This window comes from Zosterops lateralis (genome assembly GCF_965231275.1).
Source record: "Zosterops lateralis genome assembly, chromosome: 16".
NCBI classification, from domain to species: Eukaryota; Metazoa; Chordata; class Aves; order Passeriformes; family Zosteropidae; genus Zosterops; species Zosterops lateralis.
In genome coordinates, this window is record NC_139776.1 from 15,307,899 (window position 1) to 15,368,846 (window position 60,948).

The 60,948-nt window shown below is 41.6% G+C and overlaps 3 protein-coding genes across 10 annotated transcripts; 2 read left to right on the forward strand and 1 right to left on the reverse strand.

Moving 5' to 3' along the window:
* Positions 1 to 8,909: 8,909 nt before the first annotated feature.
* RBM39 (RNA binding motif protein 39) lies at positions 8,910 to 40,869 on the forward strand. 7 transcript variants are annotated; one of them, XM_083873220.1, is made up of 18 exons: positions 8,910 to 9,226; positions 12,361 to 12,423; positions 12,647 to 12,719; positions 14,291 to 14,344; positions 17,242 to 17,433; positions 22,261 to 22,326; positions 22,430 to 22,483; positions 24,290 to 24,407; positions 25,009 to 25,161; positions 25,705 to 25,842; positions 27,361 to 27,426; positions 28,436 to 28,640; positions 28,858 to 28,935; positions 34,470 to 34,502; positions 35,530 to 35,605; positions 35,753 to 35,858; positions 38,537 to 38,615; positions 38,705 to 40,869. In XM_083873220.1, exons 4-18 carry the CDS (start codon positions 14,316 to 14,318, stop codon positions 38,803 to 38,805), a joined length of 1,494 nt encoding a protein of 497 aa, XP_083729346.1. In that variant the 5' UTR covers positions 8,910 to 9,226; positions 12,361 to 12,423; positions 12,647 to 12,719; positions 14,291 to 14,315; the 3' UTR covers positions 38,806 to 40,869. The 7 variants fall into 7 exon arrangements, 5 of the variants coding, with proteins under 5 accessions (XP_083729346.1, XP_083729342.1, XP_083729344.1 ...); XM_083873216.1 differs by lacking the exon at positions 12,647 to 12,719 and having other exon boundaries at positions 8,912 to 9,226; positions 14,291 to 14,340; positions 17,239 to 17,433; XM_083873218.1 differs by lacking the exon at positions 12,647 to 12,719 and having other exon boundaries at positions 8,913 to 9,226; positions 14,291 to 14,340; positions 17,239 to 17,433; positions 22,433 to 22,483.
* Positions 40,870 to 41,143: 274 nt separating this feature from the next.
* Positions 41,144 to 43,649, reverse strand: ROMO1 (reactive oxygen species modulator 1). 2 transcript variants are annotated; one of them, XM_083873223.1, is made up of 3 exons: positions 43,583 to 43,649; positions 42,859 to 42,989; positions 41,144 to 41,335 (listed from the first exon to the last, which is right to left on the reverse strand). In XM_083873223.1, the coding sequence occupies exons 2-3, from the start codon at positions 42,987 to 42,989 to the stop codon at positions 41,227 to 41,229; spliced, it is 240 nt and encodes a 79-aa protein (XP_083729349.1). In that variant the 5' UTR covers positions 43,583 to 43,649; the 3' UTR covers positions 41,144 to 41,226. The 2 variants fall into 2 exon arrangements, with proteins under 2 accessions (XP_083729349.1, XP_083729350.1); XM_083873224.1 differs by having other exon boundaries at positions 43,561 to 43,633.
* Positions 43,650 to 43,678: 29 nt separating this feature from the next.
* Positions 43,679 to 58,213, forward strand: NFS1 (NFS1 cysteine desulfurase). The gene is made up of 13 exons (XM_083873221.1): positions 43,679 to 43,837; positions 43,930 to 43,997; positions 44,745 to 44,861; positions 46,190 to 46,273; positions 46,944 to 47,096; positions 48,030 to 48,123; positions 50,686 to 50,820; positions 52,136 to 52,293; positions 53,720 to 53,825; positions 53,998 to 54,079; positions 55,404 to 55,487; positions 55,609 to 55,698; positions 56,346 to 58,213. Exons 1-13 carry the CDS (start codon positions 43,699 to 43,701, stop codon positions 56,407 to 56,409), a joined length of 1,374 nt encoding a protein of 457 aa, XP_083729347.1. The 5' UTR covers positions 43,679 to 43,698; the 3' UTR covers positions 56,410 to 58,213.
* The last annotated feature ends 2,735 nt before the right edge of the window (positions 58,214 to 60,948 follow it).

Genomic DNA, 60,948 nt, shown 5'->3' on the forward strand with positions numbered 1-60,948 from the left:
TCCTACTGCAGGGTCCAACTGTAGCCTCAGACTGACCTCACAGCAGATTCCTCACAGCTCTAAGTGTCTCTTCCATTTCGTCAGTCTTCTAGTCTTCCCAAACCATTCTTGCAATAAGTTCAATTCCTTCTTCCTCAGGATCTTCTCCTGACTAGCTATCCCATTCCTTTATCACACTCAAAACACAGCTGTGACTTATCAGAGGTGAAGTCCACGGTTCTCCAGACCATGGCCCACGTCTCCTTGTATGCAATCCACTTCGGCCATTCCCCCTGGCTCAAGGCTGTGCTCTCCCACCAATTCAAGATCGTTTCCACCTGTAACCTTTTCTCTTAAAATATATCAGTCGTAACTACCGGAAAAAAAGTTGAGATAATATATTCCAAACATTCATATGTTTAGAACAGTAAAATGAAACAAAAGAGGAGGTAAAATTATGAGCTCTCACCAAATGAGTTGGAATTTGAAAAACAGTACAGAAGCAAAAAGAGACTGCACTGACAAACCCAATCCAAAGTGGAAACGACATACAGCATCTCACAGCAAGGATGGACAACAACACTCTGTGGAGGCCCCTGCCTCCGAAGAGAACATTGAAAGGGTCATGCACCCTGCGCTCCCTTGGAGAGCAGACAGTGCATGAGCACCCCCCAGCTATGGATTGGCTACCCCAGTTCTGTTCCCTGGTTGGTCAGTTCTGTATCCTTCCCTTGATTGGTCCAAGTTTCAATCCCCTCATTTGTTTATTAATGTTCTCCCTGATTGGTCTGTTTCCTCACTTTCTAACCCCATTGGTTGTTGGTAAAACCCCACCCCCTTTGGTAGGTGCATAAAACCCCGACAGCCCAGCCCTTCAGGGTGTTTGGTTCGTCTGCAGTGCTGGAATTAAGAAGCCTCCCAGAGATCATCCCTGGCTCCCGAGTTTCCTTCTGCGCCACTTGGGGTCACCCCTCAGGAAGAGCAGCCTCCAACAGCTAGAGCCTTATCTGGACTGATAGTCTTGGACTTCACCAAAGAGCTGAAATCCACCGAGGTGTGTTCTCTGCCACCTGGGCTGAAGCTGCCTTACCCAAGGCAACTCGCTAGGGAAGGTCGCTGCCCTCAGAAGAGCTAGCCGGAGGCAGAGGCGGGTGGCGATAACACTCCATAAAGAAAAAAGGCCAGAGAGTCTCTCTACCACTCAGAATAAGGTTCCCAAAAGCTTCCACCTTCCACCCAAACTCAAAGACATCAAGAGGCCCAAAGAACCCCTAGAAAACACAGAAAAGCCCAAACAGTCCTGCCTCCTGCACAGCCTTCACAGCTACAACCCATGGGTATCAGGATGCATAAAAAAGAAAACACTGAACAACTGACTAGGAAAAGCTGTAATAACTCAGACTGAATAACACTCAAGCCTAGTATAAACAAATTTTGACAGCAATAAAGCTTAACAAAATGAACTCAATAGAACTCTGCCCCAAAAGGACTTAAAATTAATAAAATGTAGCTCAATTATTACTTGAGTAAAACACAGGATATACTTAAAAAAGTCAAGTCAACCATCATACTCAATACAACTATAAATATGACAAGATGCAGCTTATTCTACTATTATGAGTACAAAAATAAAATGAAAAAGTGAACAATAAAATGAAAAAGTGAACAATCTGTAAGCAGAATAACAGCATGACGGTATACTGGAGGGATAAAAGTCTCAACAAGCATATTAGACTTATAAGTAAATCAGTTGTGAGAAAAAGTCATGGCATCTGCAAATTTCACCAAAACAAGACTTTAGTGAATCTTAAAGTGCAAGCTTACTGAAAAACAAATATAATAATGTGTAACTTGGCAGACTGTGGAACAGCTGAGTAGCTGAGTGGCTTCTCGCAACTGTACCCTGTGTTTTCATCTGGCAAATTTGCCAACATTCTTTTTTTAAGAAATCAGATCATGTTGAAATCTTTGATAGGTAATAAGGCATTGCATTTATTGCTTATCTCTCCAGCAACCTTAAAACTGTGAAAATTTAGAGTTCATTCAAAAAACAAAATTAAGTTTAAAAAAAAAACCAAAACCACAAACCATAACAACGTGTTTTCAAGGCATACAAAGAAACTGCATCCTCTTCCATCTACAAACAGGTGTTCATTAGCAGGTCATCACAGCTGCTTCAGTCGGAGTTGCCTTTTTTCTAAAAAAACACTAGACTTTGAAATTTAGAGAAGCATCTTTTTAACAAAAGTTAAGAAGAATTTTGAATTAAACAACTCTTAAACTTGTTAAAAATTAATCTGAAGACAACTTAGCATCCGGATACTAAAGCAATAACATATAACTTAACGGTACTTTAACCTAAACATAGTGGAGCTTAATTATGCTTAGCTCTATCAATCCTTAATTTATATTAAAATATAAATATAACTTTAGGTATAATTCATAGTAACTGCTGCTTTACTAAAAAAAAAACCAACCCAACAACTTAAAGTTTGGTAAATTGCTATTCCACTCTGCAGCATTTTACAAATGCCTGTATACAATATATTCAAGTTTCTTCTACTTTCTCCTGTATTTCTTAGTAAATTTTCAGGTTGTTGGATTGCTGTTACTCTCTTCTCTGAGATTTCTGACAAGGTCTTTTCATTTCCCTGTGAAGCTGTCTGCTCTTGGCCCTCTTCTACCCGGATCTGCCTAAACAGGATTAGTTGTCTCCCAAGTTAGTTCTGGAGTGGTAAATGCATCCATGACTCCAATTAAGAATTTTACTTCTATTTTTACTATCCATTGTGATGGAACGTCTCTTCCTCACAATAGTGATAGGTTTTTGCATTACGAGGGGATAAATTCCTGCTAGTTTCCTTTCTGGCCCTGTAACGGTAATTGTATATTCACTTTGCAAACACGATGCAGCTCCTCCAGTTCCTGCGCCGGAGTCCGACATTCCTGTAACTGCAATCGTCCAGTTCTGATATGTTAAGTGGCAGGTTATCTGTAGTCGATCACGTTTGTTCTTGGCGGTGGCTTTGTTCCTGTTCCCTACATCCGGGCCGCCTGGGCTTGGAAGGGATGCCAGGCAGAGGCCGGCCCAGGCTCGGCTGGTGGGGTGGCAGTGGAGCTGCCCGGGCCCCGCTCTGGGTCCCTGCCTCTCTGGCCACCACGGAGGAGGAGGCGAGGGCTCTTTTTTGAGTTTCTCGACAAGGCACAATTAAAAGCTGTTCATTTACTATGTCAGAATATCTCTTTAATCCTTTTTCGCCTTCTTTCAGTCCAATTAATTGATTTTAAACTGTTTCCTGAAATATCATAATTTTAAATTTGAGGGGTTTGTTTCTGGATTCAATGAGCCTGCATCTTGCAATGAGCCTGTCCCTTTTGCCGAAACAGAATAACTTCCTCGCTGTTGCGTTCCTTCTATTCGTTTATAATTTTCTCCGTTGTTCTCCCACTCCTTGCAATAATAAAAGCAGCCAGAGGTGGCACTGTACTTGGAGGCTACAGGCCTCGATGGTCGCAAAATGGCGTCAATGGTAATGCGCATGCTCTAGATAATAGAGCGCCGGCATTTTCTTGTACGGAAAAGAACATTAACAAGCCCTTCTGCAGTGTGAAAGGTCTTTGAAGGGTGCCGCCATTTTGTTGTACGGACGGCCGTGCTGCACAGTGTACCGGAGTTTTGCTATTAGGTCATGGGTACGGATGTGAAAATTTTGAAGGAACGTGTTGCTTGAACCTCTCTGACCATTCTGCGTCTATTCACAGGAAACTTGAGCAACTGCAACATGAAGAAGTTGACTGTTGATGACTGGGGTTTGGATGAATGGTTTAAGAGGTGGGGAATCACTGGATGTTGGAAGGATATTACAAAGGGAGCTTTGTTGTTACTAGTAGTCATTCTTTTGTTGCTTTGTATTATTTTATACATTGTGGAGTTGGTGGCTTGCTTGGTGGAGAATGCAGTGGGGAGAGTTTGGCTGGTGCAAGAAAAAAGAAGGGGGAATTGTAGCAATGTATCTGTATAACAGACCATTCTGATGCACCAGCCAAACTGGTTGTGAGCAATACTACCAAACCACCTGCAGTTTTGTTATTGGAGCTCTCAAGAATTCATCAAGGTTACCAAGAAAACAACAGGATCAAAAAAATGAAGAGAGCCTGAGAAACTGTGTACAAAAAAACCCTAAAACACCTAGATAGGGGAAGCACAACGTGATGATGGACACTTGACCAATTGGATGTCCTGAAGGATGTGTGTCTGCCTCATGAAGAAGCAGCTTAGCCAACCCAGAGATGTGTGTCCTCGTGAACAGTAGACCTAGAATCTATATCTGCCATGAAATGTAAACATTAAACGGCTTCTGTTGGAATCATATTAATTCATATATTCAGTGGCCCATTTTTTCTCCTGCATTCTTTGCTAGTTTTTAAAACATCTTGGAGATCTACTAAACAGACCAACTCAACAAATAGTTTCTTATATTTTAATTTGAGTGCTGTGCAGTCAGGCTGAGTGCTGACAGCTTGAACTTGTGCATCTCTGTCCATGTTCCTTTAGGGCTGCTCATTGTGAACAGCTGCTGTTAGAGGAGAGAGAAAACACATGGGATTACACCACAGCAGTGTCTCAGGGGACCACCCTGAGACAACCCGCAGGTACTCCCTCAGAATAGCACATCTGCAGGAGGCCATGTCTCATGGGCAGCCCATATTGTTGAGCAGCTCATAGGGATGAGGCAGGTCTGAGGTCAAGCTGGAAAGTCAGTCTGCAGGTTGGGATCAGCATAAGGCCAGTGATGGTGACGAGGGACAGATCCAGCCCATGTCAGGTCTGTAGTAACAAGGCAGAGCTGAGGTTAGATCAGGCAGGCAGGCTTGCAGGTCGGGGTCAGAGAGACTCAGAACTGGGCATGGGCATGGGCACATTGGTGAGAGCATTGGAGACGAGCACACCTCAGCGCAGCTCAGATGGGGACTGAGGGTCCAGGGCTAATCTGGACTGGGGCTCCTGGGCAGCGCTAGTGTGCAAGCCCTAAGTGAGGCTGGCCTAAGGGCTTGTTAGTGCTCTTGAGGCCCTGGGAACAGCTCCACAGGCAGGTGAGATAACAGCATGAGCACAGCCAATTGAAATGAAGCCAATGTTCTGCTTCTCCCAGGTCCCCATCTTCAGGGATGGTTGACAAAGGAAAATCTTTGCCCTCCCCTCACACGCAATTCCTAAGCAAGCAAAAGTGGAGGGGCATAGATGGTGGTGCTGCTGTTCATATTGACATGACACCAGGCCTCCTGGAAGGAGAAAGAGATCCATCCAGTACTAAAACTAGAAAAGACACTGAGGATAGGGAGTTTGATACACAGAAGAAGCTCAAATCTCTCCATCAGTGGTATAGAGTCCCTGGGGAGCAAATGATCCCCTCATGTCAGAGACGGACTAAGATCATTGCGTGCCAAAAAAGTTGGATCCTCTGGATGTCAGCCAGTTCTTGCCCATGTCTTCAGCAACCTCATGCAGGTTAGTGGGCTGCAGTTGGGATCCATGCGAGGGAACAGAATCTGCTCTAATCTACCATGTATAGTTACTGTCAGATTAATTTGATAGTTTATAACCTATTTAGGATTTTCTGTGCTGGCATATGGACATGGTCTACACCACCTTCATATTTTGAAGATTATTTTATCTTTAATTTAATATTTCCATAGCCTTTTTAATAGTGATTTGTAGCCATAGTTTTTTCTTTGTGGTGATAAAATGGTTTGGAGTAATTTTAGAAACTCCATGCTTCTTACAACCATGTTATCCTTTTGGTTTATTAATTTTAAATTCCTCTTGAGGAAGGAATTTCTTTGTTGATGTTGTTCTTTCAATGTCACCAGATTGAATACATTATACTCACTGCTGTGCATGATTGTTCTAATAGCTCCTCACACAACTCAGCATTATATATACCCCATTGCTTCTTTTATGTTGTCCAACCAGCTGCTCCAAAAATCAAGCCTTTGTGGTATCTAAATGTTGCAACCACATGATATGCTGATGTGACATTTACTCACTCTGTGTGGGGGGCTGGAGACTTTTCATAATTATGTTTTCTGCCTTGGTAGGCACTCTGACTTCCTATATACATGACTGTCACAACCACAGGTTTTACACTCTGTTCACTACGATAGTCCTAATTCTTTCCTTTGCCTATTTTGGTGTGAATTTTCCACATTTAGGGAAAGTGTTACATCTTGGAAGATTGAAATGGTTCAGGCACATTGATTCTGAAGTTTCTTCAACATCTAACATTACTCCTCCACATGATCAATAGTCAGTTCTTTCTGCACATCCACGGCCAGCTACTGCAGTGTGCCACTTGTTATCTGCCTTGTGCCAGTGTATGATAAGGTTGTTCTCAGTCAAAACCCGATACTGCAGTTGTTCTGCCTGCTTTTGTGGTTGCTCAAATTTGTTTCAGAGCACAATGGTGGCTGTTACCAAGTTTCTGTGCCTTTTTAGGCTGGACTTCATTTGTTCATTTTCCCATTAGCCATTTCCTACTTTCTCCAGTTTTGTCAACCTCCAATCTCATCTTTTAACTAAGTGAAGGAATGGCCCTGCACGCCTCACCCCACTCCCTGATCCTGACCAACGGTGCAGGCTGAGGTCAGCGAGCAGTGAACGGTGGTCAGCGGGCAGCGGGCAGTGCTGGCAGGCAGTGCAGAGAGAAAGGAAGGCAGCCAGGAGACAGTGCAGGAAGGAAGCAAAACAAGAACCAGCTGATATACGAACTAAAATTCGACACGCGATCCCACATGGTCTAGCGGTTAGGATTCCTGGTTTTCACCCAGGCGGCCCGGGTTCGACTCCCGGTGTGGGAAAGCCGCATTACTTTTTTCATTTCGTTTGCCTGCTTGCCTTTTGGTTGGTAATTCTGCGCAATCCCTCCTACCAGCCTACAAACACAAACGAACGAACTCCCTCCCTCAACCCTGGCGCCCTGTCGTGAGTATAGAGCCAGGTTTAGAGGAAGGAACACCAGCGATAAGTCGGCATTACAACCCACCACTGCAGGGCCAGTCTCTCCTCCGGATCAAGCTATCCCACGAACAAGAAAACTGTTTTTGGAAACGCGTTACTGAGAGCTTCCCCTTTGCTCCAGAGGTGAATCCAGCCAAGTGCGTAGTGACCACACCAACAGCCCTGCGGAGCTGAACGTCAACAGCCAACAGGCCAGGGCATTGCTGAGATACGCTGAGTCTGGTAACAGCGCTGGACACGCATCTTGTGCAGCTGTTTGTTACTCGAGACCCCTCATTAGCCACCTTCACCCTCTCTGTGAGTACTGCAAGCATGGGGGCGCATCCTTTCTCTCACACTGCCTGGGCACCAGCCAAGGGCAAGGGGTGTGTTAGTGGAGAAGACAAAAAACCCCATGTCTGTGTACTCCTTCCGGAGCCTGGCTCCACAGGCAAATTATGATACAGAAAAGCCTTAAGTAAATCCACCAACATGAGCCTGTGCACATACTTCAGTCACAATCACAAGCTTGAGGGAACAAAGAATATGGAGGTGGTTAGACCAGACCTGGTGGCTGACTGGAAGATGAGGGGTAAAGGACAGGCAGACAGAGCAGTGCATGGGAACAAATGCAAAACCTCGTTTTGTCTGTGAGAAGACTAGTAATTTTGTTTACAACCAACAGAAATTACTAGGTTTGAAAAAACCTATTATAGTCATGCTTTGTTCTTAATTTTAAACAGATATTTTTTCCTAAGTGTTCCAAACTTTACTAGTTCATCACTTCATCTTAGAAAGACTTGGACACTCTGGGCAAGGGCCCCAGGATCATTTTCTGCTATTAACATTTCAGGAACTTTGTTAGAAATTACATGAAGTGAGACAGTAGCCTGGGATTTTCAGAAAAAATATCATTTCAGGAAGGAAAGTTTGTTTAGAATTTCTTGTTACATCGTTGCAGATTACTAGAACAACAACAACAAAGCCTTAAATTCCCCAGCAACAATTTATTTCATGCTGATTCCAGCAAGAAACCCACAATGTTATCTGTCCTACCTTGAACAATTGCCCAAAACTTACTACATATTATTAAATTTAAATACAAAGGAGCCATTCTGTGAACTCTGAAGGAAACAAAACACTGTTAATGAGACAGGAGGGACTTTTTTCACAAAACACTACTTCCCTTCTGAGTTAACCTTTCAGCTTCAAGGCTCCAGCAATCTGTAGCAGCTTGGGCCAAAAGCCACACCAGAAGGGCAGGCCATTGACAGATTGTTTTACTTGGGATTGAAGTGGCTAGAAAATTTGCAAGACACTGCTGGCCCACGAACCGAAGTGGAGTTTCTGGCAGAAGGATAAGGCCAAACACCTTTGGTTGTTGTTAACCTGAATGAAACGTATCAAGCCTTCATCCAAATGGATGAAGATCAGACCACAGGCCCTATTAAAATAATCACGTCAGCATAATCTCTGGTGAAAGAACACAGTAACTTCACCCTCCTGTCCACTCCATAACCTAGTCCACTTTTGCTTGCTGAAAAGCAAAAGCCTATGACAAGGCCTTGGCATGGGGCTCAGAATATCCTGAAGGATCTGGGACATGGCTTTTCCAGAGCCAGGGAAGGAAGAGGTGTTCCGAATGCACCGTAGTTCCACAAGCCCGCAGGAACCCGCGCTGCAGGACTACCGCGGCGGTCGCCCTGGTCCCCGGGCCCTGAAAGGAGATGCAACCACACCATAGCGGCCTCAGATCCGTCCCCCCAGCCCTCGGCCCCTTCAGGTAGGCGCGCAAGCCCTCGCGAGAACGCAAAGGCGCGGGATAAGGCCACCTGTCTATACAAATCTCGCGACCATTTGAGCCACTACTTCCGGTCGCGATGTCTCGCGAGAGGTGGCGAAACCGGGCGTGCAGGGGCTTGTTTGCCCGGGCATCTCGCGAGAGCCCCTGCGCGGTGCGCTGGTCGCCCCTGTGCCGTGCGCGGAGCCGCGAGCGGCCGGGCGCCATTTCGGGAGTAGCCGCGGAGCCATAGACGGGGCCAGACCGGCACCGGGATCGACTTACGGCCGCGCCGCCCCTCGCCGCCCGCTCCACGAGGCTGCCTGAGCGCCGCCGTCCATTTAAGATTCAGACGCCTGAAGAAGGTACTTGAGCCCTTGGGCCCATTCCCCACCGCCAGCGCAGTGACGCCGGAGCCGCCGCTGCCGGACCTCGGGGCCCTAGCGAGGATCGCACTGCCCGCGTCGCAGGTAATTTGTGGGTGGGCACCGGGCCCCGCCGCCGGGCGAGCGGCAGCCTGGTCTGCGGGTGCTGCGGCCTGGGCGTCTGCGCCCCTCCCGCTGCCATGGCCACCTCGGCCCTGCCCGCGCGGCCGCTTTGCTCCTCACCGGGGCCAAAGCACCCGGCTACCCCCGCCCCACGGCCCGGTCCTGTGCAGTTCGGTTGTTCCCGTGGCCACGTCGCGGGCAGGCCCGGCTGCCCTCGGCATGGCGCTGCCCCGCCCCAGCTCCCCCCGCTCCAGCCCTCTTCTCTCTTCCTGCGATGGCGCTGTGCGGAGAGACCGGGCGGGAGCGGCTGCGAGGTTGTTCGCACTGGAAGACGGGGCGGAAAGTGATGGAGGTGGGGCAGCGCCGGCCGCCGCGGGCGGGCGGGGAGTGGAGGCCTTTGGAAGGAGCGAGGTGGGAGGGCAGCCGCGGCGGGGAACGCAGGGCTGCGCATCACTGTTTCTGGGAAACCGAATTCCCTCTGCTCGATCGTGTCAGGAGCATGTGGGAATTGGGGCTGTTGACCTGCCCGCAGACGTATGGGTCCTGCTGAGAGGCGAGCTCCCGTTCTGAGGCGTCGGAGTCCCCTTTAAAGTTTTCTGATGCTTTTCCAGGACACTACATGCAAAACGTATGGAGTTGTCATTCACTGGATTTCTGAAACAAGTAATTTTGAGAACGAGATCCTTTTTAAATTCCTTTTATTGTATGTAGTACAGCACAAAGCGAGTGTTTTCTTTCAAAATAGCGACTAGCTCAGTTGCCGTAAATTTTCTCCCTTTACGTTTTCTATAGATCCACAATCTTTCAAGTGTAGTTAGTTCCTTTTTTGTTTTGGTGGCTTGGGGTTTTTTTTTTGTTGGTGTTTTTTGTTTGCTTATTTGAGTGATTTTGTTCTATTTCTCCTCTACAAACAAGTTTGTCATACTTCGGTTTTTTGAGAAAGATGAAAGGCCTTTAGGGAAATTATCTGGAGCGTCGGTGTTAAATGAAAGATACTTAAAATTTTGTCAAGACGTCTAGTAATTTGAAATTATGAGCTTTTATTTGTGGTTTTTTTTTAATAGTTTTAACTTTATGTGTAGCATTATGTCCATTACATGTGTGCATTGCAGGGTTGATAACAGGACTGAGTTACACGTCGAGTGAAGGTATTCTGATAACATGGTATTGTCCCAGTGGAAGTGTAGAGTACAAAGGGTAGAGATTGCTGAGGTGAGGTCAAAGGTCTATGCAGCTCAGGAGATTGTCAGTGATGGTGGCCAGCAGTAAATGCCAAAAAAAGAATGAACAAGACAGTTGCACATGGACAGTTCTCTCTCTGTGTGCGCTTAGTTGTCAGTTAGCTGTGGTTCAGGGTCACGAGGCATGCCTTTGTTTAATGAAAACCGTTTTCTTTAAACTTTTATAATTTTTTGGGTTTTCTTTTGTTGCAACATTGCATGTGCTTCTTTTTCTTTGTTAGGATCCTCAGTGCCCTTCAACAGTGAATTCAATGGCTAAATGCTTTGTGAATAATGACCATTGTTTTGAATCCACTGGAATGGTAGTTCATTCACTCATTATTTCTGTCAGTGCAGTAGTAGTTATACCCTCTGCACTTTTCCTTGCCATTCAGGATTTGAATGGCAGATGGTCCCTATTATGGCCACCCCTCTTCAGGATGAACAATTCCTCCCTAAGCGTAGCTAGATATGTTGGCTGAATTACACATCTAAAAATGTAGTTTTGGGTGGGAGTTATCACCAGTGGGAACTTTTTTGTAGAATTCTGGATTTGCCTTTTTCATGGCCCTTAATTATACTGATGTACTGTTTATACTACATACTAGTAGAACAGCTGTGAATTAAATCACATGTATGTAGATGGCTTGAAAAGCTGAATATACTGTAGTAAAGAGTAAAATTGAGCCATTGCACTTAAACGAAGGACAGTCATATCTGTAAGCGATAGCGCTGTAGCCCAACAGGTAATAATTTGAAAATGAGGTTAGTGTGCCTCAGTTAAGTAGTTGAGTGTGAACTTCCACCTGCTTGAGAATGATGTTTTATTCTTTAATGTATCCCTGAGCCAGGGCCAGATGTGCAGCAGCTCTGTAAAGCAATCTCAGTTATGACACTATAAGGTACCGGTGTAAAGGATCTTGAAGTGTTGGAGCATTTTCATTATTCTGTCCAAGGCTTTGGACAGCACAGTTCTGCAACAGTGCCTATAGGCAAGGTGCAAGAACTAACCTGTAGGATTAAAAATCCATTTCATTGTGCACATGCAAATCTTGAGTGTTGGGCTGTCAGACTTGGATCTAGAGGAGTGGCCGTTTTTGATCTTAAGAAAAAAAAAAGAGAGAAACTTCCACTAAGAGATTTGAGGAAGTTGAATATCTTAGTTTAATGCCAAGAGTCTTGAGAGGTGCTTAATAGCAAAAATGCATAGGGAGAGGAAATCAAGTGTCAAACTGATTCAGAGTATAATGAACATAAATTTATATAAGGGCTCGAAATTGGAAAATAAGAGGAGCAGCTAAACGCAAAATGTCTGTGGTGCAAAGTGTTACCTGATGTGGTGGATCTTTCTGTTTTGAGACCTGAAGTTCCAGACTGGATGGACTTTGTGTATGCTTTAGTAGCTCTTAGTGCTGGAATCACAGCCATTTTCTTGTGACCCCTGTTATGTATGAGGCAGCCTTTCTTAAAGGACCATGATATCCTCATGCTGGGATTGTTAAATGGTGGTGGCAAAGGCTAGGGGCTGTGAACAGGTTTGCCTGATCATTCATTGTCATTTGGTGAAGCTCTAGCACTTCTCAAGATGGCCACCAGAGCTGTGTTTCTGTATCACAAATATGCCGTGCTCTTTGTTTTGGAAGAAATGATGGAATATCTCTGGGGTTTCCTCTGGCTAATGGTGTTCAATTACACTTTGTTGTTTGCAGCTGTAATTACTTTGCACACATTGGTTATCTTACTGGGCAAACTTTCATTCCAGTTTTCGTTGGAAGTATCTACTGAAGCACTGTTATGTGAATTTGAGCCAATGCAGAGATGGCTGCTTAAATAAAAGCTTTTGGAATATAAAGTGTAAGGGTATTTTCCAACTCAGGTGGAATTTGCTTCTTTCAGGTGTCCTGAAAAATGGCTGATGATATTGATATTGAAGCAATGCTTGAAGCTCCTTACAAGAAGGTGAGAAAAAATATGCCAGTGAGGTCCTGTTTACCTTAATTTAGCATTATTCATGAAACTACTGCTGAACTGTATACTAACATCCCTGGAGCCCTCATGATTTATCTTATTGGACATACATTACATGTAACTTTCAAGTTAATATATACTGTTAATGTAATTATATTGTGCAGTAGTTTCACTTCAGCGTGATGAATAAATGCCCATCTATCTCTCTTTGTAGACTTGCCTAACGATATCTCACCTCTACTCCCATGAATTCACCTTTGATTCCAGTGTGAACTGTCAATCATAAGGTAGTAATTGAGTGACGTATCGCTGTACCGTGGTCCCCTAGGTTGAAAAAAAAATCCACCAAACACAATCAAAACAAAACAAAAGAAAAAAAAACACCCAAAAAAACTCAACTAAACAAGACCAGAACAAAACCAAAACAACCCCCATAAACCAAAATCTTTAAACTTTTCCTCTAAAATTGTGAAGTCTAGTTTGGTATAGCAACAAGGTGAATGCAGTGGTTTGGGATGACAGCAGGGTTCCAAGAATAACCTTTTCACCAGTCCCATGGCAAGTAAATATTTGAAACAGTCTGCTCAGTGTGAGAAGAGTGGGACTTGCTTTTAATGCAGAAGGCTACTGGCGGTTAATCTTTCAACAGGGCAGATGAAAATCAATTGCTGAGTGAACAATTTTACAGAAATTCTTGGATCCCTGAATAGAATGTTCCTAGCAAGTAAAAGACAGTATCACAATCTGCGGTGTCATTCTAATATAAGCTCTTGTATTTTTCTGTCCTAGTTGTTTAATTAGGAGATGTTAATTTTTCTGTGAAATTTTTATCAATTAGCTTAGTGATGTTTTTCACTTAAACCAGCAGCAAATGAATACTGTCTTTTTTGTTTTCCACCAGGTAGTGGTGAAGTGTTAACAGACTGCATGATTTAGCACCGATTTTGAAAGAAATGTATATAAGTTTAAGTTGCCTAGGAATTGTACTTTTGATGTAACCAATGTGATTACACTGTAAAGCTAATATATAAGTTACGTAGCAGCTACTGTTAGTCTGTTCTGCAGTGTTTATTACAACCCTGTCATGAATTTTGGATGAGCATTTGTAAGTTTAAAGTGGTGTATTTAGTTTATGTAATATTTAGCAGTTACATTTACATCTTGAAGAGAAATTTGTGAACTGTTGTGTTAAAATTCTTGTGTCCTGGCTTAACATGGATATTTTCCATGTAAACAGGTATGGAAATAGGGAATGTTTAGGCTGGACTGGTGGATTATTGATGGCTTTCTTGGGAGTCGACGTTACTAAAGCAGTGTGAATCCCTGTTTGCTTCAGGGCGAGATGTGTGACAGAGGTGACATCAAGCTCTTACAACCCTTCAACGAAAATGAGTGAAGATCTCGGGAATGGCATCGGTCACAGGAAATCCATAGTGGCTGGCTGCTAGTGTAGCCACGGGGCTTAGGCAGAGATATAGCCTTGGTACTAATCAGAGGGGCTCACAAACACCTCAGACTTCCTCTTAAATTTTAGAGAAATAACATTTAGCCACTTGAGTGCTGAATTCTACAGGATAACTTTGCTCTCTAAACCATGTAAGGAAGTATCTACAATTTAAGGCACACTTTTTAATGATGTAAGTCTTGTGTTTTGTAATTGTATGACTTAAATTTAAGCAGCAAAGTGGTTAAATATGCCTACCTAAATTTTCTAAAGCTTTCCACATTAAACTGTAAGCAAGTAATTTAGTATTAAAATTTTTGTTTTTTATTTTCTTATTCCTATTCCCATTACCCTTTGACCACTTGAAATATTTCCACTTCGTCCTCACGATGTTCTTCTATCAACCCTGCTTAGGATGAGAACAAATTGAGCAGTGCCAATGGCCATGAAGAACGCAGCAAGAAGTAAGTATTTTCTCAGTTCTCTGCATCTGGGTAGAGGCTGCTGATTTTTGTGGACTTGTGAATCCATGTCATTAGTGTTTAAGGAAATAATTTGGAAAAGCTTGCTGTTTGCAGTCGCAGCAATTTGGAAATTTTCTTTTGTTTACGAATGTAGCTAATACCCTTTGCAACAGATGTAATCAAAATTGCGGAAACATTCATGTAGCATCAGGTAAAAATAGACACTTGGTGTGTTCAGCATATTTAAATTCTTTTTGTTACTTTAACTGCAATGGATTTTGCATTTTAAAAATTATTTGTTGCAGAATTGTGATTTGGAGCAGTTAAAAGCAGTTAAAGACACTGGTGCTTTCTTGAAAAGGTTTAGGGTGTTGAATCGCCTTGCTCTAGTCTCTGCATCCCTGCCTTTTGAAAACTTTTAAATTTATATTATGAAGTCTTTTTAGAAGACAAGAGTACAAGCCCACCTTGTTCAGCAAGCATAATTCCAGGGTGTGAACACCTGCTGATACCCAAAAAGTTTTTAAGTCTGTAAAATAAATTCCTTACCTTACAAGCGTCATTTGGTGAAGAGGTAGTTGGTGTAAAAAGAACAATTACAAAATTGATAGTTGACTAAACAGTAACAAGTTAGCTGTGTATTACAGAAGTGCACTGAAGTCAGCATTTGTGTTGTTTTCACCTTCTGAAACCGTAGAGATGACATGCTGAAGGACTCCAAAGAAAGTTTCTTCTCTAAATATTTGGGAAATTATAAATCCCATTCCAAGGTCAGACTTAGGTTGGAATCAAATTATCCAAAATTGATCGTACCTTTTACTTGTGTTCCAAATAATACCATGAAAATAATTTTCATGCTAGATACTGAGACCTCTAAAACCCCATCAAAAGCAACTGCTATCAATATTTTTTAGTCCTAGAAGTTAATTTTGATACAGTTCTTGTTCCCCATAATCTTTTAAGAAGTACTTTGTTTGTGATATGTGATAGTGTACTCTGTTGCTGAAGACAAAGGTATATGTAGAATTTGCAAGACTTCTTGCTTTGCTTTAAAACAATCGAATTGTGTCCAAATGGTATTTTTTAATCTCCTTCAGCTGGGCACATACTGAAATAAGATTCAGACTGTCAGGAAAATCCACAGCAAACATCAGCAACTAAAAAAAATAACAATGTGCAGCTTTCATTAATTGTCAGATCATATTTAAATGTCCATTATATTGACTGGAAGAATTAAGGATCTGTGTTTTTACTAGATATCTGTGCTGTAGGTCCAGCTCAATCATGATTTGAAGGCAGAGCATGGATCTGGACTGCTGGGAGTCCTTGCCTGCAAAGCAGGTTCCCTTCTCTTGGATAGAGAATAGCTACTGTCATTGGTGAAGAGTAGCTGCAGTTACTAGTTACTGGTGCTGGCCAGTATAGTGAGTTCCAGGGAGTGTTTTTCAGAGCTATTTTAATAGTGAGTGTTTTAGGGTTTTATCTTGGGGAAATGTTGGTAAATTATGGATCCTAGAGGAGAGGGACAGTGTGTACCTAATGGTCACAAACTGCAGGAAGTAGGAAGTGTGGTTAAGTGATGCTGATGGCACCACCCAGAAACAGAGAACTATCAGAAATTGTGAAGCTTCTCAATATCAGGTTTTGATGCAGCAGCTTCTGTGTCTATACAAAAATATTTAGAAAACTAATGGACTATGGCAAATAATAATAATAAAAAAATTCTAATGTTTAAAAGGTAATTGCAAAATGTTTGTCTAAAAAGATAAGTACTAAGATGGTTTGAATGGGTTTTCCTAGGTGGACATTGGAGAGCAAAAGCTATTAGTAATGAGACTCAGTTAGATATGGCAGGTGAGAGATTTTTTTACTTCAAGAAGTTGAAACTAACTAGAAGTTGTAGTTTATACATGGCCATAGAAAGCCACAAGGATGAAGTTTTGTAATCCACGTGCCTTTTTTAAAAAGCGTTTTTAAGAGTATGAGTGGTCACATTGAGAAAAGATGATACATGCAATTAGAAGGCCCAAAAGGAGGAAGAGGAAAAATTCAGTGACAAAGGATGTTTTGAACTTCAAAAGTTTAGCAGCAAAGTTGATTATTTTGCTGTCTTAGGTAATGTCTTGAGCATCTGTTTAACATGTGTCTTATGTATGCATACAGATATATTTTAGAAACTAGGAGATGCTAAACTTTGGTGGTCTGAGGCTGAGATGGAGGAGAAAATTTGTAAACAATCCAAATGCAGTAATGGAATAGTTGCTCACTATTTTTCAAATACAGAGAATAATTAATGTACAGGTTTTAGAAGATTAAATTTTCAAAGTAAATTGGTAAAGTTACAAAAATCTGCAGTTTGCCCCAAACCGGTAACTTAAAAAAGCAAGTGGCTTATGAGTGGGAGTAGCAAGTAGGAAGCAAAACTCTTAATCAGCATGAAGATTTTTGCCAGGGAGTGTTAAGGGGAAGCGACTTTCCACAACTTTCCCCCAGACTTGCCTCTTGCTTTCTATTTTTGTTGTGTGTTGTTTTACTTTGCTATATTATTTATTCTTAGAACCAGAAAGCTGTGTTTAAAGTATGTTTGAATGCCACATGAAGTACTGCAACTGCCATGTACTGGGTCTAACACAGGAAATAGGTTTTTAGTCCTTTACTCTTCTGAAAGCATTCTCTAGCAATTAAAAAATGTAAAATAAAAATGTGCTGTTGCAGACTTTACGTGGCTTATGATAGAAAATTGCTGACACACTTAGCCACTCATTTAACAAAAAAAGTATAGATACCAACAGGTAAAAGCTTTTCCTGTCAATGTCTGTGACATCAGAGGAACTGGAATGTGGGGCAAATAACACTGAATTATGTGTGTAACTGAAGTTGCACTTCTTTTTTTGTCAGGAGAAAAAAGAGCAAGAGCCGAAGTCGAAGCCATGACAGAAAGAGGAGCAGAAGTAAGGAACGCAAACGGAGCCGAGATCGGGAACGGAAAAAGAGCAGAAGCCGGGAAAGGAAACGGAGCAGAAGCAAAGAACGCAGACGCAGCCGATCTAGGAGCAGAGATCGCAGATTCAGAGGCCGCTATAGAAGTCCCTAGTAGGTTTTTGTTCAGAATTGCATGTGTGCTGCTTCAGTGGTACAATATGGAAGGTTAAAATTTTAGTCTCTGCTTTCTAGATGGGTCAATAATTATCTTATAAAAGAAGGTGAGAGGTTAAGTTTGAAGAGTGTCAATTAATACAGTGAAAAAAGTGGAGGAGGGTAATATTCCTCTTCTAGTTTTCATTCTTAGCCAAACACAGATGAAAAAGCAAGTGAAAGAATGTGTACAGCTGACTGGAAAACAGAGTTTATCACAAAATCAGTGTAACAACCAAATTCTCTCCATGTCCTGACTATTTAAAATATATGAACTTGATGGTTTAACTGTCCAAAAAATAATAGTAGTCTGTTAATTTGGTTACAGGGTCATACCCCCCCCCCCCCCTTTTTTTTTTTTTTCTTAATTTTTTTGTATTACTAAATATTTTTTCTGTCTTGCTGTTCTTGAACATTACCTCCATAAATGGGGATTCACACAAACATATTCCATGTTTATGCATCCAGACTGGGGACATCTTGTCTTAGCAATGCCCATGTGTTGCATATTTGCCCTGCTTTTTTCTGAGACTTGTTTAGAGGCTGACAAGAATTCTTTCGTTCCTCTCAGATATTTAGCATGATAGAACTTCAGCAATAGGTAATTGCAGATATTTGTAAATCAATTCTCAAAAGATGTTTTTCATCAGTATCATTTCTGGTTGTTTGTGCTGCAGCTCTCCCCTTTGCTTCCCATTGCCTCTTTCTGGAGAAGCACAGTGAGAACTGGGCTGTATGCTTGACTGTCATTGGTTACCTGCGTCTGGTCTTTGTCTCTGCTGTTGTCTGGGTCTCATCTCAATTGTTGTCAAATCTTGGAATGCAAGATCATGTAAAAAGAAGGCATTTGTAAAGGGTGTAGTTTTTTAATCATGACATGTAATGCCATCCATGATAGAGAAATCTCTCAAGATGTTTGAGCAGGTAGTGTTTACCTTCTGATAAACTGTAGGCTTGTACAATTTTGTGCACATGAATGTTTTTCTTGGGGCTTTTTGTACTCTTGGACTGCAAACAAAACTTCCTGAGGTCTCAGGATCTCACTTTGTGCTAAATCACCTGAATGTTGGCATTTTTGTAATGAAAACGTACTGCAGTTCCTGGGTTCCTCTAAGGTGCAGTGACATCCTGTGCATCATCAGTCCTGTGTATGTGGGGATCATAATATATCAGCCCTGCTTTTCCTTTGTCTTGAGTTCAAAGCTTCTGTACACTGCTCTGGGCTTCAGCTGTAAAGATTTCAATAGTGCAGAGTTGTTTTCCAACAACTCTTCAGCATGTGTAAGATTACAGTAGCTTTTTGGGTTATACAGTTGCTGCTGTTGGGGCTCAAGGTACAGAGAACCTTGATGAAAAACCTCAAGCTTCTATACCTGGAGTCTGCTGGTCTCCTTCTCTCAAGTGCAGTGTTGTGTAGAGAGGATGTCCTTTGTCTCATCTTGTAGTTGGGAGTTGCTGCATGCTTCGAGCTGTGTTGGAGGGTTTTATTCTTTGTTTTTCTCGTCACTGGTTGAGATGATTTTTCACCTGGAGAAATTTGGGAGTTCCAGTGTTCTGGTCTTCCAAAATAATTTCTGCAAGTAGAGATTGAAAGTATTGATATTACTACAATAACCCATGCCTGTTTTATTGAACTGAGATATGTTATGCCAGAAAGGTAAGTCGTTGCAAGGGGTCATTTTTGCTATCCTCACACTGTCTGCCAGAGTACTCTTTCTGGCTGGAGAACTATTTCTGGAATCTCTCCTTGTGGAGCTCTTCTGGTGGTTCTGAGTTGGAGTTACTGCTGGCAGGGTTGTAGCTCACTGCAGCATCTAGATCAAATTGCTTTATGGCTTCTATTTTACCTTATTTTTTTATTCTTCTTCCTCCTTGTGATCTTTCTCATGAGCTTTCTCAAGCCTCATTTTCAAGCTGATACCTGTAAACTGAGATGGTTTTGCGGCTGGAAGCAATTAGGAGGCATCTCAGCAATAGTGAGAGAAAAGTTTAGTATAGGTAATTGTGAAGGAAAAGAAGAAGAGAGTGCTACAGAGAGCCTGAACACTTCAAGTTTCTTACTTCAGGCTTGAAATTGCGGTTAAATAATTTTAAAGTTTGTTAAAATTAGGTGACTGGTTTGCATTGCTTAGTGTTCACAGGGTTTTTTTTTCTCATGTTATTTTCTTATATGTTGTCTCTTGAATATTACACAGCTGTATCTTAAAGTCTCTTAGGTGAAAGAACTTGACTGAGTGGTCTTGCTTAGACATGTGTCGGGCAAATCCCAGCTGCTGCTAACATACAGTAGAAGTCATTTAGACCATTCTATTTCTATTCTGAAACCAAGAATTTAGACAAAGCTGTTAGGAAAACAGGTTTATTACAATGACGACTGAAAGTTTCTTGTGATTCTCCTGGACTTTGTTAGCCAAAGTTTGCCTTGTCCGACATTATTTTGTCACAGTCTTGAATGTGATTGAGAACATAAAAGCTGATAATTGGCTGGCTGTCTTCTGACCTGACCATTGTTGGGCCATGTGGCATCACGTAGGTTTTGTGAAAGTGTGTGCTTTGGCTGCACCTGGGACTTTGGCTTACAAAGAAGGTGAGTTCTAGACATAGAGATTTATGGCTTGTAACATGGTGCTTCCATACAGGTTAGCAGGAACTGGGCAGCAGTTGTAGAGACAATAGAAACAAAGAAGAAACTTTACTTGAGATCTAAGCTTTACAAGCAAGTCTCCTTAGAAAAACACAGGGAGAATACTGTTGGAAAGGGATTTTGAGAAGGTAACTTGGGCTCTCAGCTTGCCCTAGGCAGTTTTCTGCTTGGTCTGTTCCAGTGGTCTGGGGTTTCTTAGTGTTGATCCCATGGAGTTCTGTAAATAAGATAGTGCTAGTTGAGGAAAACCAGAGATGTTTGGACTTGTGGTGGGTTGTGGGTTTTCCCTGGCCTTTTATTCTCTTCCCCCCCCCCCCCCCCCGCATGTATTTGAAAACAGTTATTTCTCAGTTGTTTGTGTTTTGGTTTTGTTATTCATTAGGTTTAGATAAATACTTACTTACAATATTTCTTTAACCATTTCCTTGAAAACTCATGGTCTTAATTATTTATTGTTTAGTTGGTCTGTATGTTAGTATTCTGGAGTTACTGTAATTGGTTTGTCTGGTTGCATTTGGATTGAAATGGAGAGCACCATATTTTACACAGATGTGAAGGTGCAAGGTAATCGCATGTGTGACAAGAAGGTAGCCTCTGAAATTAGTACCAGTATTTCCAGATGTAGCTTTTGGCAGTTGTGCCAGAGATACTGAAGACCCTGAATGGACACTCCCAGCAATAATTTGTCTGGACTTGAGCAGGAAATGGAGTAATTTATCCTAGGCAAAATGTCTGGTTTTGATCAATAGTGATCTAAACTCAACATGTGCCTGTGTTTTATGTCTTATTTTCTCTTAATAAGTAGTTCTCTTCTCTTGATAAGTAGTTTCTAAATGGTCTTTTTCTTTATTTTTTTTCCAGTGTTGTACAGGGCCATATTTCCCTTGCTTTAACCTGGCCAGCACGGTTTTGGATCTTGGCCCACTACTTCCTCCTGTGTCATGACATGTTTAAAAATGGGCATCCTCCTCCTTGTGGTGGATGCTGAGTTTAACTATAAGCATTACTGCTCCACTGAGGAGCAAGAAGACGTTTTTCAGACAAATTGCGTGGCCAAATGGATTTAGTGAAAGACTACTTAATGTCTTCAGCCTGCCGTGTCTTTCAGGGTGTTACACATCAATTTGTAGCCACAGCAGAAAGAATCAATTGTGTACAGATGGAAAGCCAAAGTCCAGTGCACAGCATTCAGTCTGTGCAGCAGTGCCTCTGCGCTTGGTGGAGATACAGGAAGAATGTTAACAGGTGTTGTTCTTTGCCTTTTGAACAACTCTCTACCAGGAGATCAAATTCAGAGAGAACACAATAGGATGAATCTTACTGCTCATGTCACAGTCTGTTCCTGGGTGCCCCATTAACTAGCAAGAGGACTGTCCTTAACATGGGAGCACAGGGCAGATTACAGTTTGTTCTAACAGACTCTGTGATGCTTGGAGTATTAAATTAGATTCAGTCAAGAGATGGGATTCCTTTTGTGGTTATGTGTCTGTATACAGCTGGCTGCTGGGTTCGCTGCTTCTGTGGTTTGATGGCCATTAGGAATTTTAAGGAAGCTTCATTTACATATTTGCAGCACTTCAGTGGTGAGAGCCAAGACAACATTAGTAAATGTGTCCCTTGCAGGTGTCTGCATGGAGCCACTTTGGTTCACTCTTGGCACCTTAAATTTCATGGAACTTCTGATTTTTTAAAATGTTACACTTGAGCAAGTAATCCTGCCAGTGCCACTTGGCATACAGCTCTGAGGCTGAGTTCCAGGCCCTGAATATTATGCTTTGCAGTATCAGTATATAGAACTTGCATGTGGACAAAAAAACCAGGTGAAAATGGTTATAACAGTTACTGTAGCTTGGAATAATTTGCACATACAAATGTGCCATAACTGACTGGCTCATGGAAGAGTCCTGCATATTCTGGGATTTTGTGATGTAGGTAAAAATGAGAAGGGACTGTATTCTGTGCCTTAGGGTCTGAAGTGCTGCATGTATTGATAACCAGTTGATAATTTTATGCATGCTGTGGGTGCTGGTAATGGAAATGCTGACAAGTTCAGAGGCAAGGGTGGGTGAGCACTTGCAGTGTAATGTGAGTACAATCTTGAATTCAAATACTCAGGTGTCTTATGTTTTCTTCTGCCATAGTTCTGGTCCAAAATTCAACAGTGCCATCAGAGGGAAGATTGGTCTGCCTCACAGCATCAAATTAAGGTTTTTGACTTTTCTGTTTTTCATTGTATCATTAATAGGTTTTGTTTAGAACCAGGGGTGGTATATTGGAAGGTTTTGTTGTAATCTCGATCTTTCTTTTTAGCAGACGTCGTTCCAGAAGCAAAAGCCCTTTCAGAAAAGACAAAAGCCCTGTTAGGTATGTATCTTTACGTGTGTTTGAGCTTGTTTTTGTCCAGTTGGAGTTGGAAAAGTGATGGTGAAGTAATGTATTGAAGCCAGGGATACTGATAATAAGAGAGGGTTAGACTAGACAGACGTAGATACGACCAATATGGTTAATCTTACAAAGTCCTTCTATTTCATCTAAAATGGCAGGTTATATACTCTTTCAGATAGTTTACAAATGCAGACACATTTTCATTGGCACACAGCAGAGGAAAGAATGTAAACATACATTGTTTGGTTTACTCTTAAGGTGTCTAACACCTGCATACTAACAGTTCTACTCAATGACCTTCAACACCCTATTATCTTTCCCAAACACCTTAATATCTAATTCTAACTGTGCCATGGCTAACTGAGAATTTTTTGCTATGTCATAGGCCTTGGGCCCCAAGTGAGGCCTCAGGTTAGGCCTCAGTCAAGGTAGTTCAATATCTTTATATAAATCATGTTTTCTTTCCCTAAGAAATTTAGCAAAAATGTATGACTAGTTGCACTCCAGTTTACACTCATAAGTGATGCTGGAATTAATTCAGAAAGCCAGTGAGAGAGGAGCATTCATAATATGTTGCTTTCTTCCCATGTCATAAAAGATAGTAAATAATGTCAGCTTGCAAAACAAGTCTTGATTTGTTTTTTGAGTTTCTGTATTCTCGATCTTTTCCCCATTAATTGTGATTTAAATTAGCTGTTCTGCTGAATTGTACTCTAATAATCTAGAGTATGGATTGAGAAAGTAAAAATGCTTAGTTTTGCTGTCCAGTATTTATTTGTGTTATTTGTTGAGAGGCTGTATGACTCTGCAGTCCAGAGCTGCGTATCCATTCTTTGGCTTTTCATTTAAGGGAATAGGATTTAGATAGCTGCTAAGGAGATTATTCTCTTATATTAATGCAGTTAAATTTAACCAATCTCATTTTGTTTTTCAATGACTGGCAAATTCTTACTGAGGTAATTAGGTTTAAATTTTTATTGTGTTTTCTCAGGGATTAATATCTATGTGATTATATTAATAAAAATACATACTACAGGGCTGGAAACTCAGTCCAGGATCCACCATGCTACTTCTTGTGTAACTTGTACTTGAGTACAAGTCAAATTTGTTTAGATTTGAAGTTTTAGTACGAAATATATGTTATGGTGTATCTAATTTCAGCTCATAGTTCAGTATTGAGATAAAATTACTCTAGTTCTTAATGTGTCAAGGGTCAAAGCAATTCACTCTTCATGCTTCTTCATGGGTTAACAAGCTGAAGCTGAAACTATGAAATGAGGACTGGGAGTTCGTTTATGTGGGTGTCAGTCTTGTTTTATGCGGTGCCTGGGTAAATGCAAAATGTGAGTTGGCAAAGCGTAGCTCACACTACTTGTCTGAGGATTTGGACAGCTGGTCTGTGCTAGTTCGCCCTGTTTGCCTTTGTGTTCTTGTCCTTCCATCTTTTTGATAAAAAAACATGCAAGCTCCATAGTGGTAGCTGGTACCACTTTTGGACAGTAGCAAAATGGTACTTCTGTTTAGTTTTTGCTTCTGCACATAAAATGAAATTTTCCAGTCATATTTGATGCTCACAGTTGAGATAAGATATTCAGTCATGTTATAATTTACCATGTTAATATTTAGTATTCCCTGCAGTTTTTAACTCTGTCTTTTTTTTTAACACAGCAGGTATATTTTTTCCCATCAGACTGTGAAGTACTGGTTGTTTAATGTTTCATGTGTGGTCCAGAGATGAGTGATCTCAATTCACTTGATTTTTTAACTGACCTTTACCGTTTCCAGAGAACCTATTGATAATCTTACCCCTGAAGAGAGGGACGCTCGAACAGTGTTCTGTATGCAGTTGGCTGCAAGAATTCGACCAAGAGACCTGGAAGAATTTTTCTCTACAGTAGGGAAGGTAATTGGTAGGAAAGTTAAAATTGTTCTGAATTCTACCTCAAGCTGTCCTAGTACAACTGGAGAACATGTTCGGTGTCTTTTTAGAATTGTAAGCTTGTGGCTTTCTGGAGCTTTCTGGAGCTGTGCCCAAGGGGTGTTAATGATGATGTAATCATTAAAAGCTTTAAACACAAAAATGTAGTTTCTCAGTAGTTCATTGTTCATGTGATGTGAGGCAGAACATGTTGGTGCAATTCTGACTCAATTTTTAAATTTAATTTTTCATATTTTCTTGTTTTTTCAAATAGGTCTGTCAGTTATAGTGTAGTTTGAAAATTCATGTAACTAAACTGGAAAAACTTAATTTGTTCTATCAGCTGTAAGGCTCTGGTGTAAAGCATTAGAGTGCTGCAAGTTCTGTCACATACAAAAGCAAAACAGCAGCTTAATGCTAGCTTGCCTCTGGGATATGTTTGTTAAAAACGGTGTATCCTGCTGTAGAATTAAAGCTGTTGGCTTGGCAAATACATCTCAGTATTAATACATGTCTGAGAAATAGGCTGCATTAAATTTTTTCCTTTTTCTCTAAAAATATTTTCATCTGTGTTCTTGCTTTTCAGGTTCGTGATGTGCGAATGATTTCAGATAGAAATTCCAGACGTTCAAAGGGTATTGCTTATGTTGAATTTGTTGATGTTAGTTCAGTGCCCCTTGCAATAGGACTGACTGGGCAGAGAGTCCTGGGTGTACCTATCATTGTACAGGCATCACAGGTAAGGAATTGTAAATCTCATTTTTGTTAATGCAGAGTTAGGCCTCCTGTATCTTGGTGGGAAACTTAATGTTTAAAAATTTCATTACCACTGAATGTTTGGAAAACCTTAGTGAGGATGATTATTAAAGCTGGCGATAACGACATTTGTTTCCTATAGATAACAGGTTAACTAAAGTGATTCAAAGTTGTGTAAAGTCATTAGGAAAATACAGATCTTAAGTAATAATAAAGAAATTCTTAATAGTTTTACAAAAGTGGAGGCTATATTCTTTATGCTTTCCAGATAATTTACTAGGTAGAAGACAGAATTCTGCATAAGGTTGTTCAATTTGAAGGCTTTTGGAATCTCTTATCTCTGTATTTGGTAATGATCTTGGGTTTTGTAGCTTTTAAGTTCAAGTCTGATGAATGGTCTGCAGATCATGGAGCAGCTTCTGCATGTTTGGTGAATTTTCTAGTTTGGGTCTGAGATATATTTACTTCTTACGTTAGGAGTTTTTATTATTTTCTTTTTGAAGGTGAATTTTTATTTTCTCCTTAGGCAGAGAAAAACAGAGCAGCAGCAATGGCAAATAATCTGCAGAAGGGCAGTGCTGGTCCTATGAGACTCTATGTGGGATCGTTACACTTCAACATAACTGAAGATATGCTTCGAGGAATCTTCGAGCCATTTGGCAGGGTAAACTTTAATTCAGCATGTTGTGTTAGAGTAATTTATTTGAAACCCTAGCTTAGTTGTAGAGCACTGGCAGCTTCTGGAAATAATTCAGCTTCATACTCAGAACACACTTGTGGCTTTCTTGCACTGCTCTGCCTATGCATCCACAGGCCTTACGTATGTGGATAGTGTTGGAGAGCAGATGAGAACTTGGATTGGTGCTGGTGTCCATGAATTTGAATGGCAGGTCTTAGAAAGTTCAGAATTAAATGAATACCTGAAATAAGAGAATGAGGAAAAAACCCCGCAAAACCAGACAAATTCTGTTGTGTCCTTTTCCAGCAACCTGTAGTAGCTTTCCTTTCCAGGATTGTGAATGGAAGCCCCATTTCAGGGTTAAAGCACAAAACACAGAAATGGGGCTGAGGTCTCTGAAAATAGTACTATCTACCATATGTTTCTGAGGAGTTTTTGCAGCATCTTTAGCTGATGTTAAGACCATGAACTAGCAGCGTGTCCTGTACAACTCTGACTTGGGCCCGTTCTCACTCTTGAGCATTGGGCACCAGGATGCAGCATGGTGATAAGTTTATGTAGAGAGAATTCTGGAAGTAAGCAGATAAAACCTGAAGTTTCCTGTGGAGTTAGAATATGTTAGCCCTACTGTGCTTGGATATATATATAATTTAGATATATTCAATATGCTTCTTAAAGGGTAGAAAGAAGTCTGGTAATGTTTGAGGTTTTTGCCTACTGTCTTTGGATATGAACTCTGCCTCATACATATAGTAGCAATGCTTTTCACATGCTTTATCCAGATTCTATGAATATCCCTTTAAATCTCTAGTGCAAAACCCTGGAAAATTGCTACAATTGATAAGATTTTAATCCGCATGGCTGTTCTGATGGTGGTTTGGGGTGGTTTTTTTTTTCCCCATCAAGGTCTGGCAGTAGGATTAAGGTAGTTTAGGAGGCTTCTATCAAGACCTGTGAAGATCTTTCCTTTTTATTCCATATACTCTAGTCCTTCCCAATGCTACTTTATGGCTAATGCATTAGCTATCAGTGATGTGTTTTAAATTCAGTAGTTGTAAACTTCTAGGAGTTCCCGTGTACCCAACAGTTATTAAAATATGTAACTTTTTCTTAAATCAGTCATGTATGCTGCTTTTCTTAGCTTGTAAAACAGTTTCTCAGCATAAAAGGTGCCATAATGAGTGTGTTTAAGTTACTATCTCATCATTTCTGCATGCTCATTCTGCTAGAATTCTGCATCAGGACCAAGCTTCAACCTGTAGATGAGCTCAGACCCCTTACATTTACCTGCTTCTGTCTTATTATCCCAATATCTATTTAGCTGGCTGTATGCTAATTTTGAAATGAAGAAGGAATGAGAAACTAATTAAAAAAAAAAAAAAAAAAAGAAGTAACAGTTTCACATTCATGTGTGTGTATTTGACCTGGGCTGTTTTTGTGTTCTGCTATCTTGGGGTTTGTTCCAAAATGTCTGATTGTAAATAGCTTTATTCTTATCTTTAGATTGAAAGTATTCAGCTCATGATGGACAGTGAAACTGGACGCTCAAAAGGATATGGATTCATTACGGTATGAGTGAAATTGCCAGATTTCTTAGACAATTTCTGAGTGTAGCCTTCCCATGTAGGAGAATATCTCTGTATATGAACCTTCCTGTGTATATCTGTGTGGTTATATAGTAGCAATCTAAACATAATAAACATCATCTAAATCCGTTACATATGCATAGAAGTGACTAAATTCCTACTTGATAACTGTGTATCTCATTTTAGAAGTGTCATGTTGCAGGATGCAGCACTGGCTTTTTTCTTTGTTTGTGACAGTTGTCTGGGTATTGTGAATAAACAATGGATGTGTTTAGATGGGAATAGTTTCCTCTGTGGTCAGTGCCTGCAAATGCTATCTTGTGCAGGCAAAGGTACTAGTAAAGACTCAGGCTTTTTATGGCTGAAAATAATTAAATTTGAGCTTCTTAGGGGAAATGAAATTTTTTGAGGCTGCAACTTTCAGTTGAAAACATCTTTCCTCTTTACCCTCAGGTACACAGTTTTGTGAACTTGAGTTTCTTGACTGACCTGGCAATTTGTCATGGGGAAAAAAGTCTCGGCTGGGACCTCTGGCACGTGGACACAAATGAAACCAAACTTACTATATAGTTCACACTTGATGGTTTTAACACTGATAAAATGCTTGTATGTTTATTTTGATGTTTCACAGCATAAAGCAGAACATCTGTTAGGAATAGCCAGTAAATACCATGGCAGTTGTAAGGTTGCAAAGGAATTGATTGTCGCTCTTGAAAGAGAACCACAGCCATGACTTCTGTTGATTGCAGTATCTAGATGCTGTAATTTCAACAATATATTTAAATATGTAGTACCTGACTGTGAGAAGGTAAATACCAAAATATGCATGTGTTTGGTTTAAATAAAAAATACCAAGCACATTTACGTTAGCTTGTTGCTGTTTTATCTTAAGAGTTTCTCCTATTTGCGTAATTGTGGATATTACATACAGTAGAACTGTTGCTGAATCCTGTCGGTAAGTATTACTGAATTTGTGTTTTTCCAATCTACAGTTCTCAGACTCTGAGTGTGCCAAAAAGGCATTGGAACAACTCAATGGATTTGAACTGGCTGGGAGGCCAATGAAAGTCGGACATGTAACTGAGCGTACTGATGCTTCCAGTGCTAGCTCATTTTTGGATAGTGATGAGCTGGAACGGACTGGAATTGACTTGGGAACAACTGGTCGCCTACAGCTGATGGCAAGACTTGCAGAAGGTGTGTGCAGAGTTGGATAACAATGTTGGTGTGTGAAGAAGTTTGCAGAATTTAAATTGAAACACTTTACAGAACTGTTAGGATAAATGTATGAAACTTTTATATGCCTTGTATTTTTTATCTTCTGACAACAGGAAGATTTCTGATTTCTCATACTTCTGTTACTGCATCCCTAACTGAGTGAAAGGGTCCAAGGTCTTTTTGTGTTCTGTTCCAGGTACTGGTTTGCAGATTCCTCCAGCCGCACAGCAGGCTCTGCAGATGAGTGGATCTTTGGCCTTTGGAGCTGTGACAGGTAAGAAACAATGACCTATATATATTTTGAATTACTTTATAAATTTCAGTCAGGAGGTACTTAACTATGTTTTTTGGTCTTTTAAAATGAGAACACAGGTATTGCAGCATGTTTTACAAATTGTAAAACACTTAAAATCCATATGCAAATAACTACTGAGAGTGTATCACAATTTGGAGGGGTGTGATTCACTTTGCAAATTTTTTCCAAATCGGCTTTTTTTCATCCCAAACCTTTATCTCTTCACTTTTCTCCGTGCTAGTGGGGATTTCTGTGCTTTACTGCAGTGTAAGTGTTGACCATTAAAAATGGCAGGCTCAGAATTGGAAGGGGATTGACCCCTTAAGAAAAACCAGAGCTGTAGGAAGGGCAGGAATGTTATTAGGACTTAATGCCACAATGATGGCAGCAGTGCTTTTACAGCATATGTCCTTGTGAGGAAAGACATTTTACATCAGGAAATACGTGTGTGTTGCTTGGATTTGACTATAGTCGTATGTGTGTTCTGCAGGTGAGTATGCTGGAATGAGGCTGAGGGATGTGATTGCTGCTGCTTAGTTCATAGCTGACCTGAAAAACAAACTATTCATGCGGTCTTCAGAACTAGAGCAGAGAGATCTCCCTGAAGGTTACTTTTTTTGCTACTTTTGATTAATAATCTGAACAAAGTATATGAAACTGTCATAGCAGTAGAAAAGACCTGAATGTCACAAATAACCTGATGCTGAAATATGTGCGAAGTGTCAGGAAAGTAGCAAAGAAAAGGTAGCATTGTTGTTTGCCTTCCAGCAGAGCTTGTGATGGAAATGATTCAGACTTAATAAGATACACCTGAATCATGTTAGTGAAGGTCAGGTGCAGTCTTAAGAGGAGCATACATATGAAGCTGCAGACAGTTGCTAAAAGAATATCATAGAGTTGTTCTAGAAGTGTGCCCTTGGAAGGAAAAGGAACTTGCCAGTGACAGAAAAATGTCAGTTGTCTGTTTGAACAGTGTGAAAAATGTACAATGGCAAGGAAAAAGTATTTAGTCCAGAAAGAGAGGAAAGGTAACCACCACTGAAGTTAGATCAACATTGATGCAGGTTATAAAGTGGTGTGGCAGTCTTTTGTAGAAACACATGTAGGCAATTAGAAATGAGAACAGTGTTTTAAGAAAACACTGGTTGTGTTCCTCCCCTGCATTTGAAACAAAGAAAGTAAAAAATCCAAACTCGCTAAATCAAGAACGTGGCCAAAAATATCTGACACAGCTGAATGGTTAATGTAGTATGGAATCAGCATGAGAGAACGTGGCTGCGGATAAATAAATGATGAGGCTGAATACAGGTGTTAGAAGAAGATGCATGTTTAGCAGCTGCATAAATAAAGGTGGTAGGGGTAGCATTGATCATTCCACTTGTATTATACAAAAAGAATAATGCAGATATATGCAACTTTAATAACTTTGGAAAAATATAAAGCTTTTTGCTGCCGTAGACTCATGAGCTATCCCCAAAGTGAGATTTGGTTATGGATTAAAGATCTCTTTACTCTTGTTAGAGAAAATTACTACCAGGAATTATGTCATTGTGGGAGACTTTAACTTCCCCGATACAGATTGGAGAAGAATTGCTAGTAATAATGGTGGGGCCCAGATATTCCTGGATGTGATATCCGACAAATTTCTTCATCAAACACTCACTGACTCATGAAGAAGGGATGCTATTTTAAACTCAATTTGGTAAGTAATGAAGATATTATGGATGAGAATAGAAATTACCATTGACTTGAGGGATCATGAGTTGCTCACATTTAAATGGAAGGATACACAAACAGGTCTAACTGGCGGTTGAAGAAGCAATTAAGTCATCTGGTCTGAGCAACTTGGGTGTTTGAACAGGCAGGATGTGAAAAGTTTCTTCTGTTTCACATTGCTAATGCTGTGTTGGATCTGTATTCTAGAGAAAGAAGAAAAAGTCCTGTTATTGTGAGCTCCACGCTAAACCTAGGTGATCAGCTACCTCAAAAGAAATAAAGAATGACCACACAGCCTATGAAGAATAGGAAAAAGGCCTGATAATGAAACAATATTTTTAGTTTGGGAAACAGATAAAAAGATAATTTATAAATTGTCTGCCAACAGTCAGATTGAGTTAGATATTGTAAAAGTCATGAAAGTAATAGATGAAGGTTTATCAACTCTTGAGGAAAAAAGAAAAAAGGAAGTGGGACTCAGGTGAATGAAAAACTACCCCCAGGATATTTCTGTGTATTTTGTTGCCTCAATTTGCAGTGGGGATATTGGTCATAAAGTTTGGAATTTGAGGAAGGTAAGCTAGGAATATGTAGTTCAAAAACAAATAAAAGAAATTACTCCCAAGGTAGAAACAAAGCTAAAAGAGGCTAATGTAAACAGTTCAAAGGAGTAAAACTCTCATGAAATGAGTGGTGGAAGACATGTATGGAACATGAGGTCTCATCTCTGATGTTGTGGTATATAGCTGAAAATCTTTAAATTCATGTGGTATATAGCTGAAACATGTGACTAAATTATGTACATGCGAAGGAAGAAGAATGTAGTCAGGACAGATTCTGGTCCCGTTACTGACTAGATTTTGCTTGTCAGAAGTCATACTAAAGAAGCGTAAACTGGAGAATATTCTGAAAGTATAGGTATATTATACTGTCAGAAACTGCATTTAAAAATGCCTTTACTTGGCAGAGGAGGGGCAGCTTCTTGTTGATCTTTAGACTCCTGTCATTTGGAAGTTACTAAACTGGAGAGGTGGGTGATATAGGAAGTACAAGATGTGTCAAAGAAGCTGACTCAGAGAAAAGGATTTTTTTTACAGGTGAAAGCTTGGAAAGTTGGAGGCTGTTGTTAAAGCCAAAGTTAAGATATTGGGCTGGTCTTGTGTAATATTTATGTGAGTGAAAATGGTCAGCAGTAGGAATGAGGTGAATAAACGTGTAGGTGCTGTTGACAAGCAATTCTTGGCATGTTGCATGTTGTTGACCTGTTCAGGGTTAACTTAAATTCCAGTCACATAGTCTGGGAGCTTAGCAGTGGAAGAATGGCCAAGAAGGAGAAAAATATTAATACTTCAGTTTATCAGTGCCAGAATACGACCTGGCAGCATGATGCATTGTTAAAATATCAGCTGTGTTCCTAGAGGCAAGTACACCTGAGCATCTGAGGTATGATACATCCATAAACACTTTCCATAATCCGTGTTCAAGAGGGTGTCAATCAGACTGAAGTAGGGAAGATAAAGAATTAGTTTTAGGGGACACCTTAGAATTTGACCATTATTCCTATGGAGAAAATTCCAGCAGGAAAAAGAATTTGAAGCTGAACAGTTGTAGCTGTGTATTCCTTGTTCTCTTTCTGAAGTTAGGAAAATAATCAGCCTATAGAACATTCTTCTAATGCTTTGTGGGACAAAGCATTCCTTACTTGTGAAAGGAGCTATCTCTTTATGGAAAAAATTGAGATGGTGTGCTGCAAAAGAGGAAGGGATAGGTATTATCATCCTGGACCTCCATTTGATATCTGTTCTAAGTAATGACTTGGGACACTGGGCAATACTTGGCAGGCTTTGGCCTTTTTAAAGCCATCTGAATTTCAAAGTAAAATTTTAATCTTAAGACACACAATGCTTTGATAGATATGTCTGTATTTCTACTTTCTCTGTACACTAAATATGTACTCCCGTCATGCGAAACTTGCTGCTCTTACAGGTAATATATAAGAACATACTGAACAAGTTGCTTTGATCTGAATTTTACAGATATAATAATTTTGGTTTCCACATACTATTTAAAATTGTGTCTAGGGAAACGTGACAGTGAAGAGTGACAATGAATTTCTTAATTCTGAGTGGTTTTAGAAGGGAGAGGAAAGGACAGTTCTTCAGTCATGAGCAACAAGAGAATCCAGTTAGCTGATAAAAAGATCTGGTGAACAGCAGGTTATGTTTCAAAGGTGGTAGATAATTAGCCTATAAAACTGTTGCATAAAATAGTGGTACCTGACTTTGCTGTGTTTAGAACAGATCTTACTTGACCCTGGATAGAATTTGGACTGATGATAAGTGCAGGTTTGCCACATCAGGTGCAGGAATTCTGGAGCATTTGTCCGTAGAGCCTCAGGCTGACTCACATAGACAACTTCAGCTGGACATGATGGATTGGAGTTGCAGCAGAAAAAGTGTCTGTCCTTCTCTAAATTAAGAGAGTTCATATATTTGTGGATTTCTTTAAAATGTCTTTGTTTTCAGAAAAGTCTGAGTATTACTTAACTAAGTAATTAGTTACAGATATGGCCAAAACCAGGCAGTTTGTGCAGAGAATACAAGCTGAGGCAGCCTTTGCTATTATGATACTCCTCATTCTATGGAGGTGAAGACTTTCTGTGTTCAGAATTGGATGGAAAACATGCCAAACATGCCAAATGGCCAGCTGTTTTTACAACTCAGCCTTCAGAGCTTGCTCCTTCCAGCTCTTGTTTTTCAGTATGGTTCTTGGTATGTGTCCTTTGCAAGGCACTTGAAAAGGTATATGAAGAAAATCGAGAGAAAAAAATACTTCTTCCTGTTGGTTCTTCAGTGTTGTGAAGGAGTTTTTATTAGAAAGGGAAAAAGTATGTTGATACCTGGTGCCTTCATGTATTTCCAGGTAAGCTTGGAAGCTTACTTGGTGCTCATCACTTTGCTCTTCTTTAAATGAGTGAATTAAGGCGATGGTTTGCCTCAGTCTTCTCACACCTAGTGTCTGTTAAATGGAACCATGATTGAAGGGGCTTATGCTTACAGTTCTTGAATTCTGAAGTTTTCTGTTAGTTCAAAGATGTCAAGTATTGAAGTCATGTACTTGGAAATGGCTAGAAAGTCTGCATTTGTTTGCTCTCATCACTTTGAGTTGAGACAACTGTATGTTGTTAAACAAGTAGATGTTTTCTAGGCAAACTACATGTTCTGAACACTTGAAAATGTTTTGAATTTGAAAAATACCAAAGTTACTTGTATCATTATGCCATCTCTATGAAAGGATAGCAAGATGAAGCCTATCAAGAAAGCAAGATGAAGTATTGCCTTATTCTACTAAATTGAAATTTGCTAACTGTTATAAGAATGCCAGGTTTGGATACCTGTATACTTAACTGCTTTCTGGTAGTAAAGATGTCAGACCTCTAATGTGTGTCAGAATTGCTGTAATTATTTTTTCTCATGGAGTAAAACATGTATTGTAAAGAGCTCAGTCACAGCAAATGCAAGTTGTGAGTGATATGTTGATTTAAAGGACATATTCATGACTATAATTTTAAGGTATTGTTTCTCTTTAAAATGCTTTATGGTCATGGAATGTGTCAAGTACAGAATATTCCAGTAGAGAAGCTAAAATTAGGGAAACTACTCACAACTAGAGAGGGACAGTGATACTGAAATAAGCTCTTAACCACAGAAATACAAGCTGAACAACCTGGCTGGGAGGTAATGATACTGTGATGCTAGCAAGCATACTAATTATAACTTCTCTGTATTTTTCTTTAGATTTACAAACGAGACTGTCTCAGCAGAATGAAGGTAAACTTGCATTTGATCAGACTTTCAATTAGTAGGTTTTATTTCAGGTGTCTGTTGGGGAAATGGTTCTGGTATAGGGTTTGCCCATACCTGAGAAATTGTGTACTGTTAGTTAAGCGTCTGTGGGGAATCATGCTGTGATTGATATTTTTTGACTGAAAATTCTTTGTAGCATTTTTTTCCAGTATTGGTAACATTCCCCAGCTATGTGCTAGTCCAAGAAAATATGTGGGCTGGTATTTGTGGTTGGGTTAGGAGTGTTCTCCCTGGCTTAAAGGGGTCGTTTGATAATCAGGAGTTTGCGTTTACTGTCTCCAAGTTGCTCATTGTCTGACTGCACAACCCTTAATGTCTGGAGTGTTTGGGGAAGGGGGCTGTTACTACAGCTCCATTGACGGAAGCCTGAACGCTCTGGAAAGGCCGCCTGTGGGACAGTGTTTAATACAATGTACTGTGATGATGAGCAGCAATAAAGGATGAGTAGTAATTTCACAGTTGCAGGGAAAGAGCAATTTCAGTTATCCAATGTTTCCTACAGTCTGTACTTTCAATGGATGAAAGTGCAGGTACACTTTTGAAGCATAATTCAGCATGCTTAAAACAGGTTTTAAGAACTCCTCAAAGTGTCTGTCCTTTGCTGTGCAGTCACCTGGGGTAGTGCTGTCCTGAGCTGCTGCCAGGCTTCCATGACAAGCAAAACATTAAAGCTACTGCTGACATACAACTCAGGCAGACATCTGAGATGCAAATGAGATGCATGCCTTTTAATGTTTAAATGGAAAATCTGCCAAAATCAATGTACACAATTATATTTTCACTTTTCAGCTTCAACTGCGATTCATAATGTGCTAGGTTTTAGATTGATCACTTTAAATGTATCTATCATCAGTAGCATCTGGTTCTGAGTTTTGCTTTCCTGCTTTCAATTTCTGTTTAGACAGAGCTGTTTCTATTATGCTGAAAAAATTAGAACCATGCATAGTGGGTTCGTACATATGCTAATGGGTTTTTTTTCCCATTACAACAGTTCTGGCTGCAGCTGCTTCTGTACCACCACTTGCAACACAGTGCTTCCAGCTTTCCAACATGTTTAATCCTCAAACGTAAGTGATTTATCATTGTCTGTTTGGCATTTGTCAATGACTTTAACATGTAAGAAAGAAATCAGAACGTTGCAGGAGTGTGTGTAAGGGGTTTTGGGGGTGGGTATTGTCTGAGTGATATCTCCTGTTTTTCCTTCCTTTGTACAGTGAAGAAGAAGCTGGCTGGGACACAGAAATTAAAGATGATGTGATTGAGGAATGTAACAAACATGGAGGAGTTATCCACATCTATGTTGACAAAAACTCAGCTCAGGTATGCCTGCTTCTAGGGGTGGGGCACACTGAGCAGATGTTAGGAGTTCTCTTGCTCTCTTTTGTCTAGGAGGAGCATTACAAATAAGGGGCTTTTTCTAAACTACCTAAATTTCTTAGTTTGTGCAGAATGTAGGTGGTTCCCTCCTATTGTGAATCATCGTGTGTACACTTGGATGTAAACTTGGATGCGTGTACAGGGAGCTTTCTGGGGCTCTGTTTTACCCAGCTGAAGTTCCTGTAGAAGAGAAGTGCCCAGTTCAGGCATTTGGCATTTCCCCTAAGCTGTGCCTTTTCCACATGTTTCCTCTTTGTAGAGCACAGGCTTCAGAAGAAAGGCCTCTTGCTCCAACAGAATTAGGTTGTACAGGTAAATGTGTGCCTCATCCCACGCTTAAAAACAGTTGTTGTGACTCACGAGATTAAAGACTTGCAGTGGGCATTCTGAGGGCCTAGAGTTAGAACAAAGAAGAGAAAGACTGCTGTTGCTGACTCAATTCCAGATTCACACCTGCATCTTAAACTGGTGTGTATATTTTTCTTCTGACTTTGCCTTGTTTACATAATCCCCAGACTGGTTACCTCTTCTCTGTATTTCAGCTCTTAGAATGTAAAAACTCTGGAAGGTCTGTAAATAGATTAACTATCTTGAATCCTTTTTAAAAAGAATTCACAGCCCAAACAGAAGTTCAGTTTTCAGATGGTTTCACAGTTGAGTTAATTTCCATCCATCAGACCCTGAAAGCATCCTCTTGTGTTCCATGCTCCTGTTGGTGTACTTAGGTGGGATTGTTCTGCCATGGAGATCCACTTGACACTCACCAACCATCGTTGTCTTGTGCAGCTGCCCCAATGCCAACTGAAACCCTTTCTTGCGGGTTACAGAGGTTAGATAGGAGCTGCAGTCTAGCACATAAAACAATGTGCTGCCTTACCTGACATCTTGTAATCTTCACTATCACAGCTGTGATCCTGGACCACTGCCTGAAGAGAGGCAGAAACCTTGCCTACAATGTGTTTGTTATTTAGAGAAAACAAAGAATTCTTTGACAGGAAAAAAAAACAAAACAGCCAACAACCCAGAACACTTCCTGCCTCCAAAAAACCCTCCCAAAAACTAAACAAAAACAAAAACAAAAACAAAAACAAAAAAAAAAAAAAAAAAAAAAAAAAATCACTGCACAACCCCCCAAAACAACAGTACTCTGAAAGCTACAGCAGCCCTCAAGGTACCTCACATAGGTTCTGAGCACATGGAGCTGAAAAATTCTATTTCACATTAGCAAGTGGACTTAAAAGAAGAAACTACAAGCTACTATGTAATGAATTACTGTTTCCTAAAAAATGAACTCTGTTTCGTCACAGCAGTGACCTAGATATAAAATACCCACTGATGGAGTATCCATTGTACCAGTCTGTTTTCCAGGCATAGATTCTGGGCACCTTTAGGACTCTGTCCCAGACAGACTTCTATGCTAAAGATTGTCGGGGGTTGGTTTATGAGGGGTGTGATTTGTTGTGGATGAAACAGTTGCAGTTCCAGCTGAGTGCATGGCTCAAGTACTTGCACCTATGTGTGCTGCTGGGTGTTAAAGGAAAACCACAGCTTTGTGTTCCTGCACCTCATTTGGGCATTTAAGCAGCTTGAGTGCCTTTGCAGGGGGAAGCTGAGAGCAAGGCTGTGTGTGTTAATTGATTGCTTAGTACCTTAATCACCAGCCCCTAAGCTCAGGTTCACCCCATGAGAAAGGAATGAGTTGGACTGCAGTGGGAAGAATTAATATAGGCTGACTAAAGCTGCTAAGGAAAGGCTGGAGTCTGTTTTTTAATATACTGTTTTCCTAAAAAAATCTGTTTCAGCTAGAATTGATCTTGGGTATTACTGATAGTCTCTTTTTAAGCAGGTAGCCAGAAAAATTACTGTGGGCATCTGTGTGTTGGATGTGACTCTTACAGTTCTCTTGATAAGGGAGGCACTGTGCTTGATTTGCAGATGGGAAACTCCAGGTGTCTCTGGTGAAGTTCAGAGATCAGTCTGTCATTCACCTTGGGAACTATCTCAGGCTCTTCCCATTTTGCTGGGATGGGATTTCCCTTTTGCCTCAGTTCTTGTTCAAGTAAAGACAGACATGCTGATGTTTATGTAGGAGAATTTTTATGGTATCAGCCTCCCTTTAAGTGCTGCTTGTCCTTCCCATCTGGGGAAATAGAGAATGCTTGGTTCTTGTGGAATCGGGGCTGTGCGCTTGCATGTTGAGTGGAGCATATGTGGTTGAGGTTAGTGGCTTATAGACCTTGGCAGCTGGGCTGCCTTGGGGAAGCCAGACCCCTTGTTCTCTTCTCTTTCACATGGGGTGTTAATAGCTTCTCTCTGAAAGGCTCTGAGGAGCAGATCAGCCATCCATGCATGGCTCAGTGATTGCCAGTTAAATGCATGTTTGGGGTGTCTTGCAAAATCCTGTTTAGAACAACTGAATGCTGTAGTAACTGCCACAGTGGAGTAGTGCTTGCCAGTACCACTGCCCACTTCTCTTCTGCTCAGCCTGTGTTGCTGATTAATGCCAGTGGGTGCCCGGTGGAGCAGGTATGCCTCGTCACAGCCTAGTCCAGGGTTGGCTGAGGAACAGCATTGGGGAAGTGTCTCCAACTCTTCACAGGCTGCACTATTCTGTCTTGCAGGGCAATGTGTATGTCAAATGTCCCTCCATTGCTGCTGCCATCGCAGCTGTCAATGCTTTGCATGGGAGGTGGTTTGCAGGTGAGTGTTCCATGTACATGCCTACATTTAGTCATCCATTATCAGAAATGACCAAACACTGATTTTTACTTTTTCCCACTTGTGATTAGGTAAAATGATTACAGCAGCATATGTACCTCTTCCAACATACCACAGCCTTTTCCCAGACTCTATGACTGCAACCCAACTACTGGTTCCTGTTCGACGATGAAGATTAATTTAGTCAGTTTTGTACATAGGTATTTTTGGAGGAAGATTGAGTTATCTTTTATTTAGATAAAACTAAAGAAAAGGATTTAATGTCATTTTGTGTACACTTCCTGCTATCTTTAAAAATAAAATGAAGTAAGCAGAAATGCAGTGTGTTCATTCTCCCTAACTAGCATTTCCACTGTATACAAAGCTGTTGACTTCTTGTTCTGCCTTGTAATTCTTGTACATTGACAAAGGTGATCTGTAGGAACCGAGAAGTAGCTCATAGATAACAAGTACTATGTAAAAGGCAGATGGGACATAATGACATTTTTAATGTTTCATGAGCCTTTCTTTTAATGCAGCAAAGACATTTTACATTTCACTAAATGTGGGTGATCTGCTCAAGGGTAGTATCAGAGAGGGACTGGATGAAGGGACATATTTAGTGTTTTTGTATAAATGGAAAGTCCAAAAAGCTACTGAATGCTGACTGCAGACAGCTACTCAGCTTGCTTTGTGCTGAAAAATTGGTAAGAATAGGAGGATTGAAAGGTTTTATTTCTTGATGGTAACTTTTGATTATTGTATCTGTAAAAGTTTCTTTGTAAATACTGTGAGGTGTGTCTAAGTTTCCAAACAAAACATTTCTGCATTTCCGGATGACTTTCCATGTGTGCAGTGTGGCAGAGCTGAAGGATTTCAGCAAAGTCTGAAAATGGGTAGGAAATACAGAAATGTGTTTTGTTCTGGTTGCATATAATCTTTGCTCTTTTTAAGCTCTGTGAGCTCTGAAATATATTTTTGGGTTACTTCAGTGTGTTTGACAAGACAGCTTGATATTTCTATCAAAGACTTTCATATTGCAACAATCTTTGTAAGAACCACTCAAATAAAATTCTCTTAAAAAGGCCTTCATGAAACTTTATTTCTCTGCTCTCCCAGTTTGACTTAAGCAGTGTGTGCTTAGGCCTGGAGCTGATAAATGCTGCACCATGCCCAGTGTGTGTGATCCCACTGCACTCTATCCAGGTAGCTCTGGAATACCATGTGCTCAGAGAGTATATGCAGGAGCTGTTCCCAGCCCTCTGCAGTGTGGGCATAGTTGCTGAGGATCTGGGCACAACTCTTACCCTTCTCAGGCATGCTTAAAGTTCAGTCCAGAGATGACCCCCTCCTGCCCCACTTCCACTCCCTTCACAAATGTTTTAAGAGTCCTGGGGCTGGAGGATTCAGTTATTTTGGCTTTCAGTGTGGTTTCTAGACTGCCCCTATGCTTTGTCCTTTCTACCCCTGTCCCATCTCCCTGGCCTTTTTAAACACTTAAGTAAAGACCAAGGCGGAGAGAGTAGGGAGAACAGAACATTCCTGAGAGTGGGTGAAGGTGGGGCAGGCACCAATGCTGCTGGTGTTCCCGTGGTATTGTAGGGAGAGAACCTGCTCCGCAGCCCCTGGGGCTGTAGCTGTGCTTGAGCTGCAGAGGTGCAAAGGCCTGTCCTTAATCAAGGAACTGGGAGCAGGCAAAAGGCAAAGGTGGGGAAGGGCTGGGAATACAGCAGGATCCTGGTAATAGCAATACAGCTGAAGAAGTAGAGCTGCTCTCTAGGTATGCTTCATCCAAGAACAGGCTTTGAGTGGTGAATTTGTTTTTTTGCCTTAAAAACTGGGGAAAAGGCACTTGTACCAGGTCCAGGCTGTACAGGTGCCAGTTGAGGTAGTGCTGCTGCTCTTGTGTCCTCCTTACACAAGACTAAAGGAGGAGCAGATAGAGGCCTTGTTTCAAAAGGCAAGCAATGGAAGACTACAACACCAACAACTCTTTCCTAGGTCAGCTGTAGGCAGTACTTCTGAGGATGGTGAGAAGCAGGAGGGATCCATCCCCCTGCTCTCCTGGGGAAGCACCGACCACCTTGCTAAACCAGAATGTAAGAAAAGGCTGTTTCTGGGAGCACAGCTCATGGGACCTGCCTGAATCCTGGGGTCCCTTACTCTGCCCCATGCCACTTGGAACTCAAAAATGGGACCAGCTTCAACCCACCGATTTTTACAAGGGGACAGAAATTTGATCATTATTCTGAAGTACCCACCATCTAACTTTCCTAGACTCAGGAATACATGAAGGAACAAAGCAGCTCCACACCTACATGGGCAGTGTGAGCTGCCCAAGAGCCAAAGGGAGAAACTTGTGTGGTGTACTTATATCTGTAAAACAGGAACTTTAATGTAGTAAAAAGGATTATTAATTCTCATTGTTTTGGGGCTAAGAATGGGAAGAAAGTAGAAATCGTGTAAAAAACATGCTTTCAACCAGCAGAGCAGAGAGAGTAGGACTGTGCTGTATCATTAAGAGCTCTCACTTCCAGGTATCTGAAGATTTTATTATTGTACAGCGGAGGAATGGCTGGGTGGGGGCACTCTTGGATAAATCCTAAACTCCAGATTAGCAGCGTATTCCCATACCAATGGCCATGAATGTCCCAAATGTCCCACCGCTTTGCATCATTGTTTTGCCAACTCCACCCATCAGCTCTCGTCCTCTCATGCCAATCCTGAGATAAAGAAAACCACAGGGATTATATAAAAACTGAAACCTGACAGGTCACAGATATGCAGCAGAAAACATCAGACAATCATGGTTGCAAATTGAACACTTCTTCAGTCTAAATCTCTGCAATTGTACAGCTGGTGCATCCTAGAGACTGGCTGCAGTGCCCTGTGCTCATGCAGGGGCTCTTTGGTGGCCCTCACCACTGGCCCACGTGTATTTTTTCCTGCAGTGGAACCTTCCTGTCACACCTTTAGCAGGAACAGCTTTGCATCCTGGTCTCCCAAATACCCATAATATGGAAAAAAAAATGCTGTCCAAGTATTTCACTTGCCAGGGTACAAAAAGAATTATCTGAGCTATTGTACTGCCATCCTTTCTAGCTGCAGTGGCAGTCTTTTTAATATCACCAATTTAAAATTCACTTATTACTGACTCTTTTTAATATGCAACACCTGAAAGGCCTAGAAAGTTCAAAAGGTGTTTCTGCTCTCCAGGTTTCACTTACCTGAGGTCAGACTAAAATAAAAAGAATTGTTCTGTCTCAAGAAGCTCTTGTAATATTTGGCTTTTAAGCACTGCAGTGACTTTAGGGTCTGAGGAATTTCATGCACTTCATTCTTAAAACATGAGATTTTTCCCGCAAAAAGGGAAAAGCAGAAGTACTGTAGCTGTGTCATTCAAGTACAACAAAAGCACTCTCGCTGGTTCTTCTAAATGCCCATAATATGTATCATCTGCCAGCATCATGCTGCTTACCCTCTGGAAACTGAGAGAGATTAGAAAACTTCAAACTCCCACTGGATTAGGATTTGTGCCTTTTCCTCCTTCACCTCACTATCAAATCATTGTCCGTGTTTAATTACAGGTAAAAACCATCAAACAGAGTTCTGCAAAGTATGAAAGAGCTGAGTTCAGCTTGATTGTCATAGATGATGCACAAGGCCAGTCAGCAAACAGAGCAGCAAGCATGGCTTGTTTTCATGTCAGCATGCTGGCGAACCACAGGGGAAGGTGGACTATTGCCCCTCTCCATTGCACAGTGGGACTGTGCAAATGCCAGCCATGGCTCTACCCACACTCCTGCCAGACTCAGGGTCAGTTTGGCAACTGCCTATGTGCAGGGCATGGGACATGCAAAGGGACCACGATGCAGACACTGAGAGCTTACAGAGCACCTAAGGAAGCTTTAGGGCCAGGAGAGGGCTGCACATGTATCTGCACAAACAATTCATCCAGTTCCCCCTGGAGCTGATCCTCCACAGCCTCAGCTTCCCAATGAACCTCCATTACAAGAGGGAAGAGAAGGTCTGTGAAACTGACCTCCTGGCACACAGGGCATCCAGAGGTGATACCTTGCCAGCAACATACTCAGCTGCTGGAGGCCAGGGCTTACTGCAGTAGCTGGACTCACAAAGTTCCACTCACAGGACTGGCACAATCCCTTCCCAACCTCACAGCAGGACCATTTCTCTCTGGCTATTACCCTCTCACCACCTGTTTATAGAAGGCATTTCCTTGGCGTACCTGAGGCAGGAAAATGTGCCGAACAGCGCTCCTGCAGCCATGCCCACTGCAAAGCCCATCATGAAACCCATCTTTATTCTGTCAAAGCAGCTGGGCTGCGACTGCCCATACGGGCCCACGGTCACAGGCATCTAAAAAAGAAACGACAATACCCACATGGATTTGCTGCTTTGTCTAACAGACTTCTATACTGGCCTGGCAGGCAGGCCCCTGCAACTCAGAGCTTCTCGTGTGTGCAGCGCTGGAGGTTGTGCTGGCTCCCAGGCTTGTTTCCTTGCCTGTCAGGTAGGAAGGACAAGGAGGGAACGACGGCCTCCTTTCCCCTCAAAAAGCTCCTGCGAGCGCCGCTGTTGCTGCCGAGGCTGTTTCGGGGCCTCACCCTGTGTGCTCTCAGTCCCTAATGAGCAGCGCACGCGGCACCTGATCGAGCCTCCTCTGCTGGCTCGTCCTTCCAGGCTGCCGCCAGTCTCGGAGACAGAGGAGCGGGCAGTGAAGCCAACCTTACGGAGACCGAGGCCAGGACGGGGATTCAGCGCAGAGGTTCAGGCAGTGGACGGCCGGGGAATGGCGGCCATCGCCTGTCGTCCGGTACAAGAGCTCTTGGGGGCGAACCGGCGTCCTCAATGCACGCTTCACCTCACCAGCGCCCCCGAACTCCCTGTTCCCAGATCCCCGCCCCGCCCCGCCTCGCCTCGCCCGTACCTCGCCCGTGCCTCGCCCGTACCTCTCGCGTATCTCGCTAGGCCGCACCGCACCTCCGCCTGTCTGGGCCCCGCTTCCGACGCGCGTCATGACGTATAGGAAGAGGCGGGCACACCCGCGTTCTGCCCAGCGTGCGCCATGCTGCTGTGGCGACGCTTGGCGGCCCTGAGAGGCGAAGGAGCCCCGCGGCGGCTCCGGGCAGGGGGACCGGGACCGGGACCGGGATCGGGATCGGGATCAGGATCAGGATCGGGACCGGGACCGGGACCGGGACCAGGTAAGGCCGCAGTCGGGCAGAGTCCCTGTCCAGGGACAGCCCCCCGCTACTCCCAGCCCTTGACAGCAGCTTTCCCTGTCTTCTCCCATCAGGGCGACCCAGCGATGGCAGCCGTGCTCCTCGGCCGCTTTACATGGATGTTCAGGCCACCACCCCGCTGGTAAGGGCCGCACTGAGCATGGGAAGCCGAGCAGGGTCCCGGCACCCCCGGTTCGCTCACCTGAGCGGTCACGTGTGCCCCGAGCTGCCGTCGGGGACAGAGGCGGGGTTCGGCGCCGCCTGTAGCGGCACAGGCTGTTCCTGTCACCACAGGGAAGTCGGGACACTTCGCGGAGAGGCTATAGCTACGCCGGGCAGCCCCCTGGATGGGCAGCCCCAGCGCAGCAGGGCGGGAGCGTGGCGGAGCCGCGAAGGGACTCGCAGCGACCTCTGCGGGAGTGGGGACGGTTGAGAGAAGCAGGAAGTGAATTCAATCAAAATACTGATCTGACATATTTCTTAACATTTTAAGACCTTGTATTTTTTTCTGCTCAGAAGAAAGGTCAGATTGGATGGGGCTTGGTGCGACCTGATCTAGTGGAAGGTGTTTCCCTGTCCGTGGCAGGGGCATGGAACAAGATAAGCTTTAAAATCTTTTCCAACCCAAACCATTCTTTGATTAAGTTTTCTTAAATGATGCTGTTTTTCTTTGACGTTCAGTGCAGATCAGGGTTACATGCACAGACCGTAATTGCCGAATACTTGTGTTACCTGTAACATGTAATAGCCTCAAGGTTTCAAGGTCAGGCCTAAGCTAAAGCAAGACACTGCAACAGAAGTGCTACTGAGCCTATGGCAAGGGGGCATGTCCAGAGGGAACAGATATAGTTTCCCTTCTTTTTTAAGGCTGGTGGTTTGTGTTCCACAGGATCCCAGAGTCCTGGACAGCATGCTTCCATACCTAACAGCCTACTATGGCAACCCCCACTCCAGGACCCATGCCTATGGCTGGGAGAGTGAGGCTGCCATGGAGAATGCGAGGCGGGTGAGTCTTTGTCTCTTCACGGTCATATTGGTTTTCCTGTTGATGAGGAAATTCAGGGTCAAAAGAACCTTAAAAAATCCCAAACCCTCTTCTGTGTGGGCTGAATTTAGCAGCTTCCTTTTTGCTTAGCTGTACTTCAGCAGATCTATTGCAGGAGAAAATAGCATCATAGAGTATTTGAAGATGGAAGGGACCCACATGGATCATCAAGTTCAACTCTGGCCCTGCACAGGATACTCCAACAATCCCACTAGGTACCTGAAAGAACTATGGCAGGCTTAAGGCTGTAACCACTTCCCTGGGGAGCCTGTTCCAGTGCCTGACCACCCTCTCTGGGTAAAAAACTTTTTTCCTAATATCTAGCCTGCAGTTCCCCTGACACAGCTCTATCTGTTCCTTCAGGCCCTGTCACTGGTCTCCAGGAGCAGAGAGCTGCCTCTCTGCTGCCCCTCATGAGGAAGCTGCAGCCCCCAGTGAGGTCTGACCTCAGTTTCCTCTTCAGACTGAAAGAATCAAGTGACCTCAGCTGTTTGTTTTACAGACTCTCCTCTAGATCCTTAACCATTTCATGTATCTCCTCTGCATGTTCTCTAATAACTTCATATCCTTATATAGATTTGTCCCAAATTGCCCCCAGGACTCGAGGTGAGGCCAACCCAGAGCAGAGCAGGACAGTCACCCCTTGCTCGGCTGGCAGTGCTGGGCCTGATGTCCCCCAGGACAGGGCTGGCCCTTGGGGCTATCAAGGCACTGCTGGCTCCTGTTCCACTTGCCCTCAGCCCAAACTTCCAGGTGCCTTTCTGTGGTGCTGCTCTCCAGCCTCTTGTTCCCCAGCCTGTATGGACACTGAGGGTTATCCAGTCACAGGTGCAGAAGCGAGCACTTGCTCCTACAGTGAAATTAGAGCAACTGAATTGGCAGAAACAAATACTTTTAAGTAAAAGTGCCTCAGTATTTTTGATTTTCTGGAGTCACAATCATGTTGCTGCAATGATTGGGCTAACTCCATGTTTTATTATACTTCTAATCTTAGGTAGGGGTGTTTGTAATTTTTCTTTGAAGTAATATGTAATGGGGTTTTTTCTGCTTAAACTTTAATCTCTTTTATAACAGGTTAATGCTTAGTACCACTCCTAATGACCGTGGATTCATTGTGTATTTTATAATGCAGATATTTAGACTATTTGTAGCATCACTTTGATAGGTATCAGCTGTAATCCTTTTGAAGTTGAAAGTAGTATTCTTGAAAACATGTCACATGTATTTTGCTGTAGTGAATTCATTGTATGTTTTCTTAACAAGTCAAATTTGTATTTCTTTTTAAACAGCAAGTTGCCGATTTAATAGGAGCTGATTCACGGGAAATTATCTTTACCAGTGGTGCAACAGAATCTAATAATATGGCAATTAAGGTAAAAGTTTTATACTGATTATTATTTATTATGTTAAAATTATGTATTTAAAAACTGTATGCATCTCTTAACAATTTAAATGTTAATATATTGGAGTATAACATATTTGCATTTCTGGATTTAATTTTTGTGATACTCTGTTACATATATGGCAGAATGAATATTAATTCATTCATATATGAATTAATATTTTGGTGCTCAGGACATGATTTTGAGGGCATTGTAAAATATTTTATGTTTATCTTGCATACACCAAATACAATATTTCTGCTTATGAAATTAAAATCTTTGTTGTGAAATATAGTGGACATGTGGATTAGAAACATTTTTCTGATGAAGACTAGGTTGTGTATGTAGTATGTGGTTGTTCAGACTTCTCAGTGTTTACGAGTCCACTACAAAAGTTTTCAAAAAATGCTTTGGTTAATGGCTTCTACAGCTTAGCAGCAATAAACATTTTCACAGTTTTTGAGACATGAGATGCTTTGAAAAGTTGATAGAGATATGTAGTGTGGATTATGTGTCAGTACCTTTTAGATTCATGACTTGGGTCAAACTGGAAAGATCCAAATGAACTATATCTAAGTAGTAATTTCTTATTTCCAGTCATACTGTGTAATGCCTGCTTTCTTCAGTGGCCAATTTCTTTTTCATGGACTATGCCTGACAGGGTGTTGCAAGGTTCTATAAATCCAGAAAAAAGCATATCATTACTACGCAAACAGAGCACAAGTGTGTGTTGGATTCTTGTCGTTCCCTGGAAACAGAAGGGTTTCGTGTCACGTATCTACCTGTTAAAAAAAATGGTCTCATAGATCTGAAGGTAAGTTGTTACTGACAGAAGAAACCAAAAATAAAAGAGGTTTTTGCTTCAAATTGATGCTCAAAACCTTGTGTCCTCTAGATGAAAAAGACGAAAAAATGATCAATATCACAAAGTAGAATGAGAATCATAATCAAATCTGTCAGATCTGGAGAAGGATTTTCTGTTCTTTCTGATGTCCTACACCTTTTCTTAACCAGAACATCCACATCCTATCCCACTGTTCAGCTGCTGCTGTGGAGGTGGAGCTGTTGTGTACCCTATAAGAAGCCAAGTACTTGAGGCATTGTTTCAGTAATTACATTACTTCTTATGGCTGTCCATGAGTCAGCCCTTCTGTATATACTGGCTGCAGCCCTGAGATGTAGAAGTTGTATGTATTTAGTTCATCATTGACATCCTGTAGCACAGGGCAGCAGCAGTTTTATTTCCAGTCCCTCACCTGCCATGAAGAGCGGTGGTGTTTGTGATGGGACCGATGGATCAGCCTGTGAGCAAAGTAGTGAGTCATGTTTTCTGAGCATGTTGCTGCAGGTGTGATGTGATTTTTGTATAAAGAGCAGTTCCTTTACAGCTAGCCTCACCTTGGCTAGAAGAGGCTTAAGCTGTTCTGTGGGTGGTTAATTTGTTAAAAAAAAAAAAGTTCAGAAAAATTCAGGGATATAGCAAAACCTGTTGAGATATGATTTAATCAAGTGGGGTGGCAGGTGCATCAGAGGGTTAGAACATGCAGAAATGCAATTGATTCACTCCTCTTCTACAGGCATTTAATATTCATATGGGTTAGTGTTCTCCCCAGGGCTGTTAGTCAGAACTCCAGGTGTTTGTTGCAAATGAGGGACTGGTGGTTGAGTTGCTGGTAAATTGAAGATGTGCACAGGATTCTTGCTTCTCTGTTAGTCACAACTGTTGTTCCCTTGAATCTTTCACCAGGAGCTGGAGGCTGCATTCCAGCCGGATACAAGTTTGGTTTCTGTTATGACTGTAAATAATGAAATAGGAGTAAAGCAGCCAATTTGTGATATTGGTAAGTACACTGTGGCTTCTAGATGCCAGCTAAGGTTGCTTCTGCTTCATTTTAGTTAATATTTTCATTCCCAAATGGTACTGATGCAAAAGATTAGGTGTAATATATCTAAGGGAAAAATAATAAGAGAAATATTTTAAAATAAAAAATGTAATATAAATAAATAATACTGCTGTCCCAAATAAAAACTGATTTCAAAAGGGAAATGAGAATGAAATTCAGTACCTTTATGGTGAGCATTGCAGCAGTCATTGCCCTGGATGGATCAGCTGCAGTTCTTTTGCTTGTATGATGAATGAAAAAATTGTACAGAATAACTGGCCAGATTTGAGCTTATATACTATAATGATTTATTGATCACTTGTAGTGTTTAAGAGGAGAAATGTGCAGGATTTGGAGTGGGAGAGGATGGTGAACAGCACACTTGGATGATCCTTCACCCAATATTGTCGTATATAGTCGTGAACAATTCCTTTGTAGGCCAAAAGGCCACTGAAAGAGCTATGCTTCTGGAGGAGGAGGCAGGGAGAGGGTGAGCCAGGCTCTGAGCTGTCAGGTGGAGTGACAGGAACCTCAGAGCAGATGAAGAGAGACCCTGGAGAACCATGGTTGTTGGAGCAAGCAGGGTGAGCGAGGGCCTGCCTGATGATCCTCCAGGTCCCTGGATCCCAGATGATTTGTTGATAAAATTTCCTGTGACAGTAGCAAAACATATACTCTTTCTGTCCTGGTTTCACTCCAGCTGGCAACCAAGCACCTTGCCGCTGCTCACTCACTCCCCCACCAGCAGGATCTGGGAGACAATTGGAATGGTAAAAGCTAGGAAACTCATGGGTTGAGATAAAGACAGTTTAGTATGGAAAGCAAAAACCATGCACATAAGCAAAGAAAAACAAAGAATTCTATACTGCTTCCTATGGCCAGGCAGGTGTTCATCCACCTCCAGGAGAGCAGGGCCCCATCCCATGTGGTGGTGATTTGAGAAGACAAACACCATCACTCCAAATGTCTCCTCCTTCTACCTTCTTCCTCACAGCTTTCTATATTGAAAGTGTATGACATACGTCATATGGTCTGAACTATGCCTTTGGTAATCTTGGGTCACCTGTCCTGGCTGTGTCTCCTCTCAGCCTCCCATGTGCCCCCAGCCCCCTTGCCAGCATCGCTGTACGAGGGGCAAAAGAGGCCTTGGCTTTGTACAAGCCCTGGTTAGCAGTATCAGAAACATTTCTGTATTATTACCTCTGTTTTCAGCACAAATCCAAAACACAGCCCTATCCTAGCCACTGTGAAGAAAGTGAGCTCTACCCCAGCCAAAACCAGCACACCTTCGTATTCAAGACATCCTTTCATAAGATGTTTGAATTTTTAGACAATATTTTGGCTTTGACTCTGCTCTGGAGTAAATACTCCATAGGATATTGTTTTCTTAGGCTGTGGCAGGCATCTTGTTTTGCACCCAGTTTTCTTCGTGCTTAGTTGCTGCATTTATTTCTTTCTTCATTGAGCTGAAACCAGCATTTTTGCCAAGGTTTTTCAAGGTTCTATTTCTTCATTGACAAGCATTTGACCCTCAGCGAGTTGCTTACAGGCCCAAGGATTCTTATTTTCCTGCTGTGCTTATATTGTCAAGGTCCTTACTTATGGTCCCACGTTTAAAAATGCCAGAGACAGCTGGTGCCAGCTCTAGTTTCCCCAGTATGTTCTCATAACACCTTGATAACAGATGCAACAGGCCAGACCTGAGGCCTTCCCAAGGGAGGCTGAGGCCCCATTACCATGTGGCCTGTGGCCTGACTATGCTGGTCCACAGGAGAGTTACTTATCCTGTGAAGTATCATGTTGAACCTCTTGTGCAGAGGAGAGGTCTTGGATGCAGCTGTGCAGATTCTATGGAAGAGGCATTGTGATTTTTTTGATGACAAAAATAAAAGTTATATTTGCTGCCTATGAACAATACATTATTTTGTTCCTTCATATATTTTAGCCTGGTGGCAGGTCCAGCTGACTTCAGGTGGTAGTAATAAGTATATGTGTCACAATTCTGAGAATGTTTTTGAAGCTGAGTGTTGGAAAACTTGGAAAATAGAGGAAATGACATAAAAATACATGGCAAATACAAACTTGAAAGGAAGGCTGGCTTGTACTGAATGTTGAGAAGAAAAAGAACCAGGGAAAAAAAAATGTCCAACTGTGGAGTCTCCTGTATGGAGACTTTGATATTTCATGTGAGCTCATTTGTTCTTAAACTTGTTAGGTGTGGGTTTGGAAATAATCTCAGTTCTTAACAGTTCTTAACTTTTTAACTTCACAACTGAGGAAAATTACTGTAGTCTTACCTGCCTAAACCTGTGCCAAGGCATCAGCTACAGTAGCCTGTGCACAGCTGTAGCCATTTCACTGTAAAAGAAACATCACAGCCCCAGTTTCTGCCTTTATCACCTCAGATACCTAAATAACTTGCTGATATTTAAGATTCACCATTGCTTTAGATCCATCACTGGAAAATTTGGGATCATAGCAATTAGTTAAGATAATGTGGTTTTGTTTTCTCTACTACAGGTGAGATCTGCCGTGCACGGAAGGTTTTCTTCCACACGGATGCTGCACAAGCAATTGGTAAAATTCCTATGGACGTCAACAACATGAAAATTGACCTAATGAGCATCAGTGGCCATAAAATTTATGGGCCCAAAGGTACTACTTTATAGGGAATTGTTGTTTCCATACCTACCTTAAGGCAACTACACAAGGTGCAAAGTCATATAGTGTCAGTTACTTAAGCTGTAGAAAACTATTTTGAGTGGTGTTGGACAGACTTCAGAGCAGCTCAGGCATTGCTCCCAATGTAGAGCTGTGGTAAGTGGATCTTCAGTGGTAGATGGGTTGAGGCGGCATCACTGAAGGAAGAAGAAACAGTGCTGTATAATGGTGGCAGCATTACAGCAGTGAGGTTTTCAGGAGTCATCTGCTTGATGTGAAACAGAACTAATGCTGAAATGATTGAAATGAAATCACTTGGTTATAGGGCAAAGTTTAGACCAGAGTGTGGCTTGCAACAGGGAGACCAAAAGGTAACTGATTGGTGATTTTTGATTGTTTTTTACTTCCAGTGGCTTTATTCCCCCCAACTCCATTTGTGCATTTTCTTTGCAGAATGGGGTTTAATATGCAGCTATGCATTTTCTGGTTGACTCACAAATTTGCTTTGTGACAATGGGTTTTAGAGAACCAAAGATGAGGTTTGCTGTATGCTATGTGCTATTTGGAAACAAAAGACAAAATTCTTATTTTTCAACATTTTTTTTCTGTATGAGTTCTGCTGAGAGCTGAAGACATTATCTCTGTAACTAAGTTTTCAACCAGCAATTTTGGACAGATGACAGACATAAATTTTCACCATTTGTTATGCCTGGAAGTTGCAACTGTTCTTCTTGTGGTGACAGTCACTCCTTAAGTGTACCAGGGCACTTGACATGAAAATTTGGTTTCTAGGTGAGGAGAATAGAGCATTCAATTAACTGACTTGCAAAACTGGCTCATCTAATCCACCTGCTGAAAATTTCTGGCACTAATGAGTCTTCCTAATGATAAGAAAGGAAGAGGACTCCTGGGACTGGTTGTGGCCTAGTAATCCAGGGAAAGAATTTGGAAGTCAGTAAGAGAACATAGGGAATGCACATAAAAACTTCAGTGCAAGAGCCTGAACTTCAGGAATTGTGTATAGGACTTGTGGAAAGGAAGGGAAGCGCTGAGTTCTTGAGTGACTGAAGCAGAGTGGAAGAAAATGAGCTCCCATGGCTGAAGCTCTGCGAGCCTGAACGTGATCAGGCTTGGGGACAAACACCATTTCCTAGAAGATAATACTGAACTTGTTCACTTTATTTTTCTCCAGTTGAGTGTCCACGTGTGTGTTTGCTGTGGAAATAAGGAATGTTTGCAAAGCTTGGAGTCCCTGTTCATGATTTCAGAACTCTAGGCATATGGTAAAACAGCTTTCCTTGCTTCCAAGGGGTTGGTGCTCTCTATGTTCGCCGCCGACCACGCGTCAGACTAGAACCCCTGCAGAGCGGGGGAGGCCAGGAGAGAGGACTGCGGTCTGGGACTGTGCCCACACCTCTAGCAGTGGGACTGGGGGCAGCATGTGAAGTGGCACAGCAAGAGATGGAGGTATGTGCAACAAGATTCTTTCCCTGGGTTCCAGAAAATAGTGTAACGGCACCATTTAGGTCTTGGATTCCTTAGGTCTTTTTGCATCCATGTAACTGATTTAAATTTGATTCTCATGTTTTAGCATTAAGTGAATGTTTTGAGAATTTAAGGGATGTTTTTGGGTAATTGTAAATTCTTTCTAAAGTTTCTTTTTTCTTGAAGTGGTCTGAGTCATAGTTTTCTACAACAAGGCTACAATTGACAGTCAGTTTTAGTGAAATATGGCTTTTATGTGCTTGTACACCTAAATGTGCTTCTCCATTGTACACAGGTGTATTAGCAGCATCTTTGACATGACTGTCATGTTTATGTAATGTGTATTGAAAAAATGAGACTTCCCAGTCTGTTATTATATGCATTGTACCTATTAAGTATAAGTTCAAATTTACTGCAGCTTTGTAACTAAGAATTTATTTTCTTTTTTCCTAGCTTGGACAGTAAAATTTGCTTCCTAGGTCTGGTGTCTGAGCCTCTGTATGCTACTACATTGATTTTTGAGCACCAGTGCCTTCCTTACAGCTGGAAAGTAAAAATACTTAGAGTGACAATGGGATACATAGGCCAGATGTCTGCACCCAAAATACCAAGCTTCTTTCCAGGAGACAGGCAGAATTCCACCATCTGAGCTATGTGGTTATGGAAGTCGAGGCTAGGGAGCCTGCAAAGTCTGAATTCTGCAGAAGCCTCAGATCTGGATTCTCCTTCTTGCCTGGCAGAGTTATGGCATTTTGAAACCAACTGATGTTGAAGCTAGCCTGGTTTTCTTTTAACTTTTTCAAGTGTAAAAAAGCATGAATTGCACGTGTATGTAGCCAGTTCTGTGTGCCAAAGCTGATCCCAGACCTTACTGCTTTCTTGGTATAAGTGACCTCATTTTTCAGTCTAGAACAAGACACTGCACATGGGCGGTTCTTGTAAGTAAGTGCAGGCTACTTACTATAAAAGCTGAATTCATAGTAATTTGCAAGTCCATGTCTTTCTGTGGTACAGTTAGAGAGCTCCTGGGAAATAAGAGGCACTTGCCATAATAGGTGCCCTTTCTTGTGCAAAATGCATCATTTTCTCCATTGCCTAACTTGTCTTTAAATCCAAAGAACTCAGTGCTTTTATAAAAGTCAGTTGGGCAGCTTGTGTAGGTAAATCTTTCTGAATGGCTTGAAACATTTGTGAAGACTGAGATAGCTAGGAGCCAAGGGGTTGTTCTCTTTTAAAACAGTGTCTAGAGCAGGCAAAGTTTGACAGTTTAAGTTTCAGCTTTGTTCTTTACCTTGTCTGGCCAAGCCCAGTTACTTAATTATGCTTGTAGCTGGTGACACAAAGCAGTCTGAGTGAGGTCAGACTGTACACTGTTTATTATTTGTGTCTTTTCTGGTTTCTTTGCTAGTATGACCATAAGCGAATCTTACAACTGGCAGAACGACTGGTTACAAAAATAATGAGTGAAGTTCCTGATGTGGTGATGAATGGAGATCGAGAGCATCGCTATCCAGGTAACTCAAGCAAAATTCTGAGCCCATTAGTACTGTCTGTCTGCTTGGTGTTAGTGGCTGTGACTGAATAATGCACTTGAGCACATGATGCAAGTCCTGCCCTGCAGGGGACAATTTGCCTGAGATTTTAGTTGATGGTTTCTTTTTTTCTATTTCATTTATTTGTATGTAGGATGCATCAATTTATCTTTTGCATATGTGGAAGGGGAGAGTCTTCTGATGGCTCTGAAAGATGTCGCACTGTCTTCAGGAAGGTATGTATGGGAAGGATAGCAGTGTGTTCTTGAGAGAAAATAGTATCTGCTAATGAAGGTAAAATCTAAGTAGTAGTCTCCTCTGTGCCCCGTATTTGCATATTCAGTTAATGAGTCAGCCTGGCATTGATTACATTTTACAGTGGTGTTTAAGTGACACATTTCAACTGAAGGTCAAATTTACCTATTCTGGAAGAAAAAAAAAACAAAACCAAAACTAAACAAAAAACCAACCAAAAAATGTCCTAACAAAAAGACCCCCACAAAATCACAGAAACTAACCCAGAAATTCCTACCTACTAGCCTTGCAAACTGGTTGTTTGAGTAGCCTTGACTTGGTGACACTTTAATTCTAAAGGCCACCAAGATTTGAACAGCTTCTGTCCTTTGGCAGATTTTAACTGCAATTAATGAGGCTGAGCATGTATCTGAATTAAATCAGCTCATACTTACTGTGTTAAATGCAAAAGCAAGAAAGAATAGTGCATGTGCTTTTATGGAGCTCTCCTGACTTCAGGAGTGACAAGTAATATTTCAGGTACCAAGACAAACCTGATGTTCATGATGAAATGAATGGAGTGTAATTCCTTCCTCTCCTTCCTTCACCTTTGAGAGCAAAGTGGTCAGCATAGGCTAATTAGAAACTGGTTGACACTATGAGCAGGAAGAACAAGTCTCCACATGACCGTCCCTGAAGCCAAACACTTCTGTAATGTGAAGATCTCTTCTGAGTCTCTGCTTTGTGCATTGGGGAGCTGTTTACAGCTCTCCAGTTGGCACCGTGTATTGCTACCTGTAAAAACTGAGTCACAGCATGTAACCAATTCTGTATACTGCTGCAAGGTGGAAGCTCTCTCTGTTGACAACTGCAATCATCTTGCTCTATCCCTCTTGTGCACTGTTTTTAATTTATTTGTTCTGCTGCCAAACAGCAACTTGTGAAGCCTTTTTTTTTTTTTCCTTTTATGTTCCTGTCATGTAAACTTCTCAGGATAGTTTCTGTCTTTGTCTTTTTTTCACAGCCTCTACTTCAACTACCTCTTAATCTGCATTCCTGCTGCCTCTATATTTATTCTTGCGTATTATCTATATTCTCTGTCCTTTCCTTATGCTCCTAATTTATTACTCTCATTTCTCGATAATGCCTCCCTCTTGTATTCTTTTTTTCTTCAGTAGCAGAAGTATCACTTTACTTGCTTGTATTCACTTGTAGTTTCTAGGAGGCTGGGGAAGCTGATACAGGGTGTTGTAAAGAGGTAAGTGACCTGTTCTTTGTTGGAGGAGATTAAGCAAGTCTGACATCTCCGTGCCTTCCCATTCCCAGTGCTTGCACATCAGCCTCTCTGGAACCTTCCTATGTTTTGCGGGCAATCGGAACAGATGAAGATTTGGCTCACTCATCTATAAGGTGTGTGGTGTGGTCTGCCCTAACGCTTCCAAATATTTTTCATTCCTGATAAATGGTAGATTTGTTCCACCCCCTCCATATGCTTGTTACTCAGTTCCTTAATGATTTTCTTTTGGTTTAGGTTCGGCATTGGTCGTTTCACTACAGAAGAAGAAGTGGATTATACAGTGCAGAAGTGCATACAGCATGTGAAGAGGCTGAGGGAAATGAGGTGAGATACTGTCTTACTGAACGTGAAGACTGCTTAGGTGTGATAATCATGGGAAGAAATTGACTTATTTAGTTGAATAATTGTAATTGTTTGCTTCAGAAATCTGATTGGTGTTTCTCTCTATCAGCAACAGTGTCTCCCAAGTGGGTAGGAGCCCGATTTCAACATCAGTGACAAATTTCTAAGAAAACAAATGTGACACCAAACCTTTTCCCAGATGGCTTTTATCAGAGAAAGAATATGATTAGGGCAGGCACGTAGGGCAGTACCTAGGAGGTTTTAAATCAGAGATGGTTTTTACTGAGTTAATATATTGTTAAGTTGTTTTATTCTGGTGAAACTGAAAGACTGGTGACTTATCTGGACAGTGAAAATTCAAGGGTTCAGTCTCAAAGACACCAGTGCTTTTTGCTGAAAGTAGGAGCAGGAAATGAGGTGGAGCAGCTACTCTGTCATCTCTTGTATTTTTGAGAACACAGTTGAGGGTTGATCATCTGAAGCTCACTGACCTCCAGAAGGGCAAGACAGTCAGATAGATATCTCCTAATTCATTGTGTCATTAATAAAAGCTATTTAATTATTATTGAAGCTGTCCTGTGCAATTTTAGTTTTCTCATTTTTCCTCAGTTTTCTCGTTTTCTTTACAGCCCTCTCTGGGAAATGGTGCAGGATGGAATTGACCTCAAAAGCATTAAATGGACTCAGCACTGAGAAAACATTGCTATCCATGGACTAGATATGGATTAAAATGCATTTTTCTGTACAATCTTGAGCAAATTATGCAGCACTTCTGTTTTCTGACACTTGCATTTTGACGGGAGGACTACCCTTTCAAATCACAGAATCTAAGAAGCCAAAAATGAAACTAGTTTTTATCATGGAGTAAGGCAGGCTGATCTGACACCCACTGTGTTTCTACTGACACACAGAAATTTATGGTAAACCATAATTTATTCAGAAATGTATTTCCTGATGGGAAAATTAAATCAGTGTGTTAACTTCCGGGCCAGTGAATTCTGGCAAGAGGTTCCTTCTCGGTGTAACACATCCCAAGTCACTGTTGTGTTTGCACCACAGACCTGTTGCAAATGTGTTCAGTTTGAGGTGGGTATCCTGTAACATCAGCTGGGTTTTGCCTCTCAAATGCCTTGTATTGCAAGAAATTCTCAGATAGGAGAACACTTGGATCTCCAGAAGAAAGGGATGCCTCAGTGTGGCTATGTGCCTTCAGAGAGAAGTTGTATGTGTAGCTAAGAACAATTTTTTTCTGAAATTGAGTATTTTTGGCCCATTTTCCTTGGGTTTTTTTTGTATGTGCATCTTCTCTTTTTCTGTGCATTAATCCAAAAGATTCTTCTGTGTTTCAGAGTTTATGATACAATCATGATGCACTTTGCTGTCCCCACCATTGGGTTTTTTCCATGCAGTTTTTTCTCAGTGAGGAAAGAAAACTTGAATGACTGGGGGAGGGGATAGGCAGAATATGTCAGCTTTTGTGGCACCATCAGTTTGGTGGGAGCAAGTGGTAGTGGTGATAGGGAGAGCAGATACAGTGCAATGTCTTAAAGCAGTCTGGGGTTTTTGTTTTTGTGGTGTTGGTTTTTTTTTTATTTTTTTTTTTTTAATTTTTATTTTTTTTATTTTTATTATTATTATTATTATTTTTCCTTGTGGTTTGTTTTATTGTTTTTTTTCCTCCCTTTGTCACGAGGCCTTTCCTGTTACTTAGTTTGCCTATGGGCCCTTGGTTTCTGTTGCTGCAAGGAGTCTGCCCAACCCAGCCAATATATTTTGTCTGGAGATTAGAACACCTGGCACTGAAGGGGTTTTTTTTGTCTCACAGGCTGTACTGTCTGACTGGAGATTCGCATGGCAATCTGTTCCCTGGACATCCTGGGGGTAGTACCTCTTAAAAAGGGTTTGATAAGAGTCATTACTATCAGTGTTTCTCCTTTCTTACCTTTGGTGATCTTTCCAGTAAGAAACTGAACCTTTTATAGCAACGTGCCTTTTTTTCAGTGCATAAACAAAGAGCTCTCAAAATGGTGTGTTTATTGATGGATGCTGTGTTAGCTGATGAATTTGGTATACCCCATAGACAATATGTTCACCTTCAGTTTGGGATGGAATCTATCTTGAGCAACAACTGTGGCATGTAAAAGCTGAAGCTGAATCTCACAAGATGGATTGTATTACAGAACCTTGTGCATTTTTTGTTACTAAGGACAGATTCAGTTGTAATGCAAAGCTAATCCTTGGTGGTTCTATTTGAAATTACTAGCTTTAGCAATTTTAATATTGTAGTGCTGGCACCTTATATTTCATCAGATTTTTAAACTACCATATGCATAAATATGTTTTAGTGGTGTTGTATGTACTCTTTTTCATCCTTGGGCCATGCAGATTTTCTGGATTAAGCATGTGATAACATGCTTTCTAGCATGTTTTAGAAATAGATGTTTATGAATTGTTTTTGTGTTTTGAGAATGATAAAAAGTTACAGATAAGAATGAAACTTGGCTACTGTCAGTCTTTTGGATGCACCTTGTTGGATGAACCATGCAGGACAATCAGTAAGTAGCTGAATTGCAGCTTTAATTAGGCAACAGAAAAGGGTGAACTTTTCTGTGAACACTGTTAGAAGTTCACTGCCATTGAGTTGACATTTGACTTTTGAAGAGTTGTCATTCTCAAACTCAATGCCTGATCTGAGCTGATTTTTTAACTCAAATAGCTTAAATTGTGGTTATTTTGAAAAAAGAGAGCCTCAATTTTTGAATATTTTGACCATCTGTTATTTGATAAGTTCTAAAATAAAAATTCTACTTGTAAAGGTTAGGGAAATGCATTCATACTAGTAACAAATTGTTATGTGAGGTCATAGATTGGAGACAGAAATCATGTCTTGAGTCCTCTTGATCATAAGACAAGCAGCCTGTTTTATTGTTTGGAACCTTCTTATATAGAGAATTCAAAACTCCTGGATCTAGACACCAATTGGTCTGGGTCTTAACACCACCCAGTTCCTTGGCCAATGATACATCTGCATTTAGGGTTGGAAGGGATTGGCTGAGGTCTCTGAGTTTAAATCTATCTTATGATTGTTCACCTAGGGACTTGTTTATTGAACTAGGAGAGCCAAATTTGGTTTCCTATTATAGCTAGATTTATCTGTCCAGCTACAGATCCGCTGTACTGTGACAGCAAATGTTTATTTGAAATGTTTATAGGACAGGATGAGGAAAAATGTACAGTGCAGCTACTTCCCCCATGACAGAAATAAATAATGCCAAGAATAGACATCTAACTGTGCCTCAGTGAATGCAGTTAAAACCTTTGGGGGATGGGAACCTCAGTCTGTCCCACTCATACCAGTTGGATACCAATATATGGTGGTGCATCATCCCCCTTTCCAGGCTGCACCATGATCTGAAAAATGCTCACTTGGGCCTTGGCCTTGAACAGCCTTTGGGTTGAGCTCCTACTTTTATTTTTATTTTTTTTTTTTAAATTAACAGCCTTGGGAACTTTTTTTTTTCCCCTGAATAGCATAATACTCTCGTTTTCCCACTTTCAAAGAAAGTTCCTGACCTGAAGTGGGACCAGGATGAAACATAGTTGTGACAAAAGCCCATCCCTTGTGGCCCTGTAAACAGTGGCCCTGAGTGAGACTCTTGGGGCTCTCCTGAGCTGCAGTGACCTCCCTGTACTGGGGCCTCTCTGACCTGGGAACTCTCCCATTTTCTCTACTCTGAGAATCCCCAAAGGAGGGGTCCTGGGCTGATTCCTCCACTCCTCAAGGCTGCCCTTCACCTACTGAAAAAAGCAAAGGCATCTGAAGTGAGTATTTCAGTTAGAACCATCCATGTGCCTGGAGGGCCATGATCTCATTAAGAGGGAGATGTGTTGGGATGACTCTTGTGACTGGAGGGTTGGAATGGAAGGACACAAGCAGGGGAGAAGAGAGGCTCTTTATGTTGCTCTCTATGCCAATGACCAGCAGGAGTGCATGGAGCTCCACCTGGGGATGAATGAGGAGCTGACTGTGAGTTCAGGATTCAGGATTAATTGGAGAGCAGGGACAGGTCACATCACAGTGGGGGTCTGCTACAGGCCACCTGACCACAAAGATGAGCCAATGAGGGTCATCACAGAAAAATAAGGATGGCCTCATGTTTACAAGCCCTAGTTTTCATGGGGAAATTCAACCACCTTGACATCTGTTGGGGGGAGAACCCATCAGGGCACAGGCAATCCAGGAGGTTCATGGAATACACTGATGTCAACTTCCTTGTTGTGGCAGAGTGGTAGAGGAGACAATGAGGAGAGGTGCTATGTAGCAATGTATTTGAGCAGCTTAGGCCACAGTGTGCTCCAGCCAAACTGTCTTTAGTCATTCTTATCAGAACTCTCTGGAATTTGTCAAGGTTACTAAGACATAAACTATTCTAAAATAAGAAAGAAGAAGCTGAGAAACCCAAGACTGCAAGAATAGATAAAGGAGGGCCATAAAGCACTGGACTGTAACCAATCATATTTCCAGAAAGGTGCATGCTGAACACACAACAAGATAGAAGCAGCAATCAACAAGTAATGCATGATCACGTGAAGAGTAGTTTCTGAATGTATAAATATAGCTTAATGTAAATAATAAATGGATTCTGCTTAATCATACTGGTTGGTCATCCAGGAGTCCTGAGCTCCCGCATGCCGGTGACCGTGATGTGATAAATGACACGATAATGAAGCAGACTGGATTATTTGGACTCTGAAGGGGATAGTGCGGAGTGAAAAGGTGGGAGGCTGGTCAGAGACTGCCGCAGTGGGACCGCGATGGGGAGGAGTTGGAGGACGGCTCCATGGAGTCAGGAGAAAGAAAGCTCCCAGGAAACAAGCTCCAGAATAAATATGCATATGCTGCAGTGGCTACACCAGAAAAGGTGAGCGGCCAGGGAGCTGGGAGGAGGGAAAAGGCATTGTCAAAAGAAGAACAGGTCACACTAAATGTCCTCCAGCTTTTTCTCTCTAAGAGAGCAATTAAATATGATGTGGAGGTCTTAAAAAGACTACTGAAATGGGGTCAGGAGAGGGGATTTTTTGCCACCCCCAGGGGTGTATTCAACACCCTTGAGTGAGAAAAGCTGGGAGTAGCTCTCTGGGATGCCCTGAGTGATGGGTCAAAAGAAAACAAGGGACTTAGCACAACGTGGAAGTTAATAATTATGGTGCTAAGACAGTTAAAAACAGAAA

Bases quoted from the DNA above. Each gene is read 5' to 3' on its own strand.
- RBM39 (XM_083873216.1), top strand. From the start codon at position 12,373: ATGGCTGATGATATTGATATTGAAGCAATGCTTGAAGCTCCTTACAAG. The intron at 12,424-14,290 runs GTGAGAAAAAAT...AACCCTGCTTAG, and splicing joins TTGAAGCTCCTTACAAGAAG to GATGAGAACAAATTGAGCAG. The intron at 22,327-22,429 runs GTTTTTGACTTT...CTTTCTTTTTAG, and splicing joins CCTCACAGCATCAAATTAAG to CAGACGTCGTTCCAGAAGCA.
- ROMO1 (XM_083873223.1), bottom strand. From the start codon at position 42,989: ATGCCTGTGACCGTGGGCCCGTATGGGCAGTCGCAGCCCAGCTGCTTT. The intron at 41,336-42,858 runs GTACGCCAAGGA...TCTTTATCTCAG, and splicing joins GGCACATTTTCCTGCCTCAG to GATTGGCATGAGAGGACGAG.
- NFS1 (XM_083873221.1), top strand. From the start codon at position 43,699: ATGCTGCTGTGGCGACGCTTGGCGGCCCTGAGAGGCGAAGGAGCCCCG. The intron at 44,862-46,189 runs GTGAGTCTTTGT...CTTTTTAAACAG, and splicing joins CCATGGAGAATGCGAGGCGG to CAAGTTGCCGATTTAATAGG. The intron at 52,294-53,719 runs GTATGTGCAACA...TTTCTTTGCTAG, and splicing joins TGGCACAGCAAGAGATGGAG to TATGACCATAAGCGAATCTT.